The 72,089-nt window shown below is 47.2% G+C and overlaps 1 protein-coding gene across 4 annotated transcripts; it reads right to left on the reverse strand.

The window, feature by feature from the left end:
- Window positions 1-52,425: 52,425 nt before the first annotated feature.
- Window positions 52,426-55,705, reverse strand: LOC109742920 (uncharacterized). Of its 4 annotated transcripts, none has more exons than XR_012201732.1 (6): window positions 55,365-55,705; window positions 54,308-54,460; window positions 54,088-54,214; window positions 53,312-53,352; window positions 52,969-53,101; window positions 52,426-52,843 (listed from the first exon to the last, which is right to left on the reverse strand). XR_012201732.1 is itself a non-coding variant. In XM_040401521.3 (5 exons), exons 1-5 carry the CDS (start codon window positions 55,434-55,436, stop codon window positions 52,717-52,719), a joined length of 612 nt encoding a protein of 203 aa, XP_040257455.1. In that variant the 5' UTR covers window positions 55,437-55,698; the 3' UTR covers window positions 52,426-52,716. The 4 variants fall into 4 exon arrangements, 2 of the variants coding, with proteins under 2 accessions (XP_040257455.1, XP_073363995.1); XR_005770449.2 differs by having other exon boundaries at window positions 52,573-52,843; window positions 55,131-55,365; XM_040401521.3 differs by lacking the exon at window positions 53,312-53,352 and having other exon boundaries at window positions 55,365-55,698.
- Between the last annotated feature and the right edge of the window lie 16,384 nt (window positions 55,706-72,089).

Here is a 72,089-nt window from a genome sequence, read left to right on the forward strand (position 1 = left end):
CCCCACACGCCCCTAAGATAAACACCGAGGCGCTGCTTCCCCGGCGTAATAGGCGGACTAGCGCCTGTTACGCCGGGGAATGCTTCCGCTATTTGGGAGTCAACTGACCAGGAATTGAAATTCAGAGGGGCGACGGACCTCTAGCTAAGGTGAAATAGTATATGAGGAGAAACCTTGTGCATCGGGAGTTACTAGGAACATCTAGTATCAAGAAGAAGCGGTCAACTAGTGTCTTCTGTGGGATGAATACCGTGCAAGCAGACACGTAAGATTTGCACGAATAAGGGAAGAGGAGTACCATTTTTGGTTGCCGGTGTGGTCACCTCCACATGTCGCGTCGATCTTCTTCTTTTTGTCGGGGAAACCGATGTTCTGGAGGGTGCAGGCTTGGACGAACCCATGGCCAAATTGTTGACTGTGTTGCCGTGGCCGTATGTCGGTGGAGGGGAAGCAGATCCGAGGCGGCGAAGGACGGCGTAGCAGGAACAGCTCCGGTGCGGTGGAGGGTGGCGAAGTTGGAGCGGCAGCGGTGAGGCGCAGGACGGCGTGGTTGAACTGGCTCGGGTACGGACGGCTCGGCCTCGGCTTCAACTACTAGCCGTGGAGGGCGTTGCGGTTGAGGTTGCGGTGGACGATGACGTCGGGGTATCAGCTCCGGCGTGATGGAGGAGGGCAGCGGTTGATGGGTGGAATGGGGTGGCGGACGGAGGACACCGGGGTTTCGCGGCTGGTGAAGAGGTAGTTTTTGCGCCCACGGAGTACGAATGGGGAATCAGACGGGTGGGGGGAGAACCATGTTTCGGTCTGGGACGCTCTTGTTTTTGGCTTTTTTGAACAGAAGATGGGACGCGCTTGTTTGAAATTTGGGGAAAGTACAAACTTTTCCCCCCTCTTAAATTTCGGACCTACTGCGGGTTGGGGGTAGGATGGTAATCCCAGGTGTCCCAAATAGTGGGCGAGAGCGATTTCGGCCGCGCGCATGTGTGCTTAGGCGGCCATTGTGTATGAATGTTTTTCGGAGGCGGTTGCGTGGCGTCTAGATGAAGCTACAAACCTACCCCGGTTTAGACCTTTGCACGTCGGGCCGGTAGGTTTCACGGGTCGGAGTTATTAGAAAAGTAATTTCCTTGTACTACCAAACATTGGTCTCACGCGGTTTTGGGCGAGTAGAGGCTCTTTTGGCGCTTCGTTCGAAATTTTGAAACACAAGCATTCACGTTTAGAGTACTCTTGAACTTTGAGGATTGACCTAAATAGACAATGTTAAATTTGACCTTGTATGTTTGAAAACCTCATTAAATTATCCGCTTCTTTTTGAAATTTTGACACTTGAAAATCCTATAAATACGATTATTTTGAAATGGAGGAGCTAAATTAGAATCTATTTTGTACATGACTACATATGTTATTATGTACAAAATCAGAGCAAAGATTGGTGCCCCCATAATTTAGGTATGATTTACAAATGCCATGGTATCAAATTCAAATAATTGAATGGACTTCATCTTGAATTCGATTTTTTAAAACTACCTTAAGTTGAATTCAAATGTATGCTAGTTCATAGGTAGCTATTTATAATGTTCATTGTGTAACTTTCGTATGTATAATGTGCTTTACACACACAACATGAACTATACTCACGTTTATATTCGATTGCTAAAGCGATGCATTGTCTGGAGTTCAAAATACTAACTATGTGGATCAATTGTGTCGAATAATAACATAGACATGCTCAAATTCGATAGAATCTAGATGTCTGATGGATCAACGACCGTTCCTTACGCGAATTGCAAATATCATGATCCCATCCTAATATTTGGATACAATTTATATCTTTAATCAATGTGTATAGCAGTCTTGTACGTGTAGTTTCAGTCTCCATCGGTGGTCTCTCACACATGCTCACACACTCTCTCACGAGGTGTCTTTCTCGCACACATGCTCTCGATATAACCCTCCATCCCTCTCGTAACCATTTACGACTGTTTTCACTAACCTTTATCACAAGCACTCTTCCTGTACGCACATTATCTTTAGGCTTGTCTCTCACGCATTGTCTCACACCTCTCTTCCTAATCGACGAGTATGATTCTAGCAGAGCATTCTGTAGGATGCCCCTTAAAGTTAGGTTGTATGAATAGTAATATCAGAGATAAAGGGGTTACCTTAGTCCGAGAACCTAGGCTTTATCAGTGGACATAGAATCCTTCACAATTGTGCTATCTTTGTCTTGTACGACTAGTCATGCATGGGTCTCCCTAAATGCTTCACGGGCAGACCAATGTGGCGCAGGACGGAACCGAACGAAGGGCCTCACCTTGACCCACCGGACCTCACGCGGTGACACACCCTCTGCCCCCATGTCTCGTTATCTTCTCACACCCACACATACCAACACAGACACCACACACAAAAAATATATTCTCATGGTGCCTCTATCCACTCCCCCCTTGCATATACACACTCAAGGGAATCTCTCGCCGTGACGTCATATTCGTCTCTCTCTCTCTGTAGACCACTCTCATTTCTCGTGCTATCTCTCCCACGCCCCCCCTTTCGGCCCCTCTATCCATGCCTCTCTCGAATACGTAATACACACACATACCTCTCTAGGCCCTGTCAAATGCATCAACTACACATTCACACATGTTACATCACGTACCCCATTGATCTAAAAAGCCCTCTCTTCACGTTTATTTCGCATACAACATTCCTTTTGAATAAAGTGTGGCCAAAAAAATATTTTAGAATTTCTACATATATACAACATTACAAAGTTATATGGAGGAGTATGAACGCTTGCATTGCATGGTGCCCACAATCATATTTATTCCGCACTGTGAATTTGTATATTTTTATACTATATATAAAGTTAGTCATAATAAAGAGAAACGAAGAGCATCTCTCCCTCCATCGCATACCCCCCCCCCCTCTACGCCCCTTTCATGTACGCACACAAACTATCTCGAGGTCCTCTAAAAATAAGCCCCCAACACATTCACGCATGTTTCATCTTTCTCTCACGATATATACAGTGACGATCATTGTATTTGAAGCGAAATCACGATACGTACATTGGACTTTAGAATCCACTCATTACGGTTACCATTTACGTTTTGTGGTTATTATACAGTCACGGGCTCACCGTACAACTCTGTATTTGCTCAAGACACGACTAGTTGACCAGTTAAACGCTCCACGTGGCACCTCTAGTGTTGCATCACATTATCTCACTACCATCGGGCCCACCTGTCGGCTTGTATCTACTCTACATCTACACTCTTATAAAATACTAGCAAGATGCCCATGCGTTGCACGGAACATCAAGATGCATTTTTATGAGTAGTTTATCTTGTGGGAGAACAGGATGAACAAGGGAATGCCTTATTTGCAAGTGTGGAGAGGGGTGTGGGTATCTTTTTGCAAAATTTCCATAGTTTCCTTCCTATCAGTTAGATATAGATCGGACGGCCTATATTGCAGGATGGCAGGCACACGATCATCACCGACTATGCTTTTTATAAGAGTAGGGATAAAATACACTCTTATAAAAACAGAGTTGGTGATGATGGTGTGCCTGTCATCCTGCAATATAGGCCGTCCGATTTATATCTGACGGATAGGAAAGAAACTATGACAATTTTGCCTAAGATGTACCCATACACCTCCCCACATTTGCAAATAAGGCCTTCCCTCGTTCATCCTTTTCTCTCACAAGATAAACTAGTCATACAAATGCATCTTGATGTTACGTGCAACGCACGGGCATCTTGCTAGTAAGAATGAAAACAAACGACAAAAAAATACTGGACGGTGGTTCGAAGTCATGACCGCGGGCACAGCGGACAAGGTGGCCTTGTATTGGTATGCTGAGCCGTCTGTTTTAACACACAGGAGCTGGTGTGGTGATTATACACACACGCACGCATGCACATGAACTGCATGCATGCAACACTCACACAAACACATACACCCACGCACGCACGCAACACTCACATGTACATACGCAGCCACGTACGCACGCAACACTCACACGCACACACGCACGCATGCATGCACACACCAGTACACCACACGACCAACACACACTCTCACGCTCAAGTGCTCAACCTACACGTGCATGCGCACACATCAGGCCCTGACAGACACATGCACAACCAGGTGATTCCCGCGCACGGGGTGGAGTCTTGTCGCGCCTGCGTAAATTTGTGTTTATCTGACCTTTTCCCTATGCGAACTGACAAGTGGGACCCACAAGGAACGTGGTCAATTTAACTAGTCAACATGGTGCCACACAGACTATTTGGCCGGTCAACAGAGTGCAATCCGATGCTGAACCGTGAGCAAGTGACCGTATAATCACCGCAAAACGTATATAGTGACCGTAATCAGCTTATTCTGAAGTTCGGTGAATGTATTACGCTTTTCTCACTGTAGGCCCTCCAAAACTACATCTCTACACGTTCTCGCATGTTACATCTAACAACTATGCAATACAGCACTACTACTACACTCTAACACAATAAATCATATGTGTTTTTAGTTTTACTAGATATCACATTGTTACTTAATTATTCAGTTTGCATACATTAAAATTGCCTTTGAAATTTATGGCCAGTATCATATACCGCGCGGGAAAAATCCCGCCCTTTCCTGTTTAATCGGGTTTGTATCGATGGATCGTGCGAAACAGCAAAACTATAGCACTATATACGGTACAAGTGACAGTTCCCTGGGCAGTCGTGTCGTGTACTCCTCCGTCGTAAGAGTGGAGCGCTCGCTTTCATAAATCTTCTAGTCCCTTTCGCCGACATGTGGGGCATCAAGCTATCGGGTCCACGTGCCATAGCGGAATACAGTGCAGAGCAGCCGGGGTGAAGCACCCAGTCATGGCGCCGGCGTAGGAATGAGCAATGAGGCGTCAAATCATAAAGCTGCACCTTTCCTGCAGTTAAGTTGGAGGGACGAAGTAATAATGCTAAAAAAAGAAGTTGGAGGGACGAAGCAACCATCATTTCACTCGTTGCTGAATCCGCTTCTCCCTCATCTTCTTCAAGTTAACCACGTGTTGCTTCTGCCATTGTTCTACCTCATGTGGGAAGCGGATCGGCTTGGTAAAGCACTGACACGTGGGACCGCATGTTAGCAAACCGCCAGGACAACGTCCTCTAAAAATAAGAAACCTCCCCCGCCATCCGCGCGGCAAAATCACCTCCTTTTTACTAATCTTGATTCCATAATTTTTTAGATCAATATAATTGAGATTTGTATAGATAGCACACAGGAGCAAAACCAAGTGGTACGGTTAAGGGCATCCACAATGTGTAGCCAAATGTGAAAATAGCTTTTGGCATGGTGGGAACCATTGTGGATGGTGTTGCCAAAGCCAAAAGGATGGAACCGAAGCTCCCTGATTGATTGATTGAAGGAATATAAAAATGCAACGTCTCTCCTCTTTCTCCCGTGCTTGGACGCATGTATAGTATAGAGGACAGAGTCTACTCCCATGTCCCTTCTATCACAAATCAAAAAGCAGTGAGGCGTCAAATCACAAAGCACGGATGAAGCAACCATAATTTCACTCTTCGCTGACTCCGCTTCTCCATCGTCTTCTTCGAGAAACCATCTCACCGCACTAAGCTGGACGGACGACGCTATTGTGTACGAGTAGTACTAGTACATTTACGCGTCCTTTGATTCAACGGACTTCCTGGATGCAAATAAGGCGGTTGTCTCGGCTTGCAGGCGGCACTTGCAAACGACTTATCGTGGTCTCCCTCAATGGTGTTCTCCATCGAAAGCACTTCGCCAAACCACAACGTTCGAGATATCGCCGACGTCACCGCAATGGAGAAGGAAGTCAAATATAGTTACTACCTCCATTTTTTTTGTACACAAAACCAGTATATCAAAATTACAATTTGCAAAAGGTCACTAACACTAATCGAGGCAAAATTGATGGGGTTTGCCTCGTACTAGCAACATGGGACATCAATATCCCCTGCATGCATGCGGAAGTGAGAAGGTTGGTTTGCATGGCGCTGCATTAATCAAGTGATGAGGAGTGAGATGGTTAGCTCTTTGGGCTTTGGAGAAAAAATACGCATTAATTGACACGTGAAACGAGGATTTGTATCTATTAATCCCGCGAAGGAAAATCCCGCCTTTCTTTTTTAACACTAGTACTCCTAGTACGTAGTACTACGTACTTATCCTGTTTGGGTCTAGGCCTTGCATTGTCATACTTTGCCACACATTTTTACCAAGCTTGCCTAAAGTTTTCAAAATGAAAAGGAGGTACACTTGCGCATGGCTGTCGCGGTCGCACCGCACCCTCACACGGTCGCTCCTGCACGCCGCGGTCGCACCGCACCCTCACATGCACAGTCACTCCTGCACGTCGTAAACCCAACCAAGGGAACGCACCCTCACTGACACGTGCTGTCGCATGTGAACAAACCAAACTCAGCCATCTTACCGCTGACACATAATTTTCGTTCATAGAGTATGTTTATCCAACCGCATGTCGGGGAGTATCCGTACGGCCCGTGCGGTGGTCTGTTGGGGAAGAAGAAGAGGTGAGGAAGAAGGGTTAGGAGACGTAGGATATTCATCCAACCGCCTGAAATGGTACACTGACCCAAGTAAGGCGACTTGCATAACAATATATGTTTTTACACAGCAAAAGATCCATAAAAACAACAACATAAAGAAAAACTATCACTGCTCGCGGAACGAGACGGCCTCGTCGTCTTTGGCTGCCGGCGCGAACTAGCCGTAGCTGTCGACGTGTGTCTCCACACCGTGGTTGTCCTCGGCCTGCAGCTACTCGTTCATGCGGAGCGTGCGGGCGCTCTGCATGGATCAGAGCACCGCCCGGTTCAAGTCGACGACGTCCGGTTCCGCCTGCAGGAGGGCCTCGATGGCAGCAGCATCTGCACGCTGCGCGTCGAGTCGAGCCTCCGCCGCCCGGTTCAAGTCCAGGACGTCCGGTTCCGCCTGCAGGAGGGCCTCGATGAGAGCGGCATCCGCGCGCTCCGTGTCGAGTTGAGCCTCTACCGCCCGGTTCAAGTCCAGGACGTCCGGTTCCGCCTGCAGGAGGGCCTCGATGGCAGCGGCATCCGCGCGCTCCGCCTCAAGTTGAGCCTCCGCCGCCCGGTTCACATCCACGACATCCGGTTCCACATGCAGGAGAGCCTCGATGGTAGTGGCATGCGCGCACTCCGCGTCGAGTTGAGCCTCTGCCTCCCGGTCCTCCTTTAGTATCGCCAGGTTGAACCGCTGGTCCGCCTGCACCATGAGGGACTCAGACGTCGGCACGAAGTCGACGTCCATTGTCTCATACCCATTGGGGGCCTTCTGCGCCGCGACCTCCGCTATGAACATTGGATCGGCTTCCTCCTCCTCGTAGCTTGGCTCCAGAGAACTCGGGGATTGGCCCGCCGCAAAGCGAGCTTGGGAACGGAGGTCTCTCGCGCCGACCGCCGCCGCGATTTCTGCGCGGCGCTTCGGCATCAGCATCTTGTAGTACATGATCTTGCGGCGCACCATGGCTTTCCGGCGAACTAGGGGCCGCTTGATGCGGGCTAGGGGATCAAAAGTTGGGGGAAGGGGCTGGAGATTAGGTGTGGTTTTAGGGCAGTGGCTGGCGTAGGCCGAGCAGCGAAGGTTCTGGTGTGAATAGTGGTTCCGGTGACGCGTCCGCGGAGTGGTGTAGCGCGGCCAACTGCATCCTCAGGACCTGAGATCATGCCGGGTCATCTTGCTTTTTCAATGGCATGCGTCGATCGCATGTGAGCAAAGGGCATCTCCAATGTTGCCACGACTGCAGCTGACTACCCTGGCACACCAAAAACCCTCGTCCCTCGCGCCGTCGCGCGGTGCCTTCCCAGCCGGCGCCAGCTGCCCGCATTCATGCCGTCCGTCCGTATGCCGTCGTTAAGAGGCTCGGTTCCCGAGAACCAACTCCGGTGACTTAATGACGCACCAGGACGCTTGGCCTCACCGGAATGCGCTACTTAAAGCGGCAACGCCCAGCTAACCTCCACACTGTAGCGCATCGTCCTCCTACCTGGCACCACATCTGCCATGACCGCAAGTGCGAACGCTCTGCGGGAGAGCTTGTCTTCGGGGATGGAGCTCGAGGTCGCCGCCCTCGCTCAAGTCGCCGCACAAGCGGTGGCCACGCTGGCGGCCGACGATGGGAGCACCGTCAGCCACGCGTCCTACTTGCCGCCGTCCAACGTCCGGCACCGCCGAGGTCGGGGACTCCTTCGAGGATGAGTAGGGCATGGGAGGCGGCAGGGCATGGTGTGCCAACTGGCCGGTCCGTCTCCCGTGTTCTACTTTTCCTCGCCGGAGACCGCACCTTCACTTCACGGGTCTTGAACCCTGCCCCCGTACATGGAGATCACAGATGGAGGACGTCGGTCGCCACCGTAGAATAGGTTTAGGGTCGGGTTTCTTTTATTTTTCTGTCCTATAAAAGTTCGAAATGTAATGAAAATCTGCCGTGTTTGCATTAATCTCGGCTTGTGTATATGAACTTTCACAATAATATAGTATATTGTAGGAGTACTAGCAAGATGCCCGTGCGTTGCACGGAAGATCAAGATCTTGTGGGAGAAAAGGATGAACGAGGGAAGGCCTTATCTACAAATGCACATTCACGCATTTCACATTTTTCTACATCTACGGGAACCTACGAAAGGGTTAACGTAAATTGCCTCTCTCTCTCTCTCCCCCTGATTTTCATGGTGGTGGGCCCCTCCCTCCCCCCAATCTACAATCAATAGCTCACACATTTCACATTATGTTAATTACGTAACTGGGACTACGTAGGTGTAGCATTACTCGTCCTAAAAAACCCAACTAAGCCAACCTCCCAGCATATCGCGCGGGAAAAGACCCGGCCGCGTCGTTTTAGTCGGGATTACCGGATTACTAGTAGTAGTATCGATGGATCGCACGAAGCAACAAGTTTTTTTTGAGGGGGCGAAGCACCTAGTTTAAAAGGAAAAAAGGCGGTACACTCACAGCACCCCTGTCGCGGTCGCATTGCACCCCACACACGTTCTGTCCTGCACACGGCTCATGCAAACGGAACGCGCTTCGGCTTGCCTCTTCACTGACACGTGGGACTGCACTTGGAGAAACCGACCATGCGCCAAACTCCCCCCGCCCACCGCGCGAAAATCCTCCCCCCCCCACCCAAAAATTCCCCCCAAATCCTAGATTCAACCGCCCTTCGGCCAACTAGCCAATAATATTCCCCAAACCCCCCTCCCCGCCGTCCCCCTCCACTCCATTCGCTCCGCCAAAGCCGCCCTCCCCTCCACGCCGATACGTCGGCGCCGCGGTTTGTCATGGGGACGCACGGTGATCGTCTCGCTCCCACAGTACGCTCTCGTAGACTGCCATCCTCTAGCCGCACCGCCACCGCTGGCGACGTTCTTGTGGAGGCGCACGGCGGTCAGCGCCGCCACCGCTGGCAACGTTCGTGTGGAGACGCATGGTGGTCAGCTTCTCCCACGGTACGTGCATTCTAGACTGATGCCCCGTGCATGTCGGTGTAGCGATGAATGTTAGCTGATAGACGATGTTAATCTCACTGTTTGCCGAAAGTAGTTTACAGTCAATATGCTCTGCTTAAGAAGCTTCCTTGCCCTGTTCTGCACTCAATCTGCTTAGCTGAGATGGCATGCCAAGGCCGATTAGTTGCTAAAATATCCTGCCATATATTTATTGTGACGTAGATTGCCATGGTCTAGTAGCCAATCTGTTAGGTGAAATAGCTCTACACCATTTTATACTCGATCTTTGTTGCTGCGATGGCCTTCGATAGTTCAATGGTGTGTGCTCGGCCTCATTGACTGCTGAAATAGCCTGCCATAATTTAGCACTCAAATCTGTTTGCTGAATTAGCTTTACATATGTTTCGTTACTTAGATCTGCTCGTCCAAATATCTTGCCATAGCTTTAGACATCGACCTAGGTATTTTCTTCTGGACTTCATAAAAAAGCATATATGTTTTTCCTGTAATATCTAGTAGAAGAACTAATTTGTATGTCTAACAGATGGACAGGACTTGGATAAGTTCTGCTCAAAGATTCTCCGCTGCATATGTCGAGGGGGTTGAAAACTTCATAAACTTTATCAGAGCTGAGTATGGTGGTTCGAAATCAGATGTGCTCTGCCCGTGTAGCAGTTGTATGAATTCAGTTACAAGACCCCAGTCAACTGTGCAAAATCATCTACACTTGTATGGGATGTCGGTCACATATACTAGGTGGGTTCATCATGGTGAATCCGTGAACGTCAATGTTATTGACTACGTGGAAGCAGCAGATCACCATCTTGATCTGCCTGATGCTCAGGTGGAAGAGGAGGAGGAGGTGGTGGTGGCGGAGCCAGTGAGTTTGACCAACATTGAAACAATGCTATGAAATGCTCGTGCATTCCGTGAACTTTCACCTGCAGAAGAAAAAATGGTGGGCCCGCATGTTGGAACAATGCAACGTGGCTGTCACCCCAGGAAATAAGCTGTCAGTATTCTTAGCTATGGTCACCTTTCTTCAGGTGAAGACATCTGAGCGGATGACCAACAAATCATTCGATGCAATGTTGGCTGCTTTCCGCAAAGCTTTCCCAGATGCGTCTGAGCTGCCACACACCTACAGTAAAATGAAGAATTTCCTTCGTGCAGTTGGAATTGGATATGATATGATCCATGTTTGTAAGAATAATTGTGTTCTGTTCTGAAAGGACTATGCCAACTTAAGTGAATGCTCGAAATGCAAATCATCAAGATGGAAAGATGGCGATGCTATGAAGAGGATTCCTCATAATCTTCTGAGACATTTTCCAATTACACCAAGATTGCAGAGGTTGTTTCACGATGCTGAAACAAGAGAGGATGTACTGTGGCATTCTAGAAACCAGGATTTCAGAGATCAGAATGTAATGAGCCATCCATCACATGGTTGTGAGTGGAAAAGCTTCAATCAGAAGCACGAAAACTTTGCTGCTGGCCCGAGAAACATTAGACTTGGCTTAGCTTCAGATGGATTTAACCCATTTGTCCACCAGAGCGCCACATATAGCATGTGGCCAGTGCTTGTTATCCCTTACAACATGCCTCCAAATGTCTGCACCAAAGAATCAAACTACATGATGGCCTTGCTCATCCCAGGACCAAAAAGTCCTGGAAAGGATTTTGATTTGTTCATGGAGCCTCTTGTGGAGGAACTTCAACAGCTATGGAGGGGTGTTCTCACTCGAGACCTATATAGCAGCCCACCAGCTGATTTCTTTCTGCGTGCTGTTATAATTTGGTGCATCCATGATTATCCGGCTTTGGGCACTATGTCAGGGCGAACGACACATGGTTACAATGCATGTGTTCGCTGTGACAGGAATCCTCTGTCATACGCAATACTTAGCAAGATCTATTACATTGTACACCGTCGTTTCCTTGCCAAGGACAAGCCGCATCCTAGAAAATACCGAAGACATGTGTTCAATGCAAAGCATGAAAACCGTGATGCACCAAAGAGGCTCACCGCCGATGAGTTGCAAATGGAATTAGAGAAGGTCAGGCATATTACACCAGGAAACCATCCTGATAATGGTAGCGGGAAAAGGAAGCGTGGCAGGGCAGAAGAGAGATTATTGTTTACCCGCGGGTCCACTTTGTGGGACTTGGAGTATTGGAAAGATTTGGATCTGCGGCATAGTCTTGATGTGATGCACATCGAGAAAAATATATGTGACAGCATTATCGGCACACTTCTTAATATTGAAGGCAAGTCAAAAGATACCTTAAAATCTAGAATTTATTTGACACACCTGGGTATCAGAAAGGATTTGCAGGTGCAAGATGAAGGTAAACCATAGGATATGGCACCAGCTGTGTACGTCTTGGACAAGGTAAAAAGAAAAGAATTCTGCAAGGTCCTGTCACGTGTGAGATTCCCACATGGATTTGCTTCCAACCCTGAAAGGAGAGTCAGTGCAGATGGAGGCAAGGTACAAGGGTTGAAAACTCTTGACTGCCACGTCCTACTTCAAAGGGTTTTACCTGTTATCCTTAGAGGATTGGGCCGCCCTGACTTATACAGAGCAGTTGCAAAGTTGGGACAATTCTTCAGGGAACTCTGCAGTAGAAATATCAGGATAGATGCTTTGGAGCATCTTAGAGACAAGATACCAACTATCCTATGCGACCTTGAGAAGATATATCCTCCAGCCTTCTTTGATGTCATGGTGCATTTGGCTGTTCATCTACTTGATGAGGCACTACTTAGAGTTCCAGTACAGTATGGCTGAATGTACCCTATTGAAAGGCGGCTAGGCACTTTCAAGGGCTATGTTACGAACAGAGCTAGACCCGAGGGTTCCATTGCAGAGGCCTACATTGCTACAGAAGCGTTGACATTCTGCTCAAAATACATTGAAACAGTTGATTAGCTTAGCAAAGACGTGGATGAAGACAATCCCGGGCTCAATGTTTTCGATTATTCTATTCGAGTTACAGGGAATAGTCGACAAGAGGACAAACCTAAAGATTTGGACAAAAGGGTTTGGTATGTGTTGAATAACTGTCCTAAGATACTACCTTATATCAAGTAACTGCTAAGTACTGCTGCTTATACATCATAGTCTACTAAACTTGCAGCACATTCTTATATATTTAAATGTTTGACGCGATCACTATGTTGTGCAGCATCTACAAAAAGGAGTTACTGCCGCAAAATCCAAGAAACATTGACAAACTGGTTATGGCAGGATTTGCGAAATGGTTCAAGAGCCATGTAAGCTTTTGAATTGCACTGTCAGTTTTTTTAATATATTGAGTACATAAGATGATCAACTTGTCTATTTTCTAACCATAGGTTAAGAAGATGCGGGAGGATGGGCAGGCAGTTTTTTATGCCCTTTACTCACTAGCAATGGGTCCTGATACTCGGGTAAGACATTATGAATCTTGCGTTGTTGGAGATGTGCGCTACACCACCCTTGCACGAGACGAAGGCAGGAAGACAAAAAACAGTGCCATCATGAGCACGGATACGTATGACAAAGAGATACCTGAAATGTATGCTAACATAACAGACATTGTTTAGTTGCAGTATATCTCCAATTTCGAGTATCATCGGTGTGTGGTTCTGTTGTGTTGTCGTTGGTATAACCAGTTTTCCAGGATCGCAAAACCCAGAGCTGATGATTATTTCAAATCCATCAATGTCAAGGCGGCGTACCAGACCAACGAGCCTTTTACTTTGGCAAATCAAGCAACACAGATATTTTTCTTGGAAGACACATTTGCACGTAGCGATGAGTGGAGAGTAGTGCAAATGTTTGAGCAGAGGAATTCGTTTAAAGAAGTTGCACAACAAGATGATGCTTACACTGCTCCTGATGTACAAGATAACACAGATGTTCCTAATATCTTTAAGAACCATCACGTCAATGACGCCGGCGAAAAGATTGCCTGTCGTGCTGTGGACATACAAGAGTTGATCAAGAAGAAGCCAACATTCGAGGACGTTGAGGACGAAGAAGAAGATGACACCGTGGGGAATTACGATTCAGACTAATACACATGGCGAAGATGTTGACGCTGCTGCTGCGGATGCTGATTACATTGCTTTTGTCGTATTTGCCTGTCAGAAGATGTTTTTTTATCTACTATGTGAAATTGTGTTTGCTATGACAACTGAAACCTGATGAACATGTTGTTTAGTATTTTCCTGTGAGAACATCACTTGTTATGTATGCTGATTTGTATTTGGTGATTGTATGACGACTAAAACATGATGACATTGTTGTTTAGTTGTACTCATATTTGGCTGTGAAACTTGAATTTGATGACATAGTTTGCTGTAACTTTTGTACGTCCGTTTGTTAGCAAATAAAAACGATTTGTGTAGAATTTCGTAGTGGGCCGCGCTCGCTATGGCCCAATAAAGTCAGCCCATGTTTTCCTGCCCAAGCAGCAATAAAACAAATCATATTTCCTGCATGATGCGTCAAATAGTTTATGCTACGCACAGGGCGCCCAAGACATGACGGCCCACTTTTTTTCTACGTTCTCTTTCATTTATTTATTTTTCTATTTCTTTCTCTTTTTATTTCCTCTTTTTCCCCACACCAAGTATATTTTTTACATTTTTCTGAAATTCGAGATTTTTAAAAAAGTTCTTAATTTCAATTTTTATTCAAATGCCGTAAAAAGTTATAAATTATTTTTTTTCCTATTTTAAAGTTTTTTCGATATCTATATCTATATCTATACCTACTAATAAAGCAAGGTGTGTTTCTTCAATTTTTTCATCCGTTCACCGCTGAAATATGTTTTTTCTATCCGAGGTGGTACTAAACTTTTGTACCTCCGTTTGTTAGCAAAGAAAAACAATTTGTGTAGAATTTCGTAGTGGCCCGCGCATGCTATGGCCCAATAAAGTCAGCCCATGTTTTCCTGCCCAAGCAGCAATAAAACAAATCATATTTCCTGCACGGTGCGTAAAATAGTTTATGCTACGCACAGAGCGCCCAAGACATGACGGCCCACTTTTTTTCTGCATTCTCTTTCATTTATTTATTTTTCAATTTCTTTCTCTTTTTCCCCATACCAAGTATATTTTTTACATTTTTCTGAAATTCTAGATTTTTAAAAAAATTCTTAATTTCAATTTTTATTCAAATGCCTTAAAAAGTTACGAATTTTTTTCCTATTTTAAAGTTTTTTCGATATCTATATTTATATCTTTATCTATATCTATATCTATACCTACCAATAAAGCAAGGTGCGTTTCACCAATTTTTGCATCCGTTCATCGCTGAAATATTTTTTTTTCTATCCGAGGTGGTACTAAACTTTTGTACGTCCGTTTGTTAGCAAAGGAAAACGATTGTGTAGAATTTCGTAGAGGGCCGCGCTCGCTATGGCCCAATAAAGTCAGCCCATGTTTTCCTGCCCAAGCAGCAATAAAATAAATCATATTTCCTGCATGATGCGTCAAATAGTTTATGCTACGCACAGGGCGCCCAAGACATGACGGCCCACTTTTTTCTGCGTTCTCTTTCATTTACTTATTTTTCTATTTCTTTCTCTTTTTATTTTCTCTTTTTCCCCATACCAAGTATATTTTTTACATTTTTCTGAAATTTGAGATTTTTAAAAAGTTCTTAAATTCAATTTTTATTCAAAGGCCGTAAAAAGTTATGAATTATTTCTTTTCCTATTTTAAAGTTTTTTCGAATTTCATTTTATTTCTGTCGTGCCAAATTTATTCAAATTTTAAAAATTATTCTCATGTTTGAAAACATCTTTGTTTGTTTCAAAATTGTTCCAAATTTGTATAATATTCTGGTTTTAATGATTTGTTCAAAATTTGAAACTAATGTTTCCATACATTCACCGTCGAAATTTATTGTTCTATCCGTGGTTGTACTAATGTTTTGTGCATCCGTCTATTTTTTATTAGCAACCCAGATTTTCGTACTTCGGCTGCAGACGCTGTGGCCCAGCCAATCCAGCCAAGTTATTTGCCTCCTCACAAAGCTGCAAAAACTCTATTTGAGGCCTGGTGCGGCAGATAGTCAGAGATTCGCACAGGACGCCAAAACTGTGCCGGCCCGTGACGTTATTCTATCCAAATTTATTTTTTTACCTTATTTCTTAACTAAAACTTTTGAAAAAAAACTTAAGGATCTTATATTTTTCAAATTTTTGAAAAATGTTCAGACTTACAATATTGTGTTCCTGTTTTTATGAATGTTTGAAAAAAAAAATCTCGTTTTGATTTTTTTTTTTGAAATTCAGAACATATTCAATTTTTTCCCAAAAACTGTTTGTGTTTTCCAAAATGGTTTGGATTTTGAAAAAAATTAATTTTAAAAAATATTCCAATTATGAAATATTCTTGTTTTAGTAAAATGTTCACAAATCCAAAATAATGTCCGCGTTTAAAAATACATTTTATAAAACTCTTCTGAACGTTCAAAACATGTTCCATTTTCAAAAGTCGGTCACAAATTAAAAAATGTTTGTGTTTTCATAAAAAGCTCATGTCTTCAGAAAATGATGTCGTTTTAAAAAAATCATTTTTTTCAAAATGGACGGAATATTAAAAACATTATTCCCTATTTCAGAACATATTCACTTTTCCAAGAATATTCGCAATTCATATTTTTAAAAAAATCTATTTTTTTATAAATTTGACATTGCAGTATGTTCTTAAATATTCGCGCTGGCCATTGGTTAGCAGTAGGTATTTGTTGCCATGGCTAGTAGCACGTGGTCGAGTCTTTAAGGTCATGTATTCGATCGTTCAACCCGTCATTTTTATGAATTATTACTCGTGCCTTGCAAACAAAGGTCATTTCGGTGCCTGCCAGTAGCTGGTCCAGACGCGATTGGTTGTGCGTTCCACGCAATATTTGACGCAACTAGCGTTATATAGTGGCTCCACGCAGCTGCCCCAAGAAAAGCAAAAATATACATATAGATTTAGTTTCCTCCATTCCAGACGTAGTTCCCCATTTTTTTGGCTTATCCCCAATTGGGCCTACCACGCATTTCTTTTCCTGCCACACTCACAAGCACAAAAAATTAAGGGCGCGAGGGGATTGAACTAGGAACCTTCCCTATTGTGTTAACGGACAAAGCCAACTCAGTTAGCTTGCAATTATAATAGGAATAGTCCCACTTTGGAATTTTATACTAAATCGCACCAGTTTTTATATGTCGCTAAGTTGTCTGGAAATAAGGAAGTTGTCTCGAGAATCATGTGCAGAACGCGGTACTCCACAAATTATTGCCGGAGATAACTTGCACGTGCCAATAAAAGAGAATATGCTGGTTGGCTGTAGCCTATAATTGAAAAAATTATGGGCACATGCTAATAGAAGAAAATATGCTGGTTTTGCTCTAATTAATAAAAAATTGTGGGCACGTGGGCGCAAAGATAGCCGAAGAGAATAAACCCTGATAATAAAGGGACATTCATGCCTGGTTATGTGCTAATTATGCCAATCAAACAAAATTTATGCACTGCAGGTAGTAATCCATCCGGTTACATCATTGTAGGAGAGAGTGGTCGAAGCAACCGTGCCTTGAAGGTCGCCGCGTAGCCACCAAATAAGGACGCAACCACAACTCTGAGACAGAGGCGGACCTGGAGGAAAAAAAGGCAACAGTTGGGTGGTCGCCACCACGCCGACCAACCCCACTATTATCTAGATCTCGCGGGCCGACGATGGCAGGAGGAGGATAAGTGACAATATAGATCGTGTGTTGAGTTCACATAGAGGATGTGGAACAGTGTGTTCGGGGATGTGGGGAATGCTGACATATTACTTTTCTCCCCGTTGCAACGCACGGGCGTATATATGTGCTATATGATTTGATTTATGTAGCTCTTTGAAGTCCGACCTTTATTTTTGAATGATTTATTTTTGGATAATTTCTCAAAAAACAAGTGGTCAGAAACATGTTATATGACTATTTTAGAATCATGCCTAGGTTTATAATTTTTGTAGCAGACTTACTTGCAAATTATATTTGCAACACCGACAACAGTTCGGTTGACGGAGGAGGTGACTATAGGCGACGCGCTAGCCGATGACACCTAACCGACGCGGCCGAGCACTAATGCTGACTATCTCCTCCCATTATTGGCGGTCGCCGCCCCCATCGTTCCACCGACAAAAGGTTGAACTACCACCGCAGACGATGGTAGGAAGGAGAATAAGCGACAATATAGATCACGCGTTGTGTTCACATAGAGGAAGTGGAAGAGTGTGTGCGGGGATGTGGGGAATGCTGAGATATTATTTTTCTCCCGTTGCAACGCACGGGCATATTTCCTAGTGACGACTAAAACATGATGACATTGTTGTTTAGTTGTACTCATATTTGGCTGTGAAACTTGAATTTGATGACATAGTTTGCTGTTGGACTGCAATTTGCTCGACGTCTTCGAATGAGAACAAAGCTGACCCGACAGGTCCTCTGCTAATTTATTTATTTATTACCAAAAGGTCCTCTGCTATTTATTTATTTATGAGAAAAATGGGATACCCCCTGGTTTCCATTAATAGAAATCATTAGATGTTCACAACACTACGCCCAGCCCGCTACACAGGTTTCATTCATTACTAGTTTCAGCAAAGTGCTTATGTCATAGCCACTGAATACATCACGAGTGCTACATACACTGCAAATAAAGAGACAATCATCCTACAGAGCACATCGATTTTGCCCATTATCTTCACAAGCTCTTTCATCTCCTCATTGTTGTCAAGGCCGTTCAGCTGCTGTTGCTTGGCCATGATCAGAGGAACTGCATCTTTAACCTTCTGCTCTGCATCTTCCTCTTCTGTCGTTCCTTCAGTTACTTGTCCAACACCCCAACCTGCTGGTATTGGGATTCCTCGGCTAACCAAATAATCAGCGTAGTTGCACTCCCTATCGGTGTCAAAACCGGCGGATCTCGGGTAGGGGGTCCTGAACTGTGCGTCTAAGGCTGATGGTAACAGGAGGCGGGGGACACAATGTGTACCCAGGTTCGGGCCCTCTCGATGGAGGTAATACCCTACTTCCTACTTGATTGATCTTGATGATATGAGTATTACAAGAGTTGATCTACCACGAGATCGTAGAGGCTAAACCCTAGAAGCTAGCCTATGATTATGATTGTTGTTGGCCTATAGACTAAACCCTCCGGTTTATATACACCGGAGGGGGCTAGGGTTACACAGAGTCGGTTACAGAGAAGGAGATCCACATATCCGAGTTGCCAAGCTTGCCTTCCACGCAAAGGAGAGTCCCTCCCGGACACGGGACGAAGTCTTCAATCTTATATCTTCATAGTCCAACAGTCCGGCTAAAGTATATAGTCCGGCTGTCCGAGGACCCCCTAATCCAGGACTCCCTCAGTAGCCCCTGAACCAGGCTTCAATGACGATGAGTCCGGCGCACAGATTGTCTTCGGCATTGCAAGGCGGGTTCTTCTCCAAATCCAGAGTACCTGTTGTAACAAGTAGTGTCCGGCTTCCCATTAATGTTGCACTCCTCGGCTTCCGTACCTTAATAATGGCAATCTCCACATGTCGAGCGAATGCGAGAAGTCGGGGCATTTTTTACATCTGCCACCCTGACCATATTAGTAAATCGTCTATTAAAGAGACGGGGATCCTCAGATCCAAATCACACCATCTTCCCCAAGCGAGGAATCACCAGAGCGCGCCTAAAAACCATTCCATCATGGCCGGCCACCGCAGCTCCTCCTCTCGCTCCCGTAGCGTTAAGCCAGGCGATTGGGTGAAGTGTACCATATCCCACGGCCGATTGGTGGAGTTGCAGACCCAGGGGTTTCTCCCGCCCGCATACATGGTCCCCGTCCGAGCCGGACTAGCCACTTACAATGGCGGGGAGCAAGCGGAGAGTTTTCCCAACCCATCCAGGGGGAGCGGGTATGCCTTATCCCTTACTTGCTGAGGGGCCTCGGATTTCCAATCCATCCGTTCCTCCGCGGGCTCCTGGAGTACTACGGCCTCCAGCTGCATAACTTCACTCCTGCCTCGCTATTACACATCGCGGGCTACGTCGCCCTTTGCGAGCTTTTTCTGGGCTGCGAAGCTCATTTCGAGCTATGGAAGAGGCTATTCTGCCTCGTCCCCCGCACTCAGGAGAGGTCGATATATCAAGTGGGCGGAGCTGAAATATGGTGCATCGCCGGAACCGGATACCTGTCCGGTACTCCGAAGAAGACATCCGAAGACTGGCCTTCGGAGTGGTTTTATATGGAGGGCGTCCCCCTTTCGGGCCCTATTCAGATGGGCCTTCCTGAGTTTGCTAATGCCCCGTTGAAGAAACGCCACAGCTGGCGCCCCTGGAGCCCCCAGGAGGAAGATAACAGAGAAGTCCTATACCTGATGGGCAGGATAAGAATGTTGGCCAAATCGGGACTGACAATAATCGAGGTTATGTCAATATGTATAATGCGGGGGGTGCAGCCACTTCAGTATCGGGGGAAACCCATGTGGCACTTCAATGGAGAAGACGATGCCACCCGCTGCGGTCGTAAAGGTCCGGACACCGCCACCGCTCTGGCGAAAATACTGTCTGATTTGTACAAAGGAGAAGAAGAGAAGTTTATCCGTATTAAGCCACGGGAAGGATTTTCCATGTACAACCCCCCAAGATGGGTGAGCCACTATCTTTTACTCAACTCCATTCATTCCCGCATTCCTCATCACAAATATTTATCTTGCTAATTCATAGCAGGAACTGCGAAAAGTTGTGAGGGAGGTCCACAGCCCGCCTCCACAGCCAGAGGACCCTGACCGGGCCCTTGACCCTGGACTCGAAGAAGATCCGGACATATTTGTGGAGCTCGTCGACAAGACGTTTTATCAGTTAAGCCGTGACGGTGCCTTGGTGGCTATCATAGCCGATTATCCCAGCCTACTCCCTGCATCGCATGTAAGTAAAACCGGAGTCCTAACTTCCAAGAAGGATCCCCTCTCTGCACTTTACCCACCGCACATGTATTGCGTTTCACGGGGAAGGCCATCGGGGCGCCGTGCCGAACCCGCGGTGACTCGCCAACAAGGGGCGCCGAAGCCGGGTAGGCTTAAAAGGAAGGCGGTCAGGACCGAGACGCCGTCGCAAAGGTATGATTTAAAACCTGCTCCGTAATTGCCGTCTTTAAAATATAACAATGTCCCTTATCCCCAGGCAGAAAGAGTGCTCGCCGGACTGTGACCGGAGATCTTGCCAGCCACGCCTCCACCAGCCGGACTCAAGAACCGGACTCGAGGGCGGAGGCCAACGTGGGGACAACGCCGGACGGTCCTCCTACAGAGGATGCAGATAGAATATCTGCTACAAATTCCGAGGTAGAGAGCGCCATGAATCACAGGCGTCATCGGGCCGTACTCCGCGACCCTAATTTCTCCGAAGAGGCGTTTAATGCCTTCAACTCGGGAGACGCGTACATCCGGGCTGCTCGAGGTGGGCTTGCTAGAGCCACAGACTAGTATTTAAAGGATATACGGGTAAGAAAAATCTGATAATTATGTATATCAGTAGCCCCCTGAGACTTGAAATAGTTGGCACAACTGATTTAAGGATCATTGTAGTCCCAGGTTCTTACAGAGAAGAATACCCATTTGTCTCAAGAGCTGGAGGAGTGCAAAGCCCGGCTAAGGGCCGCAGTTGCCGAAATGGAGGAATCCAAGAAGGCCTCTTCCGGTAATACTTGTCTTGATCAACAAGAATGTAATAACGTGTACCAGTTAGAATTCGGCATGCTCGCAAATCTAACAATAGATTCTGCAGGCAATCCCGGAGTGAATCCGGAGATAGTACCAGGGGATGAGCAACATGCTCAATGACAGTTAGAGGCTGGCGAGCGCGTGCTTACATGGGTTATTCGAGAGAAAAAATGATCTCCAGGATGCCCATACCTGGCTGGGCGTTGAACTAAAAGATGTTCGGGCCCAGCTTGCTGACTCTGTGAAGGAGAATAAGAAGCTTCGACGTGGCATTTTTAGTAAGTGCTCGAACGAACCTTTATACAGTTCGGCGAAGAAGCGGGCTAACAGAGTTATGTCTGTAGGTATGCTGACAGGTCGCCCTGAAGAGAAGATGCCCAGATCCGTAGGCGATCTGCTACAAGAGCTTTCACAATTGCACGAACAAGTTCAGCAAGTGATGTAGGGTATTGCCCAAGCATTGTGGCCATCCGCCTCCCTGCCAGGAGGCATGTGAGAGCTCGTAGAGATGCTCAAGGGAGCGCGGCAGCGCTTCCGGTTATGGAAGATATCGGCCTGCCGACAAGGTGCGAGAGAAGCATGGGCTATGGTGAAAACACGGTACACCAAGGTTGATCCGAATCACATGGCACAGGTCGGACCTGTAGGGTCAGATGGGAAAGAGATTCCCGTAAGTTTGGTATATGACCAGGTAGGATTAGCCGATAGGTATTCCCAACAGGATTGTAGGCTAGACAGCCTGTTGGATGGTATAGAAGAAGAATTTAGTCAGTCTAAATGACTGTGTACTTCAATGGACATATTTTGTCCCTAGCCAGATTGTAAATCATTTGTCATGGCGGACCTTTTTGCTTCAACCTCCGGACCCGACAGTCCGTAGTGTATCCGAATACCCGCTCAGTTATGTAAAGCGGGGTACGCGTGGAAATCAGGCGTAGGGATCATAAGTGCTTGAACAGACAAGTACCCAACTAGTTATGTTATATTACATGGATAGTAAGAAACATCTTCCAGGGAGAATAGTTCCGTTAAGGGTTCCTTTCCCTGGGTATGCATGCGTGAATGTGCATGTCCGAATTGCGAACAGAGACGCAGGACATAAAACATCTGGGGGCTTATGTTGTAAAAGGTAAGAAAACATCTTTTGTTCACCGATCGAATATTCCCTTAAGAATGCTAGCTTTCGGCTTCACCTAGTCTGAGGTACACATCCGGCTAACCCAGCAGTAACAATCGCAGAGGTGCTCCCTTTATGCTCTAGCCGAATTAACGGGAACGTAGGGCATAAACACAAGAGCCAGGCAACCCAGCTTGGCCAAAACTTAAGTCATATCGATGCATATGATGGCGAAGAAAAGGTACATATGGAAAAGTGATACATATGTAGTGGGCATGAAGCCCGGAAGATAATTATATTAAGCTTTTGTATAAGAAGCCCCCAGGTATATTGAGCGCGCATAGCGCGGCAAGAGTGTGCGGTCGAGGCACACTTGAAGCCTGTAAGGCTGTAAAAGAAAGCGGAGGTAAGGGGACAAACACGGAGTTCAGCACTAGGCATAGAATCTTCGGAGTCTGGCCGCGTTCCATGGGTTCGGCTTGAGTCGATTATCTGATGCATCACGCAGACGGTACGCTCCTCCGGTGAGAACTTTATCAATGATGAAGGGACCCTCCCACTTGGGCTTGAGCTTGTCCTTTTTCTTCTCCGGTAGGCGTAGAACAAGTTTGCCAACGTTATAAGTTTTGGCCCGTGCTTCCCTGCTTTGATACCTTCGAGCCTGTTGCTGATAGAATGCAGAACGGGCTTTTGCGATGTCGCGCTCCTCCTCCAGGGCATCTAAACTGTCCTGCTGATCCAGCTCGGCTTCTCTTTCTTCGTACATGCGCACTCGAGGTGAGTCACGAATGATGTCGCAGGGCAATACCGCCTCTGCGCCGTACACCATAAAAATGGTGTGCATCCGGTAGTGCGGTTCGGCGTGGTCCGCAGCCCCCATAGTACGGAGTCGAGCTCCTCGACCCAGTGCGTATCTGATTCCTTCAAGGATCGCACTAGTCTGGGTTTGATGCCGCTCATAATAAGACCATTTGCTCGTTCGAATTGACCGTTTGTTTGGGGGTGATAGACGGAGGCATAATCGAGCTTAATGCCCATGTTGTCGCACCAAGTTTTCACCTTGTCGGATGTGAAGTTGGAGCCGTTATCGGTGATGATGCTGTGGGGGACGCCGTAACGGTGTACGACCCCGGATATGAAGTCTATCACTGGTCCGGATTCGGCCATTTTAACTGGTTTGGCTTCTATCCATTTGGTGAATTTATCCACCATGACCAACAAGTATTTTTTCTTATGGCTTCTTCCCTTAAGGGGTCCGACCATATCAAGCCCCCAGACCGCAAAGGGCCAAGTTATGGGGATTGTTTGGAGAGCGGTAGGTGGCATATGGATTTGATTTGCAAAGAGCTGGCAACCGACGAAATGTTGGACGAGGTCCTGTGCGTCTGCTCGGGCTGTCGGCCAGTAGTAACCTGTACGGAAGGCCTTGCTTACAAGGGCCCGAGCTGCGACATGGTGGTTGCCGAGTCCAGCGTGAATTTCTGCCAAGAGTTGCCGCCCTTCCTCTTCGGAGATGCACCTTTGGAGCACTCCGGTCGCGCTTTTCTAATAAAGCTCTCCCTCATGAACCTTGTAGGCTTTGGAGCGCCGCACAATGCAGCGTGCCTCATTTTGGTCCTCGGGGAGTTCTTGCCTATTTAGGTAGTCTAAGAAGGGTTCTGTCCACGGGGCGATGACAGCCATGATCACGTGGGCCGAAGGTGTTATTTCGGTGGCAGAGCCTCCGATTACGTCAGAGTGTTCGGGATCAGGGGTTGTGTTCGGATCCGGACCAGTATTGTCGGTCTCTCCTTCCCACACCACGGATGGCTTGAACAGCCTTTCCAAAAAGATATTAGGTGGGACGGGGTCGCGCTTAGCGCCTATGCGGGCGAGGATATCCGCCGCTTGATTGTTTTCTCGGACCACATGGTGGAATTCGAGCCCCTCGAACCGAGCTGACATTTTGAGGACGGCATTGCGGTAAGCGGCCATTTTTGGGTCCTTGGCGTCAAAGTCTCCATTTATTTGAGATATTGCGAGGTTCGAGTCCCCACGCACTTCTAGGCATTGAATGCCCATGGAGACTGCCATCCGAAGACCATGCATTAGAGCCTCGTATTCGGCTGCATTGTTGGAGTCTGTGTATAATATTTGTAGTACGTATTGGACTGTATCTCCGGTGGGGGATGTCAGGACAACGCCTGCTCCCAGACCTGCCAGCATCTTAGAGCCGTCAAAGTGCATGATCCAATTGGAGTACGCGCCGTACTCTTTAGGGAGTTTGGCTTCTGTCCATTCGGCAATGAAGTCAGCCAGTACTTGCGACTTAATGGCTCGCCGTGGTTTGTATATGATGTCGAACGGGAGGAGCTCGATAGCCCACTTAGCAATCCGGCCCGTGGCATCACGATTATTTATTATATCGTTGAGTGGTACTTCAGAGGCCACCGTGATTGAACACTCTTGAAAGTAGTGTAATAGTTTCCGGGATGCCATGAAGACTGCGTATGCTATCTTTTGATAATGTGGGTACCGTGATTTGCACGGTGTGAGGACGGTGGATATGTAGTATACCGGCTTTTGAAGCGGGAACTTATGTCCGTCCTCCTCTCGTTCGACGACGAGCACTGCGCTAACAACTTGGTGTGTTGCAGCTATATATAACAGGATGGTTCGCCGATGTTTGGTGCGGCCAGGATTGGGTTGCTGGCCAAGAGGGCCTTTATTTCTTCCAGTCCGGCCGTGGCCGCATCCGTCCACTCGAAGTGTTCGGTGCGTCGAAGAAGGCGATAGAGAGGTAGTGCCTTTTCTCCTAATCGGGAGATAAAGCGGCTTAAGGCAGCCACGCATCCAGTTAATTTCTGGATTTGCTTGAGGTCTATTGGGGTAGCCAACTGTGACAAGGCTCGAATTTTAGCCGGATTTGCTTCAATTCCTCTATGGGAAACTATGAAACCCAGGAGCTTTCCGGCAGAAACGCCGAAAACGCATTTTTCAGGATTCAGCTTGATGTCATATGTTCGGAGATTGTCGAACGTAAGCCTCACGTCGTCTATTAAAGACTCGACGTGTCTGGTTTTGATGACTACGTCGTCTACGTATGCCTCCACTGTTTTGCCGATTTGTGTTTCCAGGCATGTCTGAATCATGTGTTGATAGGTTGCACCGGCATTTTTGAGCCCGAAAGGCATGGTGTTAAAACAGAAGGGACCGTATGGAGTTACGAATGCCGTTGCGGCTTGATCGGACTCCGCCATCTTGATTTGATGGTATCCGGAAGCACAATGAGTCGTGTCCTGCGGTGGCATCGATTATTTGGTCGATGCGAGGGAGAGGGAAGGGATCCTTTGGGCAAGCCTTATTGAGGTCCTTGAAGTCGACGCATAGGCGCCAGGATTTGTCCTTCTTTGGTACCTTCACCAGATTTGCTAGCCAGTCCGGGTGTTTTATTTCTCTGATGAATCCGACTTCGAGTAACTTGGCTAGCTCCTCTCCCATGGCTTGTCATTTAGGTTCTGAAAAGCGCCATAGTGTCTGCTTGACCGTTGCTACGTCTTGAGCTTTGCGTTGGTTTTCCTTGAAGAGGAAAGGGTGATGCACCATAGTAGCGTAAGTATTTTCCTCAGTTTTTGAGAACCAAGGTATCAATCCAGTAGGAGGCTCCTCAAAAGTCCCACGCACCTACACAAACAAACAAAGAACTCGCATCTTACGAAAGTGAGATCTGATAGAGATACTATGATAAGATAAATATATTTTTGGTATTTTATAATATAGATTGGAAAAGTAAAGATGCGAATAAAAGTAAATAGCAAACTTATATGATAAAAGATAGACCCGGGGGCCATAAGTTTCACTAGTGGCTTCTCTCAAGATAGCATAAGTATTATGGTGGGTGAACAAATTACTGTCGAGCAATTAATAGAAAAGCGAATAATTATGAGATTATCTAGGCATGATCATGTATATAGGCATCACGTCCGTGACAAATAGACCGACTCCTGCCTGCATCTACTACTATTACTCCACACATCGACCGCTATCCAGCATGCATCTAGAGTATTAAGTTCATAAAGAACAGAGTAACGCATTAAGAAAGATGACATGATGTAGAGGGATAAACTCATGCAATATGATATAAACCCCATCTTTTTATCCTCGATGGCAACAATACAATACGTGCCTTGCTGCCCCTGCTGTCACTGGGAAAGGACACCACAAGATTGAACCCAAAGCTAAGCATTTCTCCCATTGCAAGAAAGATCAATCTAGTAGGCCAAACCAAACTGATAATTCGAAGAGACTTGCAAAGATAACTTAATCACACACAAAAGAATTCAGAGGAGATTCAAATATTTGTCATAGATAAACTTGATCATAAACCCACAATTCATCGGATCTCGACAAACACACCGCAAAAAGAGTTACATCGAATAGATCTCCAAGAAGATCGAGGAGAAATTTGTATTGAGATTCAAAGAGAGATAAGAAGCCATCTAGCTAATAACAATGGACCCGAAGTTCTGTGGTAAACTACTCACAACTCATCGGAGGGGCTATGGTGTTGATGTAGAAGCCCTCCGTGGTCGATTCCCCCTCCGGCGGAGCGCCGACGAAGGCTCCAAGATGGGATCTCGCGGATACAGAAGGTTACGGTGGTGGAAATAGTTTTTCGTGGTCGCCTCTGATGTTTTCGGGGTACGTGGGTATATATAGGAGGAAGAAGTAGGTCGGTGGATGCCCGAGGGGCCCACGAGACAGGGGGCGCGCCCACTAGGGAAGGGCGCGCCCTCCACCCTCGTGGCCTCCTCGATTGCTTCTTGACATGCACTCCAAGTCCTCTGGATCACGTTCGTTTCAAAACTCACACTCCCGAAGGTTTCATTCCGTTTGGACTCTGTTTGATATTCCTTTTCTTCAAAACACTGAGATAGGCAAAAAAACAGCAATACGGGCTGGGCCTCCGGTTAGTAGGTTAGTCCCAAAAGTGATATAAATGTGTAAAGTAAAGCCCGTAAACATCCAAAACGGATAATATAATAGCATGGAACAATCAAAAATTATAGATACGTTGGAGACGCATCAAGCATCCCCAAGCTTAATTCCTGCTCGTCCTCGAGTAGGTAAATGATAAAAATAGAATTTTTGATGTGGAATGCTACCTAACATAATTCAATGAAATTTTCTTTATTGTGGCGTGAATGTTCAGATCCAAATGATTCAAAATAAAAGTTCATATTGACATAAGAAATAATAATACTTCAAGCATACTAATCGTAATCATGTCTTCTCAAAATAACATGGCTAAAGAAAGTTCATCCCTACAAAATCATATAGTAGGTCATGCTTCATTTTCGTCACACAAAAATGCTCCCATCTTGTACACCCCTGATGACAAGACAAGCAATTGTTTCGTACTTAAATAATCTCAAACTTTTTCAACCTTCACGCAATACATGAGTGTGAGCCATGGATATAGCACTATGGGTGGAATAGAATATAATGATGGGGATTCTATGGAGAAGACAAAAAAGAGAAAGTCTCATATTGACGAGGATAATCAACGGGCTATGGAGATGCCCATCAATTGATGTCAACATGAGGAGTAGGGATTGCCATGCAACGGATGCACTAGAGCTAAAAATATATGAAAGCTCAACAAAAGAAACTAAGTGGGTGTGCATCCAACTTGCTTTCTCACGAAGACCTAGGGCATTTGAGGAAGCCCATCGTAGGAATATACAAGCCAAGTTCTATAATGAAAAATTCCCACTAGTATATGAAAGTGACAACATATGAGACTCTATATGAAGAACATGGTGCTACTTTGAAGCACAAGTGTGGAAAAAAAGATAGTAACATTGCCCCCTTTTTATTTATATATATTTTTTGGGGACAATGCTCTAATAATGACAATCATCACACTTCTATTTATTTACAACTCATGAATTACAACTCAAAAACTAGAACAAGATATGACTCTATATGAATGCCTCCGGTGGTGTACCGGGATGGGCGATGAATCAAGAGTGACATGTACGAAATATTATGCATGGTGGCTTTGCCACAAGTACGATGTCAACTACATGATCATGCAAGGAAATATGACAATGATGATACGTGTCATGATGATAAACGGAACGGTGGAAAGTTGCATGGCAATATATCTCGGAATGGCTATGGAAATGCCATAATAGGTAGGTATGGTGGCTGTTTTGAGGAAGATATAAGGAGGTTTACGTGTGATAGAGCGTATCGTATCACGGGGTTTGGATGCACCGGCGAAGTCTGCACCAACTCTCAAGGTGAGAAAGGGCAATGCACGGTACCGAAGAGGCTAGCAATGATGGAAAGGTAAAAGTGTGTATAATCCATGGACTCAACATTAGTCAAAAGAACTCATATACTTATTGCAAAAACCTACAAGTAATCAAAAACCAAGCACTACGCGCATGGTCCTAGGGGGATAGATTGGTAGGAAAAGACCATCGCTCGTCCCCGACCGCCACTCATAAGGATGCACAATCTAAGAACACCTCATGTTTCAAATTTGTTACACAACTTTTACCATACGTGCATGCTATGGGACTTGCTAACTTCAACACAAGCATTCTTTAAATTCATAATCACCCAACTAGCATAACTTTAATATCACTACCTCCATATCTCAAAACAATTATCAAGTATCAAATTGATCATATCATCCAATTCACTTTCTATGATAGTTTTTATTATACCCAACTTGGATGCCTACCATTCTAGGACCAATTTTATAACCATAGAAAATACCATGATGTTCTAAGAGACTCTCAAAATAATATAAGTGAAGCATGAGAGATCAACAATTTCTTCAAAATTAAGCCACCATCGTGCTCTAAAAAATATAAGTGAAGCACTAGAGCAAAAACTATCTAGCTCAAAAGATATAAGTGAAGCTCATAGAGTATTCTAATAAATTCTAATCATGTGGGTTTCTCCCAAAAGGTGTTTACAGCAAGGATGATTGTGGAAAACTAAAAAGCAAAGAATAATATCATACAAGACGCTCCAAGCAAAACACATATCATGTGGTGAATAAAAATATAGCTCCAAGTAAAGTTACCGATAAACGAAGACGAAAGAGGGGATGCCTTACCGGGGCATCCCCAAGCTTAGGCTTTTGGCTATTCTTGAATATATTGGGGTTCCATGGGCATCCCCAAGCTTAGGCTCTTGCCACTCCTTATTCCATAGTCCATCAAATCTTTACCCAAAACTTGAAAACTTCACAACACAAAACTCAACAGAAATCTCGTAAGCTCCGTTAGCGAAAGAAAACAAAACACCACTTCAAGGTACTGTAATGAACTCATTCTTTATTTATATTGGTGTTAAACCTACTGTATTCCAACTTCTCTATGGTTTATAAACTATTTTACTAGCCATAGATACATCAAAATAAGCAAACAACACACGGAAAACAGAATCTGTCAAAAACAGAACAGTCTGAAGTAATCTGTAACTGTCGCAAACTTCTGGAACTCAGAAAAATCTACAAAAATAGGACGACCAAGATAATTTGTTTATTGATCTACTGCAATTTGAATCAGTATTTTATCACGTCCTGGTGATTTTAAACAATTGTTTTCGTGAACAGAAAGTTTCTGGAATTTTCAGCAAGATCAAAGATTTGTCATCCAAGAAAATCCTATAGGTTCTACTTAGCACAAACACTAATTAAAACATGAAAACACATCTAAACAGAAATTATATGATAAATTTATTACTAAACATAAACAAAAACAAAAAACACAAAGAAAATTGGGTTGCCTCCCAACTAGCGCTATTGTTTAACGCCCCTAGCTAGGCATGAAAACAAGGATAGATCTAAGTGGCGCCATCTTTGGCACTCAATTCTTTAATAGAGCACTTATAATCCTTAGGAGTTTATTTCTTTTTAGTAATGATTAAGCTTTTGTAGGCAAGAAATCAAGAAACTCATTTGTAGCAAAAGGTTCCTTAATGATAGCAAGAAAATTGGGATGAACACTTACCGATTTGAGATCAGCACTTTATTTACTAGAGGATTCACCCTTATTTTTAGGAACATACATAACCTTGGCAATTTTGGTAGGAGGGGTTGGGGTATTTTTCATAGATGAAAAGGCAGATCCAAAATTGGTGATAACATCCTCTAGTTTACTAATTCTTGTAGAATCAAGATCTATTCTTTCATTAACTAAAGGTTCTTTTTCTTTAAAAAATTTCAAGGTAACTCCAACCCTAGATCCATATTGGGTAATCTGATTGTGGATCTTTTTATCCAAATTTTCAATTAACTCAATAGTGGCAATTTTATTTTCAATAATTTCAAGCCTTTGCATCACATGTTCCAAAGTTAAAATAGTTCCATTAACCAAAAGAGGGGGTGGACCAAACAAATCTAACATGGAATTATAGGCATCAAAAGTGTGGCTACCCAAGAAGTTTCCTCCGGTAATGGTATCAAGAATATATCTATTCCAAGGAGTAATGCCTACATAAAAATTGCGAAGAAGAGCGGAAGTGGATTGCTTCCTAGTAGATCTATTTTGAGCATTGCAAATTCTATGCCAAGCATCTTTTAGATTTTCTCCCTCCCTTTGTTTAAAATTGAGAACTTCATGATCAGGAGTATTAATAATGATAGGTGAACTAGCCATAGCGACAAGATATACGACCCAACACACGAGCAAACAAAAAGCAAGCAAAAGAGAGCGAAGAAGATTGGGAAAGAGAGGGCGAATAAAACGGCAGGGGTGAAGTGGGGGAGAGGAAAACGAGAGGCAAATGGCAAATAATGTAAATGCGAGGGAGATGAGTTTGTGATGGGTACTTGGTATGTCTTGACTTGAGCGAAGACCTCCCACGCAACGGCGCCAGAAATCCTTCTTGCTACGTCTTGAGCTTGCGTTGGTTTTCCTTGAAGAGGAAAGGGTGATGCAGCACAGTAGCGTAAGTATTTCCCTCAGTTTTTGAGAACCAAGGTATCAATCCAGTAGGAGGCTCCTCAAAAGTCCCACACACCTACACAAACAAACAAAGAACTCGCAACCAACACAATAAAGGGGTTGTCAATCCCTTCACGGCCACTTGCCAAAGTGAGATCTGATAGAGATAATATGATAAGATAAATATATTTTTGGTATTTTATAATATAGATTGGAAAAGTAAAGATGCGAATAAAAGTAAATAGCAAACTTATATGATAAAAGATAGACCCGGGGGCCATAGGTTTCACTAGTGGCTTCTCTCAAGATAGCATAAGGATTACGGTGGGTGAACAAATTACTGTCGAGCAACTAATAGAAAAGCGAATAATTATGAGATTACCTAGGCATGATCATGTATATAGGCATCACGTCCGTGACAAGTAGACCGACTCCTGCCTGCATCTACTACTATTACTCCACACATCAACCGCTATCCAGCATGCATCTAGAGTATTAAGTTCATAAAGAACAGAGTAACGCATTAAGAAAGATGACATGATGTAGAGGGATAAACTCATGCAATATGATATAAACCCCATCTTTTTATCCTTGATGGCAACAATACAATACGTGCCTTGCTTCCCCTGCTGTCACTGGGAAAGGACACCACAAGATTGAAACCAAAGCTAAGCACTTCTCCTATTGCAAGAAAGATCAATCTAGTAGGCCAAACCAAACTGATAATTCAAAGAGACTTGCAAAGATAACTTAATCACACATAAAAGAATTCAAGGAGATTCAAATATTTCTCATAGATAAACTTGATCATAAACCCACAATTCATCGGATCTCGACAAACACACCGCAAAAAGAGTTACATCGAATAGATCTCCAAGAAGATCGAGGAGAACTTTGTATTGAGATTCAAAGAGAGAGAAGAAGCCATCTAGCTAATAACTATGGACCCGAAGGTCTGTGGTAAACTACTCACAACTCATCGGAGGGGCTATGGTGTTGATGTAGAAGCCCTCCATGGTCGATTCCCCCTCCGGCGGAGCGCCGGCGAAGGCTCCAAGATGGGATCTCGTGGATACAGAAGGTTACGGTGGGGGAAAAAGTTTTTCATTGTCGCCTCTGATGTTTTCGGGGTACGTGGGTATATATAGGAGGAAGAAGTAGGTCGGTGGATGCCCGAGGGGCCCACGAGACAGGGGGCGCGCCCACCAGGGAAGGGCGCACCCTCCACCCTCGTGGCCTCCTCGATTGCTTCTTGACGTGCACTCCAAGTCCTTTGGATCACGTTCGTTCCAAAAACCACGCTCCCGAAGGTTTCATTCCGTTTGGACTCCATTTGATATTCCTTTTCTTTGAAACACTGAGGTAGGCAAAAAAACAGCAATATGGGCTGGGCCTCCGGTTAGTAGGTTAGTCCCAAAAATGATATAAATGTGTAAAGTAAAGCCCATAAACATCCAAAACGGGTAATATAATAGCATGGAACAATCAAAAATTATAGATACGTTGGAGACATATCAATCGGCTTGTATCCCTTTTGAATATTAAGGCTATGCTCGGCCAGCCTGCGTGGGATCCCTGGCATGTCTGAGGGGTGCTAGGCAAAGATGTCCCAATTCTCGCGTAAGAATGCCCGCAGTGCGGCGTCGATTGTGGGGTCCAGTTGTGCGCCAATGGTTGCTATTTTTGTAGGGTCCGTTGGGTGGACTTAGAATTTGACGATTTCATCCGCTGGCTTGAAAGAGGTGGATTTGGATCGTTTGTCGAGAATCACATCGTCCCTATCCACTGTGGAGCGTAGTGCAGTTAATTCTTCGGTCGCTAGGGCTTCGGACAATGACTCAAGGGCGAGGGCGGCGGTTTTGTTTTCGGCGCGGAGTGCTATGTCCGGGTCACTGGCTAGAGTGATGATTCCGTTGGGCCCGGGCATCTTGAGCTTCATGTACCCATAATTGGGTATGGCTTGAAAGCTCGCGAATGCATCCCGCCCTAAAAGGGCGTGGTATCCACTATTGAACGGGGCCACTTGGAATGTTATCTCTTCGGACCTGTAATTTTCCGGCGTGCCGAATACCACATCAAGGGTGATTTTTCCCGCACATCGCACCTCCCGACTAGGGATAATCCCTCGGAAGGTAGTGCTGCTTTGCTCAATGCGGCCTTTGTCTATTTCCATCTTGTTGAGAGTTTCCTCGTAAATGAGGTTTAATCTGCTGCCGCCGTCCATGAGCACTTTAGTAAGCTGAAAGCCGTTCACAACTGGACTAAGGACCAAAGCGGCTAGAGCTCGGACTGTTCGGAATGGTGGTTCATCACTGGCATTAAAGGTTATAGCCGTGTCGTTCTAGGGATTTGTTGCTGCAACGTGGCAGACTTCGGCGAGGCTGCGGAGTGCTCTCTTCCGCCTGTTATTTGAGGCGAAAGTCTTGAAGACTGTCAATATTGTATTGTTGCTTTCTACAGTATGATGCTCTACGGTATTGTTGATGAGGAGATCCTCGCCGCTCTTGGCCACTTGCTGAAGTATCCAACATGCTCTAAGGCTGTGTGTTGGTATGGTATCCGGTGTGGTGTGAATTCTGCATGGCCCATTGAGCCATCCCTCCAATACGGTTCCACGCCCTGTAGTGGGCCTTGGTTTCTTTGTGATTGGATCCGGTGACTTGTGAGAGTGCACCCTTTTAGTTCGGACGAGGGGTTTATTGAGGGCCGGTGGATCCCAGAATTTTTCTTGGGTTTTCCAGGCGCTTTCCATCGCACAGTACTTCTGTACTATGGCCACCAAGTCAGCAAGTGTACTATGTCACGGCGACGTATGGCGTTGAGGATTCCCCTGTCCATGCAAGTTTTGCAAAATAACGAAATTGCGTCTTCCTCGCGACAGTCCTTGACCTTGTTCACTACAAGGAGGAATCTGGCCCAAAAGTGATGTACTGTCTCTTGGGACTCTTGTCTAATGTGGGAAAGATCGCTTGTATCTGGGCGGGTGGGTAGATTTAAGTCCGAACCCTGACCCGATCTAAGACTCAGAGGCAGAGGAGCTTCCGAACTTGGCAGTTCGGGCTCTGGGATGCTGCCCAATTTTTCTGGCCCGCTGTCCGATTCTAAGTTCGGAGCTTGGGTCGTGTCCTCCCGCAGACGGGTATCCAGCTCGGAGAGCTCGGGAATCCGGACATAGTTCGTACTCAAAATAGAGGAAGAATCGCTCCATAGCTCCTCCACCACCGCTATCTGATGGGTGACCGGCAGAGAGTTAATCTCTCTTTGGTCGGGTTTAAGCCCGATCCGATCATAGTCTGTAGCGACTCCCAGGGCGGCGATGCGATCCAAGAGCTCGTTCAAGGACGAAAGCTCAATTGGATCCATCCGCTCGGCGTATTCCGAGCTGACGTCGAGGTTGTTTTCGATGACCCGAGAAGTCATCATCGGCGCGGCGGCTGAACGGGCGGTCATGACGAAGCCGCCTAGTCGGAGAGTTTGGCCTAAAGCCAGAGCTCCCCCAGAGGTGATGTTGTCCTTCATAACAAGGCGAGCCATCAAACCTTACCGTGACGACACAGTGGAACTCTCAATGAAAGCACCAATGTCGGTGTCAAAACCGGCGGATCTCGGGTAGGGGGTCCCGAACTGTGTGTCTAAGGCTAATGGTAACAGGAGGCGGGGGACACAATGTTTACCCAGGTTCGGGCCCTCTCAATGGAGGTAATGCCCTACTTCCTGCTTGATTGATCTTGATCATATGAGTATTACAAGAGTTGATCTACCACGAGATCGTAGAGGCTAAACCCTAGAAGCTAGCCTACGATTATGATTGTTGATGGCCTACGGACTAAACCCTTCGGTTTATATAGACACCGGAGGGGGCTAGGGTTACACAGAGTCGGTTACGGAGAAGGAGATCTACATATCCGAATTGCCAAGCTTGCCTTCCACGCAAAGGAGAATCCCACCCGGACACGGGACGGAATCTTCAATCTTGTATCTTCATAGTCCAACAGTACGGCCAAAGTATATAGTCCGGCTGTCCGAGGACCCCCTAATCCAGGACTCCCTCACTCCCCCACATCAGCAACTTCCCAGAAATACAAATCACACGAATCTTCCCTTTTCTGCACGAATCAAATTGGAAGATCATCAACCAAACTATTAAAATCAGCAACTGAAAGCAGCAGAACAACACTTAAACATATTATTACCCCATTATTCGGGCATTTGTAGAAGACTCGGCCAGGGTTGAGGATTGTGGTTGAGACGCGACGGATGACTCTGCGTGATTTGCAGCAGTGGCACCACACCAACGGCAGCGGGTTGCGATGAGCAACCGGCTGCGGTGCGCGTGCCAGGGGGGTGTGATGAGACCCACGGGCGATGGTACGGGTGGCGACTTGGCACATATTTGGTTGTTGCCTGCTGAAGAGCAGGTGGACGAGCAGCCAGCGGACATGGTTGCTGCGGTCAGAGCTTCTGATGCTAGGCGGAGTAAGTAGAGAAGAGGAGAAGCGAACGTTGGATATGTGAGTTTCATTACTTGCAGAGTAGCCTAGCACCATATATAGTCATAGTCTAGGTTTGGATTCGAACCAGCTACAGGAGCACGTCTCTCTTTTTTCTAAAACTCAGCAACGTCTCTTTATTGGTACACTAGCTTGTTCGGCCTTCTCAAGTCTTTGATTCCTCCACCTGACATCTGGGACCCACCGGAAGGGCCTCTGTATTTCACGAAAAAAATGTGCCCCCCGCTGTCGGTGTCAAAACCGGCGGATCTCGGGTAGGGGGTCCCGAACTGTGCGTCTTAAGGTCGATGGTAACAGGAGACAGGGGACACGATGTTTACCCAGGTCCGGGCCCTCTCTATGGAGGTAATACCCTACTTCCTGCTTGATTGATCTTGATGAATATGAGTGTTACAAGAGTTGATCTACCACGAGATCGTAGAGGCTAAACCATAAAAGCTAGCCTATGGTTACGATAATGAGTATCTGCCTATCCGGACTATGCTCTCCAGTTTATATAGACACCGGAGAGATCTAGGGTTACATGGAGTCGGTTACATAGAAAGGAATCTACATGATTGATCGCCAAGCTTGCCTTCCACGCCAAGGAGAGTCCCGTCCGGACACAAGTGCGGTCTTCGGTCTTCACATCTTCATGGCCCGTCAGTCCGGCCCATGGCTAACAGGCCGGACGCCCGAGGACCCCTTAGTCCAGGACTCCCTCAGTAGCCCCCGAACCAGGCTTCAATGACGAGGTGTTCGATGTCCGGATTGTCTTCGGCATTGCAAGGCGGGTTCTTCCTTTGATGACGTCCACGTAATGTATTCAGCCACGGATTCAATGCTTCTCTCCTCGGCTTCCGCGCGTTTAATAGCTTCGTCTTCCACATGTCGAGAGAATGCAGAAGGTTAGGGCATTTTTGCAAATAACACCCTATCCATGCAAGGCAGAGTGCCTATTTAAAGAGATTGGATCTTAGATCCATTCGACACTATGCCGAGAAAAATCCCCGGAGACTACCAGGAGAAACCATTCCAACATGGCTAGTATTCCCAGCTCCTCCTCACGTCCCGGCCCAGAGAAAGGCAAGTGGGAGAAGTGTTCTGTGACCCACAGTCAACTGGCGGAGCTGCAAACGCAGGGATTCCTTCCTCCCACGGATCTGGTCCCTGTTTGAGCAGGGCTGTCCTCTTTCGATGGCGAGACCCAAGCGGAGGACTTCCCCAGCCCATCTGGGGGGGAGCGAGTGTGTTTCGTTCCCTTTCTATTAAGAGGCGTTGGATTTCCAATCCACCCGTTCCTGCGAGGGCTCCTGGAGTACTACGGCCTCCAGCTACACAACTTCACTCCCGCTTCCATCCTGCATATCGAAGGTTACCTCGCTTTATGCGAATTATTTCTGGGCGTTGAGGCTCATTTTGAACTGTGGAGAAAATCGTTTTGCCTTGTCCCGCGTAACCACAAGGGGTCGATATTTGAGGTGGGCGGAGCCGAAGTATGGCGCACCACCGATACCGGATACCCGTCTGGCACACCGAGGAGGGCATCCGAAAAATGGCCTTCCGAATGGTTCTACATCGAGGACGTCGCACTTCCTGACCCAATTCGAAAGGGTCTTCCTGAGTTCGTCAGAGTTCCGCTGAAGAAATGCCACAGTTGGCATCCCCGGAGTCTTGAAGAGGATGACAGTGCAGACGTTAGTCAGCTCCTGGGCAAGATAGAGATGCTTGCCCAGTCCAGATTAACAATAGTTGAGGTAATGGCGACCTCCATAGTGCGAGGGGTTCAGCCGCTTCAATATAGGGGGCTCCCAATGTGGCACTACAACGGGGAGGATGACGCCTCCTGCTGTGGTCGAAAGGGTCCGGACACCCCCGCCGCTCTAGCCAAGATACTAGCCGAGCTGTTCAAAGGGGAAGAAGAGGAATTTCTCTGAATCAATCGCAGAGAGGGGTATTCCATGTATAATCCTCCCAGTTGGGTAAGCCCCAATTCTTCCACTTTACCCATTCTGCTTCCCAGGTCACCTTTAACAGATATCTAATCCGTTTATAACAGAATTGGCGAAAAATCACCGGGGGGCTCTACAGCCCCGCCCCACAGCCAGAGAGCCACGACCGGGAACTAGATCCCAGGTTTGAAGAGGATCCGGACATATTCGTGGTACTTGCGGAAGGGGTGTTTCACCAGGCAAGCTACGACGGCACAGAATTGGCCATTATCGCCGATTTTCCTGGTCTTCTTCCTGCTTCCCACGTAAGTCATCAAGAAAAATCCTCCTCGAAAGAGTTTCCTCGCACTGCCTCACCTGCCGCACTACCTCGTGCTTCGAAGGGGAGGCGTTCGGCTCGTCATGCTACTCCGGGGGCGACTCCAAAGAGAGCGGCTCCAGTGCCAAGCAAGGCCTTTAAAAGGAAGGTCAATGAAGACCCGACCGGTCCCTCGTCGAAGAGGTACGGATTTGAAGCTGTACCTTAGTGGTCACGTCCAACCATAACTTGTACATTTGTCTTGTAGCAGGAAAAAGGTTCCCCGGACTATGTCCGGGGGTCCGGCCAGCCGTACTCCCAACAACTGGGATTTAGATCCCGTCGGAGAATCGAGGGCTGATATGAGAACAACGCCGGACTGCCCTTCGACCGAGGGTTCGGAAGATATGTCCGTTACCAACTCGGAAGTAGAGAGCGCCATGAATCATCGGCGCTGCGGGGCTGTTTTACGAGACCCCCAATTCTCGGAGAAGGCGTTCAAAGCCTTTGGTTCGGCTGACGCTTATATCCGGGCTGCTCGAACTGGGCTTAGCATAGCCACAAAGCAGTATTTAAAAGATGTGCAGGTAAATTTTCTTTGTCTGAATAGGATGACCATATGTCAGTAGCCCCCGAGACTGAAAGCAGTTGGTACAACTGATTTAAGGATCATTGTGTAACCAGGTTCTTACCGAGAAGAACAACCTGCTAACTCAAGAGCTAGAGCAGTGTCAGGCACAGCTAAATGCTGCCACCGCCGAGCTGGAAAATTCCAAGAAGGCAGCTGCCGGTAATATTTCCCTCCATAGAGGAACGATAACAATGACCGTATATCCGTCGGGCTAATATTGTTGCTGATCTCATAATAGGGTCATCGGATCAATATGATGAGAAGCTAGCCGCTGCTCTGAAAGGAGAGCAAAAAGCAAAAAAGATGCATGCCGCAGGCGAGCGTATACTGACACAAGCCATAATAGAGAAAAACAAGCTTCAGGATGCCAAGACCAGCTTGGGTATTGAGCTAAAAGATGCGCGGGGCTAGCTAGCCGACTCCATGAAGGAGAATAAGGAACTGCGAGGTGGTATATTCGGTATGTGTCCGAACTAACCTTTATAGTAGGTTGGTGATGAATGGAACTGATACAGTTATGATTGCAGGTATTTTGACAGGCCGTCCTGAAGGGGAGGTGTTCGAATCATCAAGTGATTTTCTGCAGAGGCTGTCGCAAGTACATGAGCGGGCTCGGTTGGCCATGCAGAGTGTTGCCAAGGCTTTATGGCCATCCGCCTCCCCTCCAAGAAGTATGGAGGAGCTTGTAGAGCTGTTCAAAGGAGCGCGGCGGCGCATCCGATTATGGAAAATATCGGCCTGCCGGGAGGGTGCGCGAGAAGCCTGGGCCATGGTGAAAACACGATACACGAAGTCGGATCCTAATCACATGGCCCATGTCGGACCTGTAGGGTCAGATGGGGAAGAAATTCCCGTTAGTTTAGTATATGACCAAGTAGAATTGGCCACTGAATACTCCCAGAAGGATTGTAAGTTAGACCACCTGCTGGACGGTATAGAGGAGGAAGTATTCAAGTCCAAGTGACTATGTACTGTCCGTCTAGCCGAATTGTATATCATTTGTCATGGCAGACCTTTTCGCCTCCCCCTCCGGACCCTAAGGTGCGGAGTGTTTCCGAATACCGTCATGGCCGAATAGACCAGGGTATGCGTGGAAAACTAGGCGTAGGGGTCATAGTTGCTTGAACAGACAAGTTGTATCCAGCTAGTTATGTTATATTACAGTTGTAAGGAACATCTTCCAGAGAGAATAGTTCCGTTAAGGGTTCCTTTCCCTGGGTGTGCATGCATTTAGTGTGCATGTCTGAATTGTGATGAGAGGATCACAGTGTATGTAACTTCTGGGGGCTCGCAATGAGTGCGGAAACGTCTTTAATTCACCGACCGGATATTCCCTTAAGAATGCTAGATTTCGGCTTCACCCAGTCTGAGGTACACATCCGGATGACCCGACAGTAGCAATCGCAAGGGTGCTCCCTTTATGCCCTAGCCGAACTAACGGGAACGTAGGGCATAAGCACAGGAGCCAGGCAACCCAGCTTGGCCAAAACTTAAGTCATATCGATGCATATAATGGCGAAGAAAAGGTACATATGGAAAAGAATGCATATGTGAAGAGCTTAATGCTCAAAGAATCATAACAAGCTTCTATCAAAGAAGCCCCCAGGTATGATGGACGTACATATTTAAAAATGTATACGTCCGTAGTGTACGGTCTAGCCGTTTGAAAGCATTAAGGCAAGAAAGGAAAAAATAACCGGAAAAGAGAGAACAAATAATGGAAACTAAAAGGGAGGAGGACAAACACAAAGAGTTCGGCGCTAGGCGTAGAATCGTCGGAGTCTGGCTGCATTCCAGGGGTTTGGCTCGAGGCGATTGTCGGATGCATCACGAAGACGGTACGCTCCTCCGGTGAGAACTTCATCAATTATGAAGGGACCCTCCCATTTGGGCTTGAGTTTGTCCTTTTTCTTCTCTGGTAGGCGTAGAACGAGTTCGCCAACATTGTAAGTCTTGGCCCATACTGCTCTGCTTTGGTATCTTCGAGCCTGTTGTTGATAGAATGCGGAACGAGCTTTTGCGACGTCGCGCTCCTCCTCCAAGGCATCTAGGTTGTCCTGACGATCTAGCTCGGCTTATCTCTCTTCGTACATACGGACTCTAGGTGAGTCATGTATAATATCGCAAGGTAACACATCCTCTGCATCGTACACCATGAAAAAGGGTGTGTATCCGGTAGTGCGGTTAGGCGTGGTCCGCAGCCCCCAGAGTACAGAGTCAAGCTCCTCAACCCAGTGCTTGTCTGATTCTTTCAAAGACCACACTAGTCTGGGTTTAATGCCGCTCATGATAAGACCATTGGCTCGTTCAACTTGACTGTTTGTTTGCAGGTGGTAGACAGAGGCGTAATCGAGCTTAATGCCTAGATTAGCACACCAGGTTTTCACCTCATCGGCTGTGAAATTGGAACCGTTGTCAGTGATGATGCTGTGTGGGACACCATAACAGTGCACCACATCGGATATGAATGCAATCACCGATCCGGACTCGGTCGTTTTAACTGGTCTAGCCTCTATCCACTTGGTGAATTTATCCACCATGACCAGCAGATATTTTTTCTTATGGCTTCCCCCTTTAAGGGGTCCAACCATGTCCAAGCCCCAGACCGCAAAGGGCCATGTAATGGGGATTGTTTGTAGGGCGGTTGGGGGCATATGGCTTTGGTTGGCGAAGAGCTGGCATCCAACGCAACGCTGGACGAGGTCCTGTGCGTCTGCTCGGGCAGTAGGCCAATAAAATCCTATACGGAAGGCCTTACTGACAAGTGCCCGGGCTGCGGCGTGGTTCCCACCAAGACAGGCGTGAATTTCTGCCAAAAGTTGCCGCCCCTCCTCCTCGGAGATACACCTTTGAAGGACTCCGGTAGTACTTTTCTTGTAGAGCTCTCCTTCGCGAACTTTATAGGCCTTCGAACACCGAACAATGTGGGGAGCCTTGTTCTGATCTTCCGGGAGCTCCTTCCTATTAAGGTAGGCCAAGAATGGTTCGGTCCACGGGGCAATAACTGCCATGATGAGGTGGGCCGATGGTGTTATTTCGGTGGCTGAGCCTCCGATGATGTCAGTATGTTCGCCATCTATGTTCGTGTTCGGAACGGGACTGTCATTGCTGTCTGCCCCTTGCCACACCACGGATGGCATAAATAGCCTTTCCAGGAAGATGTTAGGTGGGATAGGGTCGCGCTTAGCGCCGATGCGAGCAAGGACGTCCGCCGCCTGATTACTTTCGCGGGCGACATGATGAAATTCGAGCCCCTCGAACCGAGCCGACATCAAGACGGCGTCGCGATAAGCTGCCATCTTTGGATCTTTGGCATCAAAGTCTCCGTTAATTTGGGATATTGCGAGGTTTGAGTCCCTGCGCACCTCCAGGCGTTGTATGCCCATTGATATGGCCATCCAAAGGCCATGCAACAAGGCCTCGTATTCGGCTGCGTTGTTGGAGTCTGTGTATAATATTTGGAGTACGTACTGGACGATATCTCCCGTGGGGATGTTAATACGACACCCGCTCCTAGCCCCGCCAACATTTTGGAGCCATCAAAATGCATAACCCAGTTGGAATACGTGCCGTACTCTTTAGGGAGTTCGGCCTCTGTCCATTCGGCGACGAAGTCAGCCAGTACTTGGGATTTAATGGCTCGACGTGGTTTGTACGTGATGTCGAATGGAAGGAGCTCAATGGCCCATTTGGAAATCCGGCCAGTGGCGTCCCAATTGTTTATTATATCATTGAGGGGCACTTCAGAAGCCACCGTGATCGAACACTCCTGAAAGTAGTGTCGTAGCTTTCGAGATGCCATAAAGACTGCGTATGCTATCTTTTGATAGTGGGGGTACCGGGATTTGCATGGTGTGAGGACGGTGGATACGTAGTATACAGGCTTTTGGAGCGGAAATTTGTGTCCGTCCTGTTCTGACTCGACGACGAGTACGGCGCTCACCACCTGGTGTGTTGCCGATATGTATAGGAGCATTGGTTCGCCGATGTTTGGCGCGGCCAGGATTGGGTTGCTTGCCAGAAGGGCCTTTATTTCTTCCAGTCCGGCCGTCTCCGCGTCTGTCCACTCGAAATTGTTGGTGCGCCGTAGAAGGCGATAAAGTGGCAGTGCCTTTTCCCCCAATCTGGAGATAAAGCGGCTTAAAGCTGCCATGCACCCAGTGAGCTTCTGGACCTGTTTAAGTTCAGTTGGCGTAGCCAATTGTGACAGAGCTCGGATTTTGGCTGGATTTGCTTCAATTCCTCTGTTAGAAACGATGAAGCCCAGCAGTTTTCCAGCGGGGACGCCGAAGACGCACTTTTCCGGGTTAAGCTTGATGTCATATGTGCGAAGGTAGTTGAATGTGAGGCGCAAATCGTCTATTAGTGTTTCGACGTGTCTAGTTTTGATGACAACGTCGTCCACGTAGGCTTCCACTGTTTTGCTGATTTGTTTCTTGAGGCATGTTTGGATCATGCGCTGGTAGGTGGCGCCGGCGTTCTTGAGCCGGAAAGGCATGGTATTGAAGCAAAACGGCTCGTATGGCGTAATGAATGTTGTTGCAGCTTGATCGGACTCCTTCATTTTGATTTGATGGTATTCGTAATATGCATCGAGGAAGCACAGCGAGTCGTGTCCTGCGGTAGCGTCAATGATTTGATCAATGCGCGGGAGGGGGAAGGGATCCTTCGGGCAAGCCTTGTTAAGGTCTTTGAAATCGACGCACATGCGCCAGGATTTATCCTTCTTTGGTACCATTACCAGGTTTGCCAGCCAGTCCGGATGTTTAATGTCTCTAATGAATCCGGCCTCAATGAGTTTGGCCAGCTCTTCCCCCATAGCTTGTCGTTTGGGTTCGAAAAAGCGCCGAAGTGTTTGTTTGACCGGTTTGTATCCCTTCAGTATGTTGAGACTGTGTTCGGCCAACTCGTGCGGGATTCCTGGCATATCTGAGGGGTGCTAGGTGAATATATCCCAATTTGCGCGCAGGAAGTCTCGTAGTGCGGCATCGACTGTGGGGATGAGTTGCACTCTGATAGATGTTGTCTTCTTCGAGTCTGTTGGATGGACCTGAAATTTGACTATTTATTCTGTTGGCTTGAAGGAAGTGGATTTGGGTCGCTTGTCCAGGATCACATCGTTCCTATCCATAGTGGAGCGTAGTGCGGTTAATTCTTCGGCCACAAGGGCCTCAGACAATGCCTTGAGGGCCAGGGATACGGTTTTGCTCTCGGCGCGGAGTGCTATATCCGGATCGCTGTCGAGGGTTATTATTCCATTGGGCCCAGGCATTTTTAGCTTCATATACCCATAATGAGGTACAGCTTGGGAGCGCGTGAAGGCCTCTCGCCCTAACAGGGCGTGATATCCGCTGTTGAAAGGGGCCACCTGGAAAGTTATTTCTTCTATGGAGGCCCTTGCGGGTCGGACCCACCGCTGACAGGTCGGACCCACCAGCTATCTTCGCACGCAAGGAAGTGCCTCCTTATTACGCACAAAAGAATGAATACTCCCCCTGCCAGCTGGAATCCAGCATCATGGGAGGCCGACTTGTGGGCCTACCAAGTTGACGGGGACGAAGGGCTTTGTCAACTTAGTCAATATGAACGATTCTAGCTCCAGTTACCGTACGATGTTCATCCAACGGCAATAGTGCTTCTTCAACCTCTGGTCTTCTTGCTCCAGCCGCCCAAACCAGCGCCGGTCGTGTCGCGTGCTCCTGCCTCCCGTGGCCGGTTGTGATGCCGTGGAGGCCTCACCGCACCCTACTACTCCCACCGCTCGCTAGGCCATCCCTCTACTCACCCACACCCCCTGTTATTCTGCAGCGACGGCAGCCTCACACCGCAGCCGAACCAGTGAACCCTCGTACTCCTCTCCGCGTGGGCATCCACTGCCGTGTCTTCCCCGGCTCCGCATCGTCCCCTTCCTAGGCCTCGCCGTCGTCCACCTCCTTGGTGCTCTCGGCGCGGCGTGGTCAATGTGGTCAACGACCGACTTCTATCGGAAGAGTACTGTACGTGGAGAGGCTGACAGCTGGGTCCACGGCCGCAGCTGGGTCCATGGCCACAGCCCAGTTTTTTTGTGATTTGCCAAGTAAGTCGCTTTGTGAGGCCTGTTGGGCTGCAAATCTTTCAAGACGAGGAGAGCTTCATTCGGCTGGCCGAGAAAATGGCCTATCAGTAATGAGAAATGGGATGTACATTTTTAAAACACATCAAACCGGCAATTAGTTTCAAATTTCTTTTTTTCATTTCGAGATTTTAAATTGCATTGATTTTTATGCATGGACAATTTGTTGGATTTTATATTGATATACATTTATTTTTAAAATCAGTTTGAATGTGACTCGAAATTTCGGGATTAAAAACAGTTCGGACCGCACCGAAATATGCAAAAATTCGTATAATTTTTTAACCGTGGCCACAATATGTGTTGTAATGCTAACAAAAAGAATATGGGCTCCAAAAAAACCTTAAGAATTAGCAAATGGGCTATAAATTATTAGAAATAATGGCAGATGGCTGTATGATTTTTTCCACAGATTTGAGGCTTTCCTAAAAAAAGGTTGACGCACAAGCAGTGACTGTTGGATGTCCATCCAACTACCGTCGTGCTTCTTCAATCTCTGCTCTTCCTGCTCCAGCCGCTCAAACAAGCGCCGGCGGGACTGCCTGCTCTCTCCTCCCCGCGGCCGGCTATGCTGCCGCGCAGGCCTCATCGCCCCACCGTACTCCCATCGCTGGCCTAGCCATCCCTCTACTCACCCACACCTGTTGTTATTCTCCGGCGACGGCAGACGAACCAGTAAACCCTCGTGCAGTCGTACTCCCCTCCGCGTGGGAAACAACTGCCGAGTCTTCCCTGCCTCCGTGTTGTTCCCTTCCTAGGCCTCGCTGTCGTCCACCGCCCTGGTGCTCTCGGTGCGGCCTGGTCAACGTGGTCAATGACCGACATGCATCTGAAGTGGACTGTACGTGGAGAGGCTGACAGCTGGGACCACGGCCGCACACAAGGAAATGCCTCCTTATTACGCGCAAAATAATGATTCCTCCACCTGACATCTGGGACCCACCGAAAGGGCCTCTGTATTTCGTGAAAAAAAGGTTACCGCCGCTGACAGCTTGGACCCACCAGCTATATCTTCGCACGCAAGGAAGTGCCTCCTTATTACGCACAAAAAAATGAATACTCCCCCTGCTAGCTGGGACCCAGTATAGTGGCAGGCTTACTTGTGGGCCTACTAAGTTGACAGGGACGGAGGGCTTTGTCAACTTAGTCAATATGCACGATTCTAGCCCCAGTGACCGTACGATGTCCATCCAACGGCCCTAGTGCTTCTTCAACCTCTGGTCTTCTTGCTCCAGCCGCCCAAACCAGCGCCGGCCGTGCCTCGTGCTCCTGCCTCCCGTGGCCGGCTGCGATGCGGCGGAGGCCTCACCACCCCCTACTACTCCCACCGCTGGCCAGGCCATCCCTCTACTCGCCCACACCCCCCTGTTATTCTGCGGCGATGGCAGCCTCACACCGCAGCGAACCAGTGAACCCTCGTACTCCTCTCCGTGTGGGCATCCACTGCCGCGTCTTCCCCGGCTCCGCGTCGTCCCCTTCCTAGGCCTCGCCGTCGTCCATCGCCCTAGTGCTCTCGGCGCGGCGTGGTCAACGTGGTCAAGGAATGACTTCCATCGGAAGAGTACTGTACGTGGAGAGGCTGACAGCTGGGTCCACGACAGCCGCAAGGAAGTGCCTCCTTATTACGCGGAAAATAATTATTCCTCCACCTGACAGCACGGACCCACCGGACGGGCCACCGTATTTGGCGAAAAAAACGTTTCCCCCCTGGCTGCTGGGACCCACCGGACGGGCCAACGTATTTCACGAAAAAAATGTTCCCCCCGCTGTCAGCTCGGACCCACCGGAGGTGCCTCCTTATTACGCACAAAAAAATGAATACTCCCCCTGCTAGTTGGGACCCACCTTGGTGGGAGGCTGACTTGTGGGCCTACTAAGTTGACGGGGACGGAGTGCTTTGTCAACTTAGTCAATATGAACGATTCTAACTCCAGTGACCGTACGATGTCCATCCAACTGCCGTAGTGCTTCTTCAACCTCTGGTCTTCTTGCTCCAGCCGCCCAAAGCAGCGCCGGTCGTGCCGCATGCTCCTGCCTCCCGTGGCCGGCCGTGCTGCCGTGGAGGCCTCACCGTCCCCTACTATTCCCACCGCTGGCCAGGCCCTGCGGCGACGGCAGCCTCACACCGTAGCCAAACTAGTGAACCCTCGTACTCCTCTCCGCGCGGGCTTCCACTGTCGCGTCTTCCCCGGCTCCGCGTCGTCCCCTTCCTAGGCCTCACCGTCGTCCACCGCCCTGGTGCTCTCGGCGCGGCGTGGTCAACGTGGTCAAGGAACGGCTTCAATCGGACGTGGACTGTACGTGGAGAGGCTGACAGCTGGGTCCATGGCCGCAGCAAGGAAGTGCCTCCTTATTACGCGCAAAATAATTATTCCTCCACCTGACAGCGGGGACCCACCGGACGGGCCACCGTATTTCACGAAAAAAACGTTTCCCCCTGACTACTGGGACCCACCAGCTACATCTTCGCACGCAAGGAAGTGCGTTCGGGCAAAAAAACGATTGGCCCCCCTGACTGCTGGGACCCACCAGCTACATCTTCGCACGCAAGGAAGTGCCTGACAGTGGGGACCCACCTGGTCGAAGCATACGTAGCGTTGTCATTCTGGTCGTGAACGTGTACGTACATACTGGTCGATGTAGAGGCACGCACGTGTCGTAGTAGAGGCGCGCACGTAGCATGTACACGTACATACAACGGCCAGGGTGCAAGAAAGTAAATACGGCCACGTACGTACATACGGGCGGGGTCTCGAACGCCTACTCGCGCGTACGTATGGCTAGGGCTCGTGTACATGGCTGGGTCAGAACGGAGAAACAGTGTCGTCGTTGTGTTCGTGGGGAGCCAACCGGCTGGGTCGGAACGGAATGCGTCCTCGTGTTCATCGGGAGGGCTTGGACGGAACAGCCGATGGAAACGAGGCCTGGCGTACCACAGAACGGAGGAAACGGCCTTGTGTTCGACCGGCCACGTTCGAAACGGGATCCTGTTCATCGGGAGGGGTCTGGCGTACCGCAAAACGGAGGAAACGGACCTCCTACGTTCGAAACGGGGGTCCTGTTGATCGGGAGGGGTGTGGCGTACCGCAAAACGGAGGAAACGAACTTGTGTTGGAGCGCTACGGTCGAAACGGGGGTCCTGTTCATCGGGAGGGGTGTGGCGTACCACAAAACGGGACTCCACGGGATACTGTTCATCTCCACTGTCGACCCCCTCCAGCCTCCACGGGCTACTGTTCATCCACCGTCGACCTCCTCCAGCCTCCACCTGCGACTGTTCATCCACGGGCTCCTGTTCATCCAGCCTCCACCGCGCGCTACTCCACCGGCTACTGTTCAACCAGCCCTCTCCACGGGCTCCTGTTCAACCACCCCTCCACGGGCTACTGTTCATCCAGCCCTCCACCGTCTACTTTTCATCCTGCCCTCCACGGGGTGGTCCTGTTCATCCTGCCCTCCACGGGGTCATGTTCATCCAGCCCCAATCGGCTCGATCAATCGGGGTCTTGTTCATCCAGAGGCAACACCACGGGGTCCTGTTCATCCACCCCCACCGGGAACTGTTCATCCACCCCCCCAGCAACGCTGACTGTTCATCCAGAGGCAGCATCGATCGGCTTCAGTTAGCAGCAGTACCGAAGGAATCGCTTGATCGGGTTCAGTTAACAGCCATCGATCGATCGCTCGGGTTCAGTAACGCGTAGCCTGCAGTGCAATTGCTCGGGTTCAGTTAGAGCCCAACGCCTCGCTCGGGTTCAGTTAGAGCCCAACGCCTCGCACCCACGCGCGTGCGTGTACGAGAGAAACGCCCATCGCTCGGCCCCGACCACCCACCGTAACCGGGAACACCCCGATATTTTCCTCGCCCTCGCTTCTACCATGATTTTTTCCATCATGGACGGCCCAAAGAATGTCATGCAGCTGCATCTCCGTCCCGCCCAGGACGAAAATCCCATTTTCTGTCATGATTTTTTTTCATAGAAGTAGGACCCCACCACATCTATGATGATACCGTGTTTTGTCATAATTATCGTCATAGAAGTGTCATAAGTATGACAAAAAAAATTCGTTCGGCCCAAAATGTCACGGATGTCTTTTTTTTGTAGTGTATGGTGTTATATGAGTTATATGACTTGGTGACCGAATGTTGTTCAGAGTCCCGGATGAGATCACGGACATGACGAGGAGTCTCGAAATGGTCGAGTGGTAAAGATTGATATATAGGACGATGGTATTCAGACACCGGAAGTGTTTCAGAGAAAACCGGATAGTCATCGGAGTACCGGAGGGGGTACCGGGCACCCCCGGGAGGATAGTGGGCCTACTGGGCCATTAGAGGGGAGCACACCAGTCCACAAGGGGCTGGCGCACCCCCCATGGTTGTCGGCCAAGTGGGAGGAAGGAAAGGAGGGGGACTCGGCCTCCCCCTTCCTTCTGTTCCCCCTTTCCCTCCCCTCTCCGGCAAATATGGCAGGGGGCGCGCCACTTGGGGAAGGACCCCAAGTAGGATTCGACCTACTTGGGGCCCCTTGGCCTCTCCCCTCTCCCTCCCACCTATATATATGTGGGAGGGGAGCGCCTAGCACACCCCAGACAATTGCTTAGCCGTGTGCGGCGCCGCCATCCACCATTTACACCCCGGGTCATATTTTCGTAGTGCTTAGGCGAAGCCCTATGGAGATAATTAACTTCACTGTCACCGTCACCACGCCGTCGTGCTGCTAGAACTCATCCATTACCTCGCCGTCTTGCTGGATCAAGAAGGCGCGGATGTCACCGAGCTGAATGTGTGCTGAACACGGAGGTGTCGTACGTTCGGTACTCGATCGGTTGGATCGCGAAGAAAGTTCGACTACATCAACCGCGTTGTCAAATGCTTCCCTTACGTTCTACAAGGGTGCATAGACACACTCTCCCCCTCTCGTTGCTATGCATCTCCATGGATAGATCTTGCGTGTGCGTAGAATTTTTTTGTTTTTCCTGCAACGATTCCCAACACCAGAACCACGACATCCTGTCCTCCATGCCATTCACCAACTCTATATGTTGTGTCGTATCCACAAGCTGCATGAACTCGTGCAGTGCTTGAGCACCCATGTTAGGTGAAACATCTTGCCACCATTTGTCGGGCATTGCTTGCTTCACCGTTCTCTTCCGCGCTCGTTTCTTTACGGCGGCAAATAGGCTTGGCATGACATCCTCGATTCGTCTGCCCCCTAGCCACCAATCGGTCCAGAAAAGAGCAGCCTCACGGGAGGAAAGGTACTTGGGGAAGGACCCCAAGTAGGATTCGGCCTACTTGGGGCGCCCCTTGGCCTCTCCCCTCTCCCTCCCAACTATATATATATGGGAGGGGGCGCCTAGCACACCCCAGACAATTGCTTAGCCGTGTGCGGCGCCCCCTCCACCGTTTACACCCCCGGTCATATTTTCGTAGTGCTTAGGCGAAGCCCTGTGGAGATAACTTCACTGTCACTGTCACCACGCTGTCGTGCTGCTGGAACTCATCCACTACCTCGCCGTCTTGCTGTATCAAGAAGGCGCAGACGTCATCGAGCTGAACATGTGCTGAACGCGGAGGTGCCATACGTTCGGTACTCTATCGGTTGGATCGCGAAGAAAGTTCGACTACATCAACCACATTGTCAAACGCTTCCGCTTATGGTCTACGAGGGTACTCCCACTCTCCCCCTCTCGTTGCTATGCATCTCCATGGATATATCTTGCGTGTGCATAGAATTTTTTTGTTTTCCATGCAACGTTTCCCAACACCAGAACCACGACATCCTATCCTCCATGCCATTCACCAACTCTATATGTTGAGTCGTGTCCACAAGCTGCATGAACTCGTGCAGCGCTTGAGCACCCATGTTAGGCGAAACATCTTGCCACCATTCGTCGGGCATTGCTTGCTTCACCTTTCTCTTCCGCGCTCGTTTCTTTACGGCTGCAAATAGGCTTGGCATGACGTCCTCGATTCGTCTGCCCCCTAGCCACCAATCGGTCCAGAAAAGAGCAGCCTCACGGGAGGAAAGGTCACTGATGCAAGCTTCGATCGTGTGCGCAGTTTTTTTGTATTACTTGGCATATTTCTCCGTAAGTGAAAAAAGGAACCTGTCTTTAGTTCTACCAACACTTAGCACCAAGATTTCATGAATCTATTATCCCTAGAAGACAATATACTTCTGAGTTTGTATTTTGCCATAGATTCTGAGCTTCTCAACTGACTTTTCATTTTAAGAGAACAACTTTCCTAATAAACATAACTTGTTCGAAACGGACATGATGCAGGGCTACGAAACCATCACGTCTCAAATTTTAACAAGGTTGGTTGTCCAAATTAGAAGTTTTGATGTAGGAGGCGTTTACCCCTGCATGGATGGTGGTGCTCTTAATAGAGCATCAGGTCCAACGCTTTGAAGTGGGTGCTCAAAATGGTGATGGCAAAGCCTTGTATATGGAGGATGCCGACTAGGCGAAACATTTGATCGACGTGGCCCGCGTCCCACTGAACTACCATTTTGAAAAACATGACCGAAAACTACCATTTTTTAAATTTTGCGACTAAAAACTATCAATTTCATATAATGGCCAGTTTAGACGATTTCAACGTGTTTATGACAGACGGGACCCGCACGTCAGGGTTGATGTGGCGGCAAAGTCAACTCCGCTTATTTTGACTATTAATTTGACCGCTATGCAGGTGGGGCCCACATGTCAGCATCACCTTCTTCTTCCTCCTCACATCTCTCTCTCTCTCTCTCTCTCTCTCTCTCTCTCTCTCTCTCTCTCTCTCTCTTATTAGCAAACACCTCATGTGCACCTGCGAGCCACCTCTGTCGCCCTCTGTTGTCGGCGCTCGCGGTCGTGCTCTGACACCAGCCACCACGTGTGGTGCTGCTCGCCGCCGCCGCCGCTGCTCCCGAGCCTCTCACTCCTTGCCGCGTACTCACTTGGCGATGTTTTCTTCACTTAGACTTGGCTTTCAGTTCGTGGCATCAAAATATTTCTATCGCTCTCTGTTTTAGCAGAGCCAGACAAGCTAGGTGGAGCTAGCTGCAGTGGCTCACAGAAAGAGAACAGACATCATGTACTTCGCTCCCCAAGATAGATGTTTCTTCATCACGTACTTTGCGGAAGCAGCAAAAAAAAGCAGAGCACACGGCGGCCACCGCCAGCCACGCCGCGACCGCCGTCCTACCAGGGCACGCCACTGCCGCCGCAAGGAATGCCTCGTCCTGGGTGCAGCCGGCTTCTCCGAGGGGAAGGGCCCCATTGACACTACTAGGAAAAACGGTACTAGTAGCGTTGGTTTTTTGCATACTAGTAGCGCGGGTTCCCGTGCTACCACTACGGCGCTACAGCTAAATATTACCAGCAGCGCGCTTTTTACCCCGCGCTACTACTAATATTTTAGTAGTAGCGCGGTGCCACCCACGCTACCACGATTCTGCACCTACGCTACTATTATCCTAAGTATTAGTAGCACACCATCCCCCCCCCCCCCCCCCCCCCCCCCCCCCGCTACTATTATCCTAAGTAGTAGTAGCACACCATTCCCCCCACGCTACAGCTAAGTAATTAGAAATTAAAAAAATAAAAGTCAGATGCTGTATTCATGGATGGAAATCAAGACATGTCCAGTGCAAAATAAACTAAGATCACAAAACCATCTTAGCACTTGCAGCGTTCATGGACGCAACATTGAACATCTCAACTCGGAGAGTTCACGAGATCCCATTTAACATCAGAAGCAAACAACCAGACCACTTCGTCTAGATGTATCTACCAAGACTCGGAGTTCAAACACCGGCGGACCCGAACCCTCCCTCACGCCGGACGGTGGCGTCGAGGTCCTCCACCTCGGCGACCTCCGGTGTCACAGTTCGCAATCACCTGGATGGTCATCTGCATGACGTAGCCTCCGGACTTCATGGCGAAGTCCGCCTCCAAGTGGTTGAAGAACACGACACCCACCGGCCTGTGGTAGTCCGCGTCGATCACCCCTGCGCCCACGTCGGAGAAGTAAAAACTTATTAGTTCGCGTCCTCTTTCAAATCCAGTAGGGCATTTTCTTTCTTTTTAGCACATGCACATGAATCAATGGTAACAACCAGAGGCTGGACCATACTTTTTGCACGAGACGTGAAGAAGGCCGGGTCCCCTTCTTGTTGAATCCAAGGAAGACAGTCTCCCCCGAGACGTGGAGAAGGCCAGCTCCCCTCCTTCCGCAAATAGCTCAGGTGCATGAAGTTGTAAGGAATCTGAATACAATGAACTCATTGTAATGTATAATAACAAGAAAAAAAAAACATGAATCCTAAAAGAAAGATCGTTCTATGAGCTAGGTTGACAGTTTTGAGACACAGGAAAGGATAAAGTTGGTAACAGTCTTCATTAAGAAGAACAATGGGCCGAGATTTCTCAAATGACATTTGTTTCACCAACAATGATTAGTAGTAGCATCAACATACCCTCGGATCCTTGCATAATTTATATTAACCATGGAGAAAGCCTGCAAATTGAGCGACAAAATAATCTAGCCTCAGTACACTCATAAGAATGAAATTATATATGCAGGTTTTCCAGCATACCAGGTAAGGAATCAGTCATAACAGGAACCCAACACTTGACAGAAACAATTTCAGGTTTCATATGTCAGTAATTATGCATAAGAGTTGCAAGCGAGGGAAAATTAGTCTACTTCTTTAAATCTAAAATCAACATCCTTATGTTGTATGCATAGCACAGTACTAATTTCCATGTGATGCATAGCATAGTACTAATGTTCAAACTAATAGCACAGTACTTGATAAATAGGATTCTTCCTTCAGTAATATCTAATGAATGGGTGTGACCTACCTTATATCCTGGTAGTAACTAATGCATCATATGATAAGATAACAAAAACTGAAATATTACATCCCAAAAGACTGGATGGTTATACCCTATCTCCATATCAGAAGAACAAGCATCATAATGCTGATCAAGCTTGCTTATGGTACTGTGTGGATAAACATATATGTACCCATCCCTAAGTTTACAAAGAAGAGTATATCCGTAACCATATAAGAGTGTAAAACTGCTATGGTACTACATACTGATGTGTTGCACAATTAGACATATGCATTGGACATCTTACTTCAATCTACTCCGCATCCAAAATGTGATTAAACTGAACTCAAAATGGTTCCTCGTCGGCACAATGGTCAATAAATAAGAAGCATCAGCGTCGAGAATGGATGCTTACATGTTGAGATAGTGGCGTCCTTCTCTCTGATCTTCTGGAGGATGATATCACCAAGAGATCGTTTGGAGGAGGTTTCCTTGGACATGAATGCAGCGAGGGCCTTTTCGTCCTCCTCGTCGATCTCCGTCTAACCAAAATCACCAAATTCGAGTCAGCAACAGCCAAAAAACGCGGTCCCATTTTACCATGAAGACTGACGAAGCAAGGCAAGAGCACGCACCACGCCGGCGTCGTACTCGCTCAGTGCGTCGAAGCCGTTGACCTCGTCGACGTCCTCGTCATCATCCTCGCCATCGACAGCAGGGACGGGGAAGGACAAGGACGATGTGGACGGGGCTGCGGCGGCGGCGGCGGCTGGTGTGGCAGTGGCGACCTGAAACAGGGATCTCAAAACTAAGGTGAAAAGAAAAACAAATGCACGCTCTCTAGAAAAATCTAAGCAGTTGTAAAAATTAAACTAATGTCAGAACAAGAATGTGTCCTTTTTCACTAAATACACTACAGTTCCGGAAAAGAAAACTTTTCACCCTGTCTAGAAAAGCTAAGCAGTGAAGATTAGGGCTTGGTACTTGGTTTTATTATTCCACTTGACCAATATAATTTCACCAGTAACAAAACTGCATGGGAGACCAGAAGGAATTAAAACTTAAGCATCTCCAGAGTGTAAGCCCATTTCCTTGTGCACAAAACATCAAACAGAATGCAGGCGTTACTCCGAATCTCTTGTTCTAAACTGAACTGAACTGAACTCATGCCTCTCTATACATCCCACATTAATGCATAGTAATATACGGGCACAATCTGCAATTGCAGAGACGAAAGAGGGAGCAGGGAGGACCGGCCGAGATCCGGTAACCATACAACTGTTTATACAGTTCGCTAGGGTGCGTCAATCCACACTTTATCCAAAGAAAAAACAGCATCAGGTGTGATTCAAGGAACTCCAATCAATTATGTGCCCCAGTCTCATGGCACTATTTTTAAATAGATAGTATGAAATGCTCCCATGAAACGAGTATAAAGGGGGACAAAGCGTCGAACACCTGGCGCGCGAGCTTCCGGTAGGCGCTCCCACGAGACAGGTTCGTAGCTTGGAGTTGCTAAGGCAGGCATCCCTTCCCATCGGCCAGTTGCTAAGTCAACGCACTAGGTGGTTCCATCCATCCACGGCAACTATTGTACGGCCCCAACATCTCAGCCCCGTCACCATCGACGCCGACACGGTAAGACATCATACGGACGGACGCGTGAGGAGGAGGAGGACGCATCAGACTCACCGCGAGGGCCGGGGGCGGCGAGGGGGCGGAGGGGGAGCAGGCGCCGGCACCGGAGTGGTTGGAGGCCGACATCCGGAGCGAGCGGAGGCGGCGGTGCGGGGTAGGGGCGGCGCGCGGTGGGCGAGGAGGCGGGCGGCGTGGGGGAGGAGAAGGTGGTGGGCCCCGTGGGGGCGGAACGTGGTCGAGCCGCGGGAGGCGGCGCCGGATTGGAGGGCACGAACGTGGGTGTGGAGAGCGCGAGCACCATTAAGCAGAGCGCTCGGATGGAGGGACATCGGCGGCGGGATTGGGAGGAGCGGTGACGTTGGAAAGACAAGGGAGTTTTTTTTTAGGGGAAAGACAAGGAGGTTGCCGTGCGGTGCGGTGTGGTAGGGCACGCCGATTAGTTGTAGCGCGGGCACGGGTGCGGCGTTCCTATTTGAGTGAGGTACATCCATAGTAATAGTGTGGGGTGGCATACCAACGCTACTATTATAAATTTAGTAGTAGCGCGATTTTTATACCCACGCCACTACTATTGCATGCTCAGGTGGCACGGTCAGGATCATTTAGGGTACGTTTGGATCCTAGGCAAGGGCAGCCCCTAGCCTTGCTAGGCAAGGATAGCTATTTGGTTAGGAAAATAAAACTAGCTTTTGAGGGCAACCTAGCCTGCAACTGCCAAGAAAAGCTTGCCGATGGAGGTGAGCCAATTTGGCTCTCCCGCACAGGCAAGAACACAAATCGTGGGTAGTTAACGCTTTAATTGCTACTCATCCAAACAACCAGGCTTGCTTTTGACGACTCTGGCCACGGCAGGCTAGGAAAAGCTAGCCCAGCTAAGCTAGGTGAGCTAGCAAACCAAACGTTCCCAGTAATAGCGCGGGAACAGTAAACCCACGCTACTACTATTCTTTAGTAGTAGCGCATTTTTTTTTGCTGCGCTACTGCTACTTAGTAGTAGCACGGGGCGTATAACCCACGCTACTAGTAAGTGATTGTCTATAAGGGTTTTCCTAGTAGTGTGAGGCCACAAGGTTGCCGTCGCCACTAGCCGTCTGCGTGACCACCGCCCACTCCTCGCCGCGCGAGCTTGTCTGCGGACTCCACCTCGCTCTTGTGAGCCTCCGCACCGAAGGAGTCGGGTTGGGGTGCCCTGGGTCGCTCCCTCGCTGGCGTCCGGAGTATGTGCACGCCCACACGGACGCCGCGCACGGCCTCTTCTCGTCTGCGGTCCTGCTCGTCCTTGTCTCGTCTGCGCGCGTTCGGGGTGCTGCTGTCCGGGGATGGGGCGAAAAGTCGGTACCAGTTCAACCGCCCGCGGTACTCCGGGCTCGTCGGCCACTCGCCGGTCAGCACGGGCGCCACGTACACCAGCTTGCACGCCCTGGCCCACTCCCCGTCCTCAGGCGCGCTCAGTTGCAAGGCGGTGAAAGCGCTCGACGTGTGTAACGCCGCCCGCGATGGTGTTGGCCAGGTCCGACGCTGGGGCCGGCTCGGCGGCATCACTGCGTCCATGGTGGCAGGGGTGGTGCCCCTCCAAAATTGTAATATATTTTTCCTGAATTCTAAAAAGTGCATACGCACTAATTAGTGAAACTGAGTGGCCGGGCTCTCACACATGCATGCATGCAGTGTTGTGGTCTAAAAGTTTGTCTTTATGCATGATGTGGCAGATAGTAATGACATATTCACGTGAGCAAGAGATTCCTTGTCTGATAGATGTGCATGTGCGCTTATTTTTGGTTTTCAAATTTTTGAAAAGTCATATCTTTCAAATCGTGCATCCAAATTCAGATCCGTCTTCATCATTGGATTCCTCGCAGCGAGATCTTTGAAACTAGACCCGACATGAGTATGTTTTGATGAAAAAAATTTGATGCCAACTTTGATGCTATATGGTGCAACTTTAGTACTGCATTATGCAACTTTAGTACTGAATGGTGCAATTTTTTTACAAACTTAGTTTTTGTAGCTGCATGATCCAATTTTCTATGAGGTTGCAACCTACCAACCATGTGAACGTAATGTGTAACTAGTCTACTGCCCCGGCCAACAACCTAGTAGTCGATGTGCAACCCTCATCCTTACTCGTGGATGTGTAGCTTTTCATGCTTTTGCACACCCTGCCCACCCCCCTACCAGTGCTATGTGCAACTTAGTCTGTTGTTCACGCCAACAACTTAATAGTTGATGTGCAACTCCTTCCCCTCCCTTGTTGTGGATATGTAGTTTCAGTTGGCGGAGGCAATATACGGAGTTGCACAAGTCCGCCAGGCAGTTGGCCGGGCCAACATACGAAGTTGCACATCTCACAGGCAGGATAGTTTGATGGTGAAAACTCCACATTCATGAGGATGGTGAAAAGTTGCATATAAACAGGACGCTAAAGTTGTACATCTCACTAGCAGGGGTGGTTTAGCCTAGGTGTTAGCAGGAAAACTACACATCCAAGGGATACAAGAAAAAGTTGCACATCACTGTTAGACAGTTGGCCGTGGCAGTATCTTAAGTTGCACATCCACTGGTAGGTAGTTGGCTGATGCAGCAAACAGTGAAAACACTCAAACGCGGATGTGGGGGGTGCACACGAGCGGCGACTACTAGGCATGCAGTTGGCCAAGGCACCGTGGCAGCAGACGAAATTGCGTATTTCACTGTTAGAGAGTAGTTGAGGTGGTGCCACTAGTGAAAACCGCATGGCCTAGGCAACAAATGAAGTTGCACATCTCGCTAGAAGGAGGCAGTTTGGGGGTGGAGGGATCATAGAGGAAAACTGCACGTGTACGGTGTACGAGACAAGTTGCACATTCCTCTCAGGTAGTTGCACATCGACGGCTGGTCAGTTGCACAAAACAGGGTCAAAATTGCAAAAAAAATCGTCGAAACATACTCATGTCGGATCTAGTTTCGAAGAGCACGCTGCGAGAGTTCCAACTGTGAAAACGGATCATAATTCCGGTGCGCAGTATAAAAGTTATGGCTTTTCATAAATTTAGAAACTTGAATCAATGCGTTCACATGGATGGTTTTATAATTCACTTTCCTTTTTTCTGTTTACGTGGTTCTTTTTCTAATATGGAATGAAATTTTGTTATATAGAAATATTAATTACGGGACCAAATTAGATTAGAGGACCAAAATTTTCCTTCTTAGGCCGGCCGCTCCCAACAACCAAGAAGCAGCCGGCCGCTGCGTAGACCTGTCCTATATTTTTTACTATGTAGTATGTAACACTAAATATCTATGAAGTTGATGCTATTTTAGAACTATTTGTTGAGATTATGATGATGTTTAGTGTAAATTTTGAACGATGGCATCCCCAAGGTTGAGATTCTAGGTCAGTCACAGCATGGTGGTCGCCGGTGGTAGTCGCCATTCTGCATAACTATGCACACAATATGTTTGTTTAAATGCCAGGGAGAGAGGAGGAAAGGAGGAAGAAGATGACTGATACTGACGTGTGGGGTCCACCCGCCATTAGGGCAGCTCCATTGCAAGACGCGTAAGTCGGCACTTAAGTAGATAAAGTACCCAAAACACACCTAAAATTTAAAAACCGCCAGCCAAAAAACTGGAAGCGCTCGATTCCAACATTTGCGTCGACGCCAAGAAAAAGACCGGGATTATATATCTCAACTGCTCATCAGTGGGGATCCAAATCCTAGTGCCCCTATCTAAGCGCCCCGTTGTAGATGCCCTTACGGCCAACTTAACGGTTTGGAATAAAGAAGTTGACTTTCCTGCCACATCAGCCCTAACAGATGAGCCCCGCTTGTCATAAACACGTTTAAATCATCTAAACTGGTCATTATCCAAAAGTGGTGTTTTTTAGTCACAAAATAGTAATAAAAAAATTCGATTACTTTTTTTAAATTGATAGCTCAGAGGGACACGAATCCCAAATGTGGTACTCCCTCCGTCCCATAATATAAGAGCATTTTTGACGCTACACTAGTGTCAATTACTCACTTTAACTACATGTCTGGCGTGTGCACCATCGGTGATCTTGTACCAAACTTTGTTGAAGACAAAGGGTGCAACACGGACAATGACACCTTGCAGTCTTGACTAGCGTAGTGCGCAACTAGGATGTCATAAATTTAATTTAAAATATACTGGTGCGTCACTCTTATATCTGTGATGGACTTAATTAAATATATTGGTACAGAAGAGAGTGGTGCACATGAATGGAAGTTGTGTAGAAAAAAATTCTGCCATAAAGTAATCTACTAGAGCTTCTTGTTCGGCTGTTGTTTGATGTTTTATACATTGAAACCGGGATTGGCTTTTCTAGCAATAAATATCCATCCTTTTTTTTTGCGATGGTAAAAGATTTTTATTCCATATTCATAGGGTTACAATCAAATGGCAAAAGCTCCTCAATACAAGGAGGGCCCTGGCCAAGCTATACAACTGTAGTACTCTCTATACGACTATACATATCCAAACGATCTGCTACCCTATTTTGTTCTCGGTTAATTTTCGAAGGAATAAACTCTCTTACACCCATCAGATGACGAATCTCCGCAACTAAGTGACCATATGCCGAACGGGAGAGACTTTCTCCTATCAAAGCTGACAGAGCCTGTGAGGAGTCAGATTGAAAGATGATAGGAAGATTGCAATGCTGAATTGCCAGTGCCATTCCTTGCATTATTGCATGTAGTTCCACCTCGAGCGCATCATTGCAATTGAAGATACACCGGTAGGCAGCAAAGATAACCGTACCATCATATCTTCTTAGTATCATACCTGCTGCCGCTGATCCATCCGACGCTAAGAATGAACCATCGACCGATAGCGCAGCTTGGCCATCCGCCGGCCGTGGCCATGGCAACCACCGCGTGGCCTGATCGGGTCTTCACACTCCACCGGCATCTTCCCCTTAATGATCTCCTCTGTAGAGTACCTCCTAGCCAAATGTAGCGAGTGCATATAACTCTGGAGGTAGTCAGCCGTCACCGCCGGAGTCGGTACATCTTTGCCATGCGCCATGTCCGACCGCAGCGTCCAAATCCTCCAAATTAACATGATGGTGCAATCCCTCACTTCATCATTGCAGTTCATAAGGATATTCAGAAGCCATTCGTTACCTGTGTCCCGCAACAGTTGATGATCAGGGAGGTTCCATAGTGAACGCATCTGCGTCCAAACTGCTCGGGCATGATCACAAGTGACCAGCGCATGGAAGCTGGTCTCCTTTTCTGTACCACGGAGAGGGCATGTATCTCGAGTAGAAATGTGCCTATATTTCTTGCACTGGTTAGTTGCTAACGCTCCCGACACAACCTTCCACGCCATGATTCTCATTTTGAGTGGAACCCGAGCAATCCACACTCGCCTCCATATGGTCTTGTGACCACTAGGGCTAGTGCTAGAAGAACCCACCGCATGTGCCACTTGGCTCTCTGCTGCTAGATGAACCCATCCCACACTCTTAACAGTGAACAATCCGCTCTTCTCCGGAGACCAAGCCAGAAAATCCTGGCCTTGTCTTGGTGACGTCCGGATCTTCACAATTTCGCGGACGTCCATATCACAGATTGCCGTAACATCTGCATATTTCTTGCACCTGACTCATCAAGGAAGTCCGCAACCCAATTGTATCTGTAGTTTCTCTTTGGAGTGACCGGTTTAAAATCATGCCTCCTCGGAATCCAGGGATCCCTCCAAGTCTTGATTAGCGAACCATCATCACCCACACGTCATATAAGCCCCTTCTTCAACAGCTCAAGTCCATGCATGATTCCCTTCCACACAGCAGACGAACTAAAAGGGAAGACTGTATCAAGCAGATTCCTATTGGGATAATATTTAGCCCGGAGTAAACAAGCACATAAACTGTCCGGACTATCAGGCAATCTCCACGCTTCCTTTGCAAGTAACACCTGGTTAAAAGCCCTCATATCTCTGAATCCCATTCCTCCCATATCCTTGGGTAAAATCATTTTCTCCCAACTAAGCCAGGCCATTTTCCTCTTGCCATGCTCAACTCTCCACCAGTACTGTCTCATCATACATGTTAGATCATCACAAACAGAGACCGGTAGCCGAAACACACTCATGACATACGTAGGAATTGCTTGCGCCACCGCCTTGATCAATTTTTTTTATTCCCCGATGAGACATATTGCTCACTCCAATCAATTAATCTCTTCCTCAATCTTTCCTGTAGTGATTCAAATTGTCCCTTATGCACTCTTCCTTCCGGCACAGGAAGGCCGAGATACTTTGGCTCGAACACCTGTTGCGTAACCTCAAGTGTGCTCTTGACTTCATCTACCACCGCAACGGAGCAATTGTCTGAAAAAAGGATGGAACACTTCTCTGGGTTAATGAGTTGACCCGTTGCTGAAGTATAAGTGTTCAACAGCCCCTTAACAATGCTCGCCTGCTGGCCAGACGCCTCAAACAGCAACATAGTATCATCCGCAAAAAGCAGGTGGGAAATAACTGGCGCACCTCGACAAATAGACACTCCCTTTAGAGATCCTTCCCCCACTAATTTTGAGAATAAAGCAGACAGGGCGTCAGCAACAAAAAGAAATAAGAACGGTGATAAAGGGTCTCCTTGCCTTAGTCCTCTAGAGGGAATGAAGCTCTCAAGCAGTTGTCCATTGAATTTGACAGAGTATTTGACTGATTTCACACAAACCATAATCCACGAGATCCCCATTTACCAAGTGCTTTCTCCAAAAAATCCCAGTTGACATGATCATATGCCTTTGACAAATCAAGGTTGTAAGCACATGCTGCCTGCCTGTTTTGTTTCAACGACTGTATATGATGAAGGCACTCAAAAGCAATTATAGAGTTGTCAGAGATAAGCCTTCCTGGGACAAAGGCACTCTGATTCTCTGATATTAACTCCGCAAGCATCGGCCTTAGCCTGTTCACCAAGCATTTTGACACAATCTTATAAATGACGTTGCATAGGCTTATCGGTCTAAAATCCTTGAGTTCCTTTGGGAAAGGAATTTTCGGGATAAGAACAATAGCCGTGTCGTTCACCCCGTCAGGCATAATTCCTGAATTAAAGAACTCCAGGACATCAACTATAATTTCAGATTTCATCACGGCCCAATTCCGTTGGAAAAATCTCGCCGGGAGACCATCCGTCCCTGGCGCTTTAAGAGGACCGATTTGAAAAAGAGCATTAGATACCTCCTCCTCCGAGAACGGAGCACAAAGGAGATTGTTCATACCTTGAGTTACCTTCTATGCAATACCCTCCAAGACACTCTCCGGCGTCAATGTTGGATACTTGGTATACACCTCCTTGAAGTAGGACGTGGCCATTCGCTGCATATCCGTCGGGACAGAGCACCACGTACCATCCTCTCGTCGGAGACGCTGAATGTAATTCCGCCGAGCCCGCCACACAGCACGCGGGTGGAGGTATGCCGTATTTCGTTCTCCCTCTTTTAGCCACGTGATCCGCGATCTGTGAAGCCAAAGCATCTCCTCCCTATAGAGAAGTTCATCTAGTTGATGCATTTTCTGTTTTATCAAGTTTCTGTCGGCATCATGAAGTTGCAAGTCTGCCAACTCCGCTCGTAGCTTTTCCAAATCTCATAGCGTGACGCCGATCTAGTTCTCGGTGGTGTTGAAGATAACCGGATGAGGACCGGGCAATGATCCGAGCAGGAAGTCGCAAGGTGAACCACCTGCGTGAGGGGGAACAAATCCTTCCATGCCTCATCCGCACAAGCCCTGTCCAGACGGACCCGTACGTTCCTTACTCCTAGCTGCCCATTATCGTATGTAAAAGGAACGCCACTGAAACCAAGATCCATCAATTCACACGCCAAAAGACAATCACGAAACACTTGCATTTGACTTTCAGATCGTTGAGATTGAGAAAAGTGCTCATGTTGCCACATAGCTTCGTCAAAATCGCCGCACACTAACCACGGTTTCGCAGAAACTGCCCTGAGGTTAGATAGCGAGCTCCAAATGCGATGCCGATTCTCCACTCTCGGCTCACCATACACAAAGGTTGTCCTTCATGACTTATCATTTGCTGCATCCACTATCCGCACGTCTATGTATCGTGCACAAGCATCTAGGACTGTTACTTGCAAACTCTCATCCCAGTAAAGAGCAAGGCCTCCACTAAGACCCTGGCTCGATACCCCAGCAAAACTTTTCATCTGTATTCTCCATTTAAGTCGCTCCATTTTACTTGAGGCTTGTCTGGTGCATTGCAAATATCCATCCTAGTGCATTGCAAATTACCAACCAATAACATATTTTGCTGTCATGAAATGTATTGCAGAGGTTAAAGTCATTAAATACATGTAGAGACTAGAGCTATGCATTGCTAAGCTTGATACACTAGCCAACGCAATCAAAAGTCTGAGCTGATGGAAAGAACTAGGCAATTCACATATACACTTGCCTATACGTGGACAAAAATGGGGGAACAATTTTTTTTGATAAATTGTGAAAGTCAGGACTTCAACTCAAGACCTTAGCCCTGATACCATGTTAAGCTTCATGCACTAGGCAACGCAACCAGAAGTCCGAACTGATGAAAGGGCTAGGCAATTCACATATACACTTCAGCATGCCTAATATAAGCAACTTACTAATTGCGTAAAGTTGAGAAAGACGCTCACTAAATTTCGTTACGTTATCTATAACAATAGAAGCATGCTGTTTGGATTCAGATACGGAAAAAATGGTCCATGAAATTATGATGCGTGTCACAAGTAGTGGAGGAACTTGGGAGGATTTCCTTGCACCCAAAGTTTTAATTATATACATGAATTTCTTAAATAGTTCAAGGTGATGTTACACATCAGTATGCATGCTTAATCAGTCACCAAAAACAATGGATTTTGCATACCATAAGTATATGGGTATCCAGTTTGCAGAAATCCATATTGATATCAGTAAGATTAACAAATATGTGCTTTTCCCCGCCTAAGAAAACATCATGTGCATGGCATGCACGTATGGTCTACATCTGTGACCTATATATATCAAAACATCGGCCCACCATGAGAGGGAGCCGAGCACCACAAAGATCCGTATATGTTACAATTCCATAGAAGGCGGCAAGCTAGAAAAATCTCCCAAGAATCGCCATTCATGCACTCTCAAAGGCAGCGTCCGACAATAATGTGGCAACAGATTACTTCGTTCAATGTAAAATGATTAACCAACATATTGCTTGCAGGTTCAAACTTGAGATCTAGCACCCACTACATGGTTGAATGTGCGGAACAACTGATTTGTCAAGGTCTGCTTGTCTTAGTTTCCCGTTTCCTCCCAAGCCTAGCCAACTCCACAAGATATATGTATAGACATTACCTTTTGGTGACTGCTTTCTTTTCTTCTTCCCTATCTTTAATGCAAAGGTATAGCTCCGGCCATTCTGTGTCCAAAAAAGAAAGATGCATGGAGAGGTCAAAATTGAGGTGATGCTATTGCCAACATATATGGAAAGTGAATATAACGATCTAGCTAATTCAGCGAAGTTCCATTCAATTTCAAGCCATCCATCAGCAAGAACTAATAGCCCTCACTAGCTGCTCTAGGTTTTTCAACACTAGCATGCACACTGCGATTTATAGAGCCGTGTTCTGCATGCATCTTTGCCTGCTAAGGACGGGATTCAAGTGTGATCTCTTTCATTGTCTAAGAATCCACCATTTACTTCTTACCTATCTTGTGTCCTTACAATTGATGGCTCTCACCGATGCATGGTGCCGTGGCATGCCATTTTGGTACTTGGACAGTGGGAGGACATACGTTGATTGGCAGGTACCGACATTGGTGCAAGCTTCAACATGTGCACTGTTTTGCTATTGCTCATGTTCTACTAGCTAGTACTCCCTCCGTTCATAAATAATTGTCGAAGGAATGGATGTATCTATATGTATTTTAGTTCTAGATACATTCATTTTTATGCATTTCTCCGACAAGTATTTCCGGACGAAGCGAGTATATATTATGGTATGGGTTAAGCCTTTCGTATATCATACTAGTGTCTTGTAAAAGAACCAGGGACCTATGTTTAGTTCTTGAGAGAATTCCTTATTTGACCCTTCCTTAAAATTTGATTCCCTTTTTGGCCCTAGTAAAACATTTCTTCCCGTTTTGACACTCAAACTTCATTTTGTTCCCCCTATGACATTTCCATCAATTTTGGCAACTAACACTGTTAAGTACAACATGAAAAGTCCATTTTACCCCTTATGTATTTTGGGATCAAAATTATGAAGTGAAAGTCAAAGGCAATGGCGACGGCGGCGCGCAGACAGAATGCGTCAGCGCATTGTAGTTGCAACAAAATTATATTACAAGATTGTACTGAGAAACCCATATTAATATGAATTAACATGTATGAGCAGTACACACACGCACAACAATCTCACGGTTTCTCTTTTCACGCACAGCAACAGAAGAAATCCATCTCTCAATTTCTCTCTTTGCACACAACACACACATCACATCACGCACACACTCAAGCATGGAAAGCACGCAACCACGGCGACCCAGGTAGCACGCCCATCACTGAGGCACGGCAAGCACGCGTATCATGTGGGAAGCTGGTCAAGCACTCACTTGCACCACAGCCGGGGAAAGCTGGTCGGGCAAGGCGGGCGCGCGCGACGTGGTCGTCCAGCTGGCAGCGGGAGAAGGCCATGCATTGTTGGTTGCCGGTCGTTATTGGCCTAATATCTACTAGTAAGTTCATCATAATATACTGCTGGCATACAACTTTCAGCTATCTTCATGTTGTTTGGATAAGATGTTGCCAGTACCAGTTTTTTGCATGCAAATTCTTTTTTCTAATACAACATCTTTCAAATATATGCATGTGTTGTTCAAATTCCATTTCCAAATGTGTACAACAAATTGTGTTCACACATTTCTAAATTTCCAATTCTAGACTTTGTGCATCCAAACATAATTTTGCATTATTCCTCCCAATGAATTCTAGGAGCCCAATACATGAAAATCCAAATACTATGTGTGGCATTGAAGCTCAATACCAATGTCTTGGGATATTTGGCATTGGAGCCAATTCAATACCAAGTTCCTCAATATCTATATACAAATAGTGTGTTGTTGCCATCCTCAGATATAGTTTACTTGGTGCATATTACTGCCTAGCCTTGTAGTGTCAGTGCTCATTAGCATGTAGGAAATGTTTGTCCATCACATGGTATGTTATGCCAGCTATATTACTACTTAGCCTTATATTGTGTTGTTGCCATCTTCAGATATAGTTTACTTGGTGCATATTACTGCCTAGCCTTGTAGTGTCAGTGCTCATTAGCATGTAGGAAATGTTTGTCCATCACATGGTATGTTATGCTAGCTATATTGGATATAAAAGGTGCCTTTTAAGTAATTAATATTTAGTTTGGAAGGAGACTACCCCATGCCATATAAAGCCATATCCTTGTTGAAACTATGCTATGGTCTCTCCCTAGGCCTTACCCGGTGATATCCTCCTATTTATTCGAGTCTTATTTGTTGTCATTTAAGTTGGTATTTATTGAATTACTTTCTTATCGATACGAATAGTAGCAGGTGACAAGATGGGGTGGGAGAACCAGAAGGGCAAAGAAACAGGATCCATCGACAAAAAAGGCATGCCTCTATGACCGATCATGCTAAAATTTCATTGTCTCATTGTGATGAAATAGTGAGCTCGTCTCATCTGGCAGTTGGATGGTTTAATCAGGATTGTCCTGCATTTATCCATGGCGTCGAGGATGGATATCATGCCACTGCCACAACTATGGGATCGTGCCATACCGACGTCATTCATCCTTAGAGGTCTATCCTTCCCTCTCCACGATTTTTTCCATGGACTACTATTGTTTTATGGCATCCAGTTGCACCACATCACGCCCAATGGAGTGCTCCACATTGCATGCTTCATTGCATTGTGTGAGTGTTTCCTTGGGATTCAGCCGCACTTTGGGCTATGGCGCCATTACTTTCAGGTTAAAGTCCAAAAGAATGGCAACGATGTCTGCGAATATGGCGACGCTGACATACAACTAATGCCAGGCTTGAGCTACCTCAAGCTAATGCTACCAACATCAGTGAAGAGGTGGGAGAATGGGTGGGTCTACGCCCATGATGTCCCGATGAGACTCGACCAACCTGGTTTGCCATCATATTCATCCCAGCCTCCGACCCGTCGGCGATCTTGGTGCTGGACCTCCCCAAAAGCGACCATGCAAGATGTGGGAGTCCTCCATGCAGAGGTTCAACGTCTTATTGGTGTCGGCCTCACTGGGGAGAAGGTATTGAAGACATGGATGGAGAGGTGCATCCAACCACTACAAGCCCGACAGCACCCGATGTACATGTACGAAGGCCCGAGAGACATTACTCGGTCAAAACCGGAGGAATACAACGATTTACAGCTCGCGGAGTGGATCAACTTTGTGACGAAGGTGCCACTAGAGAATATTCCCTCGTAGTTCAAGTTGTGCCATTCTCGCGGGAGAACCCTCCTCAAAATGTAAGTAATTTATCTGACCTCCAGTGTACCTTTATATTGCAGGCCTCACTCTCATTTTCCTTGAACTTGTAGGAATTTAGTAATTTTGTCTCCAGGCCGCCACTACCTGGAGATGAGTTGTCTCTAGAGTTGCAATACCCGATGGAGCCGGAGACTGAGGAGGTCGGCGATGACCTGACCAACATTGATGGAAAGGATGCAAACAATGAGGAAGAGGTCGGTGACAAAGAAGAAGTCGACAAAGAGGAGGTGACTCCTCCAATCAATTCGCCACCCTCGAAGAGAGGCCGAGACACAAATGCGTCCAACTCACATAGCCAGACGAGTGAGGATACACCAGCCAAAAAAGGTATGATCCAGAAGAAGCGGTGGAATGAGCCCGGTTCTACGACTGACATAATCCCGACGCCAAGTCATAGGGCGGCTGGCTTCACCATAATGCCAGGAGCCTCCACTCACTGGTGCGCGTCGGTCCTAAACAAATGGTTTAAAACCCCGTTCCGCGACGGCATTTGGAACCTTCACCAAGTGAGTGTGGGCGATAGGGGGGCCCTTCCCACACGACCCAGAAATCGTCGGGGATAGGGCCCCTACAGTAATCCTACTCGTTTCTATTCGCATTGCCATCGCAGTCGGTATTCTGTGGTGCTACGTTTACGATGCGCGGCCCATCACAAACGGTTCACTATTAGAGAATGTGTATGATGCGTGGCCCATCACAAACATTTCACCGTTAAGAAGATTAGCTAATCATCGTACGAGTGTCGGACAGGATTACGAAACATCGGACTGTCGTAACATCGTCGTACACGACAACTATCACACACGCTATTCTGTGGTGCAACGTTTACGATGCATACTTCATCAAAAACAGTTCATGGTTGCGAATTGTGTACGATAAGGCAACTAACACAAACGTTTAGTTTGCCCGCACCGTTTGTGATATTTTCTGACATCGCACACGCTTTGCAAATGGCAACTGTGTGCATGCTTGCACACGTTTCCTCTCTGTGAACCGTCTCCGATTATGGTGCATATCGCAAACGTTTGTGTTTTACCAATCGTGTGTGCCGTAACAACCTGGAGAGCGTAATTTCACCGTAATTTAATTGCTGCTTTTCCAAATTGTACCGGATTTGGATTTGGATTTGAATGTATGCTACAGCTTTATTCATATCCATCAGGTTCAAACAACCAATGCATTATTCGATTCATAGGTACATATGTTCAAGAATTACATAAGAACCAAATAAAGAATGATGAACCACAGTTGTATAATTATACTATTAAAGACGGTAAAGAAAGAGGCGAAATATATTCTTGTTGCTGAACAAGGTGAAGCGGAATGCCCATATTGTGCCCTCCTTCATGCAGAAGCCACGCACGACTCTAGTCCAACCCCATGTGATGGCCGACCGCCCATCCTTCACGGTCTTCATGAAAACATCTAGATAATCATCGTGTTCTGGTAGAAATACTTTAACCTTTGCATGCACACCAATCATGTAGTTTGAGAGGTAATCTTGAGTAAACTGCTTTGGCAACCACTGCAAAGGAAAAAGATTCAGACATTGTCATTTAACACAACTCATTATGGGCAGTAAAAAGAAGGCCGTAGAGTTCTTACTTACCATCCTGCAGTTCATTGTTGTCTTGGATAAAGTGCAAACAAATAGTTTAATTGCCATCTTTGGACCCATTTTGCTAACAATCTTTATCAGCTTCCTCACTTGATGCTGGTTCATCGATATCTCATTGCCTCATACGCAGAAAGGGTCGAAACGCAGATCTTTACCAATGACATATGTACCTAAAAGCACCAAGTTAATATTAGAAACTAAACAGCAATTGTACAATGATGTAGTACAACACTCTTTTATAATATGTCTATATACATCCGTATGTGGTAGTCCATTTGAAATCTCTAAAAAGACAAATATTTAGGAACGGAGGGAGTATCTTATAACATCCAATATACTCACATATTAGATGAATTAACATCTTATATTATGGGTCGGAAGGAGTTTAGTTCATTCTTACAAATTATCTGCTGCTGTATCCACGGGTTACAGTTAGTTTGAGCTAGTTCGGGCTCAAATAGCCCTAAAGTATATCTAAACAAGAGGGTTAGTTTGAGCTAGTTGCATCTATAACCCACCCCAAAAAACTTGTATCCAACCCAAGAGGTGCTAATTGGAGCTAGTTCTCCTAGTGCATTTATTGTCAATCTAACCCTGCCATCCAAACAACTCTTTGGATGGAGTTAGTTCTGGATTAGTAATGAGCTAGAAACTAACTCTAACCTCTAGCTAAGTTGAGTATCCAAACAGGGCTGTGTTGTTGCTGTTGCTGCTACGGCTCTTCTACTTATATCTAGACATCATTAGAACATTAATGTAACACTCTTCCTTGTTGCTATGTAGCCTAGGATTGCACATTTAGACATTAAGTACAGTGCATGTTGCTATGTAGCCTCAGATATATTACATATGGCCCTAGTTAATCTAATGAAAAATGGGTTGCAGATATATTCAGTTAAAAGTCTGATTCACCGATTAGTCCCTTATCAGCCGCCGGCCTATATGGTACCAGCTACCGATATCCTGAACAGTGAGCAGATATAAGCCATGGGATGAAACTAACCTCGATGGAAAACAACAGTCATTCCCAAAATTGTCCTGTGTAGGTACATCAAGAAGCATGTTAAGCACAACAGGCTAAACATCAACCAAAATTACACATGTGAGATAAAATAATCTCCAAAAGATAGCTTCAGTGTGCAGGTTTAAGCATGCTTGTAAAGCAAAACAAGTGGAAAGGTGTGCTAACTACAACAGGCCAAACATTTAACAACAAGCAAACATGGTCATTCAAACTGGTATTGTGCCGGTCTAAGTACACTGGTTATGGTTAAATAAAAATGGAAAGGCGTGTTAACTACAAGATGCAGCAACCAAATGTAGTCATTCATAGTGGTATTGTTGAAACTGGTACTGATGAAATTGAACTGCACTGTTCATGCTTGCACATATAGAACATCACGTTGTGAATAACTGGAATAAATAAGGCATACTACGAACAACCAAAGATAGCATTTGAAACTGAACATATGCTAACTACAAACAACCGAACAATCAAAAAACTTTAAAAGAGGCATATGCTAGCTATAACAGGCTTAACAACAAGCAAATATATGCATTCCTATCGGTATGTTTAAAACTGGATTGATGAAATGTACTGCACAGTAAATAATTGCACATATAGAGCATCACATTGTGAACAACTGAAATAAACAAGGCATACTACAAACAACCAGATATAGCAATTAAAAAACTGGACATATTCCCACTACACTACAAAAGGGACTCGATAAAACAAATCATGGGTTTCCTCCTGTGAAGAGGCACGGCAAAACAAATCATGGGTTTCCTCACTTGTCACGGATGGGCTCGTTCCCGTGGGAAGAGCACGGACCCTGGATGCGCTCCATGTTGTCGCAGATGGGCTCCTTCCCCTTGGAAGACCACGACTGTAGGGTGCCCTCCCTGATGTCGCAGACGGGCGCTTTCCCCTTGGAAGAGCAGATGGGCTCTTTCCCCTTGGAAGAGCCAGAGAGGATGTCCTCCTCGTGGTCGCCGTCGATGAGGTCTGACTTGGAAGCTGTGGATCCCAAGCCAGCGTCACAGAACGTGTCCTTCAGAAATGACAAAAGGGGCTCGATGGCGATGTAGAATGGCAAATTGTTGACAGCGAGCCAGAGGAGATCAGCGGCGGGGCCATGGATGAGATCGATGGCGGTTGAACCCGAGGGGTTGGGGGTGGGCCACTTAACCTGTGACACAGACCGCCTCAGGGCGTCGCTGTCGATGACCTCGATGTCGTAGCCGACGGACGAGACATGCCCGCATACTCTAGCCCGCTGCTTGAGTGCCTGCCTCCAGTAATGGTCGTCAGCTTCCTTGGTGACGTCAAGCAAAGAGATGACTATACACCTCTTTTGGGCCACTCGCTCCTCGAGCTCCATGGGAAGCGTAGCCGGGCTTAGGCTGTGACGCTCTGGAGTGGGGGATGGGGATGGGGATCTGTGGGAAAGGGGGCGTTTGGCAGGCGTCATCTAGGAAACTCAGGGCGTCCTGGTATGGAGATCGGTGGGTAAGCTGCACGGCAAACCGGCAGATGTTGACGATGGAGGCCTTGCGGCAGCAGCGCCGGCATGGACTTTGCTAGGGTTTTGAGTGAGGGAGGGT

Source organism: Aegilops tauschii, chromosome 2 (assembly GCF_002575655.3).
Source record: "Aegilops tauschii subsp. strangulata cultivar AL8/78 chromosome 2, Aet v6.0, whole genome shotgun sequence".
NCBI lineage: Eukaryota > Viridiplantae > Streptophyta > Magnoliopsida > Poales > Poaceae > Aegilops > Aegilops tauschii.

What these genes read in the sequence shown, in the direction of transcription:
- LOC109742920 (XM_040401521.3), bottom strand. Translation starts at nt 55,436, where the DNA reads ATGTCGGCCTCCAACCACTCCGGTGCCGGCGCCTGCTCCCCCTCCGCC. An exon ending in GGACGCCACTATCTCAACAT is followed by an intron (nt 53,102 to 54,087) that starts GTAAGCATCCAT and finishes CATTGTATTCAG; the next exon opens with ATTCCTTACAACTTCATGCA. An exon ending in CTTCACGTCTCGTGCAAAAA is followed by an intron (nt 52,844 to 52,968) that starts GTATGGTCCAGC and finishes ACGTGGGCGCAG; the next exon opens with GGGTGATCGACGCGGACTAC.